Raw genomic sequence first — 72,089 nt, 5'->3', positions numbered from 1 at the left:
GTGTGGAAAATTTTCCACAATAGCAATTTCAAAGCAAAGGTATTATGTGATCTTCATAGAAGATTTTTCCCGCAAATGTTGGATCTATTTTATGAAGAAGAAAGATGAGGTTTATTAAAAGTTTGTTGAATTTAAAACCTTAGTTGAAAATGAGACTGGAAAGAAAATTGAATCCCTGAGAAGTGATAATGGATGATAGTATGTTTCTAATGCCTTCAAAGAATTATGTTCCAAGGAGGGTATTAGAAGGGATTTGAATGCACCCCACGACCCACAACAAAATGGGGTTACAGAGATGAAAAATAAAAATATTGTTGGAGCTTCCAGAGAAATGTTGCATGACCAAGGATTACCACTATACCTTTGGGAAGAAGCATGCAATACAATTATTTATTTGTAGAACAGGGGCCCTTACAAAATTCTTGGAATGGTCACACCCGAAGGGGCTTTCTATGGGAGGAAACCAGATGTCTCCCACTTTCACATTTTTGGATCCATGGTCTATTGTCATGTCTCCAAAGATCGCAGGAAAAAGTTGGATCCCACTACAGTGAGGGGGATATTTCTAGGATAAAAAAAGACACCTTAGATTTACTAGGTGTACATGCCCTCAATCAAGATGAATTTTATGAGGAGGGATGCGATATTTGATGAGAAGAAACATATGAGGAGTTCTCTAGAGAGAAAGCTGAGCATACAACCAAAGGAGGAGCTTCTAGTTCCAAAAGAGGATCCTCAGTCAGATTCATAAGATGTTGTGGAGAAGCAACATGTGGAGGTGCAGGGAGCAGGTTGAGTGGAGACACCCACTCACACAGAGCCTTCTAGAGAAGGGAGGAAGAGAACCAGGGAGGATGATAGTTGGTGTAGTTTGGAACTCCTAGATACTTGCACATATAGAGGATATCAACAGACCTATATACCAAATATATGGTACTCATGTCAGAATTGATAGATTCTGAGCCATCTTCTATTGAAGAGGCAATTTTCCAACAAGTGTGGGTAGATGCCATGGTGGAGGAGTATGACTCCATCATGAATAATGATGATTGGGATGTTTTTCCTAGACCCAAGGACAAATATGTTATTGATTCTAGGTGGGTGTATAAGGTGAAACATGCAACTGATGGAACTATTGAGAAGTACAAGGCCATATTTTTGGCCAAAGGCTTCTCACAGATGGAGGGGATTGAATATTATGAAAATACATTTTCCCCTGTGGCAAGATACTCATCTATTAGGACCATACTTGCATTGACAACACAGATGGGGTGGATGATCCACTAAATGGATGTCAAGACTGCCTTCCTCAATGGAGTGATTGAGGAAGAGATCTAAATTTAACAACCTGAGGGATTTGAGACTATCAGGCCTCCTCTTTGTCTGATTTTACATCACCTTTTACTCTAAAATTCCTCATGCTCTCTATGGTTACTATCATTGTATTGTGCATTTTTGTGCAATTAAGAAAATATTTATTATCTGACACATCTCCCTTGTTTGGACAAGACTTAACTTTAAAATTTTTATTAATGATGGATTTGTATGTCTTCAGGTATACATGTGGTTAAATTTTCTTTATATACGTGATTGATCGATGCATGGTGAACGACCTTGATCCTGCACCCTTGAGGATTCCTGCACTAAGGAAATATTGTACATGTTGCCTTCAGCACTTTGCAAATATTTGGAATCTTGAGGTTCTCAAGGAAACATATGGGGTTATGAACAAATAATTGGTCAACCAACTTCTATATGCAACAAATTTTTGGCCTATTCCTGCACCAACAACATTCCTGCACCAATTTAGGGCTTTGATAGATTGACACATTTTGGGTGAAAATTGAATATGGGTTTTGTCTAAAATGATGTTTTAACACCTACACATTAGTTAGAATGCACCCAGGTCACATGTGTGATTTTCTAGAAGCAAATTGAAAAATCAGCCCCAAGATTCGCCCAATTTTCAAACTACCAAATTTTGCCTCGATTTGCATGCAGATGAAGAAGAATCTCATAATTCTAGAACAGGGTTTTTGTTATGCAACCAACTCAAAAAATAGAAGAAATGATAGATCAACAACTTGAGAAATAGCCTCTTCGAGGGGGGAACCTCCTTTACATTACATAAGTGAATAGTTCTTGGATGATTCAAATGAAAAGGCATCCTTGGTATATATACAAGAGTCTAAGGGGTCACAATATAATCATAGCCTACATAACAATAATAATGTAAGGGCACATAAATAACATTATGGGGGCTACATGTGTACAACAATAACAATAGGGGGATACACTAACAATAAAAATAACGGGACTACACTAGTATTATAGGGACCTAACATGCCCCTCTCCTTAAAAAAAAGCATTGTCCTCAATGATTTAGTAGTTCTAGATGCTTTTTAATACAATTCTCATTCTCCAATGGGTAAGTTATTCCACATAATGAGATACTATGAAATTGATCAATTCTGTAGTTGTAATCTTCTTGTTTCCGTGAGTGCTTCAAGCTCTAATACGATTTTTCATTCTTCATCAAGTTCTAACAATACTGCTTAAACAATGAGCTTGTCACCGATAACATTATTTAAGCTTGAAACATGGAAAACTGGGTGTACTTAGGAAAATGCAAGTAGCTCCAATTTGTATGCCATAGTACCAATATTTTGCAACACCTTGTAAGGACCATAATACTTGGGTGATAATTTATTATCCTTCTTAGCTTTCTTGAGGGATATTTGTTTGTATGATTGTAAAGGTAAAAATACCTAGCTTCCTACATCAAAACTTCTTTCACTTCGATGTTGATCTACTTGTTGTTTCATTCGATTCTGTGCTAGAGTGAGGTTATCCTTTAAGAATTGGAGAACTTGTTATTGATGCTCGATATGATCTTCCATTGCTTGAACCTTAGAATTTTCTCTTAAATATATTGTGATGGATGGTGGATGATATCCATAAAGTGCCATAAATGGGGTCATTTTTGCTACAATATGGAAGTTAGTGTTATATCACCATTTAGCCATAGGTAACCACTTGACCCATTGTGTTTATTTATCAGATACAAAGCAACGAAGGTATCCTTCCAAACATTTGTTCACTATCTCAATTTTCCCATCAGATTGAGGATGATAAGATGAGCTATGAGCGAATTGAGTACCAAGACAAGAAAACAGTTCATTCCAAAGATTTGCAGTGAAAATGGGATCTATGTCACTTACAATAATATTTGGGGTTCCATGTAGCTTTTGAATTGTTTCCAAAAATGCAATAACAACTGTACTGGCTTTAAAAGGATGAGATAATGCACAAAAGTGTGCATACTTGGTAAATATAGAAACTACCACCATGATGAAACTCTTTCCTTCAGACTTGGGTAAACCTATGATAAAATCCATTGAGACCTCCTCCCAACGCTGACTTGGAATGGATAAAGGTTGTAACAGATCCGAGATCTTAATTGTCTCAACTTTATTATTTTGGAAAACCAAACATTCTGCCACAAACTTATGAATATTAGATTTAAGGTCATGTCAAAAAAATTCCTTCTTGACTATGTGGTAAGTTTTTAAAAATCCAGAGTGTTATGAAACCAGCTCACAAAAAGATAGAAAAGATAGATCAATGCCTTAGAATTCAGCCTCTTTGAGGGGGAAACCTCCTTTACATTACACAATGAACATTTCTTGGATGCTTCAAATGAAAAAACCTCCTTTCTATATATAGGAGTCTAAGGGGTCACAATATAACCAAGCCGACCTAAAAATAATAATATAAAGGCACAAAAATAACAATAGAGGGATTCTATGGGGTACAATAATAACATTATGGGGACAATAGGGGCACAACAATATTAATAAGGTATACAAGTACAATAGTAATGGGGGAATCAATAGTATTATAGGGACCCAACATGCCCCTCTCCTTCAAAAAAGTGTTGTCCTCAACGCTTGAGTAGTTCTGGATGCTTCTGTCTAAAATTCTCATCCTCCCATGTGGAATATTCAGCGGATAAGTTCTTCCACTTGATGAGATACTCTGAAATTAATCGATTTCGTGGCTGTCGAGTTCTTGTTTTAGTGTCTGCTTCTGGTTCCAATATAATTTTTCCTTCCTCGTCAAGTTCTGGCAATATTGTTTGAACTGGGAGCTTGTTGCTTATAACCTTCTTTAAACATGAAACTTGGAAAACTAGGTGTACTCGAGAAGCTGCAGGAAGCTCCAATTTGTATGCCATAGTACCAATCTTTTGCAACACCTTGTACGGACCATAATACTTTGGTGATAATTTATTATCCTTCTTAGCTTGCTTGAGGGACATTTGTTTATATGGTTGTAGTCATAGGAATACCCAGTCACCTACATTAAAACTTCTTTCGCTGCGATGTTGATCTGCCTGTTGTTTCATTCTATTCTGCGCCAACACAAGGTTATCCCTTAAGAGCTGGAGAACTTGTTGTTGATGCTCAATGTGATGTTCCATTGATTGAACCTTAGAATTTTCTCTTAAATATGATGTGATGGATGGTGGTTAATATCCATAAAGTGCCATAAATGGGGTAATTTTTGTTGCAGTATGGAAGGAAGTGTTATACCACCATTCAACTAGAGGCAACCATTTGACCCATTGTGTCTGTTTATCAGATACAAAGCAATGAAGATATCCTTCCAAACATTTGTTTACTATCTCAGTTTTCCCATCAGATTGAGGATGATAAGATGAGCTATGAGCTAACTGAGTACCAAGACAAGAAAATAATTCTGTCCAAAAATTTCCAGTGAAAATGGGATCTCTGTCACTTACAATAATCTTTGGGTTTCCATGTAGCTTTTGAATTGTTTCCATAAATGCAGTAGAAATTGTACTGGATTTAAATGGATGTGATAATGCACAAAAGTGTGCATACTTGGTAAGTTTGTCAACTACCACCATGATGACACTCTTTCCTTTAGACTTGGGTAAACCTGTGATAAAATCCATTGAAACCTCCTCCCAACGTTGGCTTGGAATGGATAAAGGTTGTAATAAACCTGGGGTCTTAATTGCTTCAACTTTATTTTGTTGGCAAACCAAACATTCTGCCACAAACTTTTTAATATTCGATTTAAGGCCATCCCAAAAAAATTCCTTCTTAAACCTGTGGTAATTTTTTAAAAATCCTGAGTGCCCTCCTAAGGGAGAAGTGTGCAATTCCATAAAAATCTTTTGTTTTAGCTGGGAATTCTTACAGAGGTATAAGCGATCTTTGTACCATAACGAATCATTTTGCCAGCTAAATGTATCAGACATACTGGAATCTTGTTGTAACTTTCGGATAAGTGCCCACACTTCTTCGTCATTCTTCCATTCCTCCCTTGCTTCGTTTATCCAATCTGGTTGGATAATAGAAATGGCGCACAACAATGCTTCCACATCCTCATCCTTTCTTGAGAGTGCATCTGCCACAACATTTTGCTTCTTTTTTTGTAGATGATTTCAAAGTCATAACCCAACATCTTTGTGACCCATTTTTGTTGCTCTTCAGAGGATAATCTTTGTTCTAAGAAGTATTTAAGGCTATCATGATTCGTTTTAACCTTGAATTGTCTTCCCATTAGGTAGGGTCACCATTTCTTAAGTGCATGTAGTATTGCCAACATTTCCTTCTCATAAATAGCTTTGTGTAAATACTTTCCCTTGATTGGACGACTTTCGAAAGCAATGGGTCTTTCATGTTGCATTAAAACAACACCAATTCCATTTCTTGAAGCATCACATTCCACAATAAAGGTTTTTTTGAAGTCCGGTGTAGCTAAGGCGGGTGCTTGGCACATTGCCTCTTTAAGATGTTCGAAGGCCTTTGTTGCTTCTGGAGTCCATGAAAATGCATCTTTCTTCAATAATGTTGTTAGAGGTGCTACTATTCTCCCATAATTCTTAACAAACTTGCGATAATACCCTATCAACCTGAGAAATCCTCGCAGATGCTTTATGGATGTGGGGATTTTCCATTCCTTAATGGCTTTAATTTTGCTAGGGTCTACCTTAACACCTTCATGAGATACAATATGACCCAGATATTCCACCTCTTGTACTCCAAAGAAACATTTGGAGCTTTTTGCATATAATTGTTTCTCCTCCAATAGTTGTAGCACCCTGTCAACATGTTCAACATGATCCTTCCAAGACTTGTTGTAGATTAGTATATCATCAAAAAATACTAACACAAATTTTCTAAGGAAGGGTTTGAAAATGGAATTCATCAAACCTTGAAATGAAGAAGGTGCATTGGTAAGGCCAAAAGGCATGACCAAAAATTCATAATGACCCTCATGAGTTCTAAATGCTGTTTTTGAAATGTCTCCAGTCTTCATTATGATTTGATGATATCTTGAACGAAGATCCAACTTGGTAAAGTAAATTGATCCATGCAATTTATCCAATAATTCATCAATGACAGGAATGGGAAATTTATCTTTAATAGTGAGCTTGTTGAGCTCTCTATAATCCGAACACATGCGTCATGATCATCCTTATTATGCACCAATACTACTGGAGCACAGAAAGAACTTTGACTAGGTTGAATTATACCAGCCTCTAGAATTTCTGCAACCATACGTTCAATTTCACTCTTTTGGGCATAGGGATATCTGTACGGCCTAATGTTTGGAGGAAAACTTCCTGGAAGCAAATGAATAACATGATCTTGATCACGAATAGGTGGGAGACCTTTGGGAGTCTCAAATACCTTGGAATGATTGTCCAAGACTTTTTGGAGATATGGAGAAATAGGTTATTTCCATGTGGAAACATCTAGCGAACATAATTGTGAAATTACACCTCGCTGTTCCTTTTTTAGAAGCTTTTTCATACCATTAGAGCTGATTATCTTTCCTGGTTTCCCTGCAATACCCCTTAATTCAACTTCCTTTCCTTCTGCAGAAAATTTCATGAAAAGTTCTTGAAAATTAAAAGCTATTGTACCCAAGGATTGTAGCCATTGGACTCCTAGTACAACATCAACACCTCCCAATGGAATGGAAAGCATTGGGCTATTCAATACATATTCTCACATGGATAGCTTGATATTATGGCACTTTCTAGAGCAATTTATGGTTCCTCCACTTGCAACCATCACTTGATTCTCTGGTGTTGGATATAGGAAGCAATTCAATTCTTTTGCTATCTTACAATGAATAAAATTGTGGGTACTTCCCGAATCAATCAACACTATTACCTTTTTCTTCTTGATATGTCCTTCTATCTTGATAGTTTGAGGAGTGGTAATTCCAGCCAATGCATTACAAGATATGGTCAGATTCATTTCTTCTTTATCTAGGGTTTGTTTCTAGAGTATATCCTCTTCTTTTGACATTTCTTGTTCCTTTTCTTCCTCCTCTTCACAATCTATATAGAATAATTTCTTCTCAGCACACTTATGACCTTTAGTGTATTTGCTATCACAACTGTAACAAAGCCCTTTTGCTCTTTTTTCTTCCAACTATTTTTGTGTCAACCTTATAGGTTGTGGAAGGCTAGGGGCAACAACACTTCCATCTTTATAGTTGTGAGTGGTAGGCTTCCTGGTTGCCATAATTTTGCTTTCCATTTCCTTGCTAACCTGAATGCCTTCTCCAAGGAATCAGGTTCCCAAAGGCGAACCTCATGTTGGATATTATCCTTTAAAGTCCCTATGAACACATAAAACCTATGCTCCTCTGGAATATCTTTTACCCTTATGTTCAATTTTTGGAAGTCCTCAATGTGCTCCATCATTGAACCCTTTTGTTTTAGACTTATCAATTGGCTAAAAAAAGTGTTTCTTTTTGTATCCTCATAATGTGCTGTCATTTCTTCCGTAAAAATTGCCCAAGTGACAATTTTTTTACGAGAGAAAAGCCATCGATACCATACAAACTGATTTGGTTCCAAATGTAAAGTTTCAATATGTACCTTTTGTGTGTTTTGCACATTATGTAGATCGAAAAATTGCTCCATCTGTAGTATCCATGTTGCAGGATCCTTGCCATCAAACTTCCTCATATCGATTTTTGGAATATGGTGGGTCTTCAATCCAACATTAGAGTCTATGAATTCATTATTAACATTTCTTTTGTTCTAATCATGTGTTTCTTTTACTACCCTTTCACCATTAGCGACCATTTCTTGTAGCAACTTATTCAAATTTATCTTCAATTCTTCCATGTTATCGTCCATGCCATTCACCTTAGCTTCCATCTTAGCATCCATGCCATTCATCTTAGCTTCCATGCCATTCATCTTAGCTTCCACGCCATTCATCTTGGCTTCATTTACCTTTAGTGAGAGTGAAATTTGTTGTACTTGGTCTTGTAATTTTGATATATCATGTTTCATTTCTTCCTCTTCTTCACGAGTCATGCTAGAGCTTTCAGGTTGCTTACTAGGTGTTTCCATTTTCTTTCTTTGGGGCATTAATTAATGCTAATAATTCTTCACTATTCCCTTTGAATTCCTTCAAACTAATTTTTCAAACCAATGTTATGCAAATTTAAAAAAATTACACACTTTTTTTCACTTTGTAGGAGCTCGATATTGAATCTGATGTATCTATGTAATTTCAGATCATCTAGTTCTAAAATTGTGACCTACAGTAGCCCTCTACGTCCTCTTTCTAATGCCACTAGCCTGATCGAATTTAGGTTCTCCAAGAAAACGTTATGCACAATCTCCCAAGATGACTTGATTATATACCTTTTCAGAAGAGAGAACTTGTATGAAGTGCCACGTGTCACTGTTTTGACCTCCAGGTCTAAAAAATGTACACAGGAAACTATAGTCCGTTCTCTTTCTATAACGTATTACGAAATTTGAATTTGATGCTCAAAACAAAAGTTATGACAATTTTCCCCAAGTCACCTATTTGGAATGTAATTCGGCAGTCTGCAAAAAGGCCAACTTCCTCAGATCATATCTCTGCAAATATAGCACGAAAAGCTATGAATTTTGGACCCAAGGTTCAGAACGATTTCGGTCCAAATGGGTTTTTTTTTAGCGTTTGAAACGTCGCAGAAAAAAATTTATAGTGCAAATTCCACGATGACATGTTTGGAGCAGCGAAACCCTAAAATCCAAAGCTCTGATACCAAATGTTATGAAACCAGCTCACAAAAAGATAGAAAAGATAGATAAACGCCTTATAATTTAGCCTCTTCGAGGGGGCAACCTCCTTTACATTACACAAATGAACAATTCTTGGATGATTCAAATGAAAAAACCTCCTTTATATATATAGGAGTCTAATGGGTCACAATATAACCAAGTCGACCTAACAATAATAATATAAAGGAACAAAAATAACAATAGAGGGATTCTATGGGGTACAGTAATAACAATATGGGGACAATAGGGGCACAACAATATTAATAAGGGATACAACTACAATAGTAATGGGGGAATCACTAGTATTATAGGGACCCAACACTCACTACCCTCCTAGGGGGGTGTGCAATTCCAAAAGAATATTCTGATTGAATTGGGAATTCTTTGAGATATATAAGTGATCTTTGTACCATAACGAACCATTTTTCCAGATAATTGTATCAGATGTATTGGGATATTGCTGCAACTTTTGAATGAGTGTCCATACCTCTTCATCATTCTTCCATTCATCCCTTACTTCAGTTATCTAATTAGGTTGGATAATAGAAATGGCACAGAGAAATGCTTCCACATCCTCATCCTTTCTTGAGAGTGCATTTGCAACAAAATTTTGCTTCCCTTTTTTGTAGATGATTTCAAAGTCAAAACCCAACACCTTTGCGACCCATTTTTTTGGTCTTTTGAAGATAATCTTTGTTCCAAAAAGTATTTAAAACTATTGTGATATGTTTTTACCTTGAAGTGTCTTCCCATTAGGTAAGGTCACCATTTGTTTAGTGCATGTAGTATTGCCAACATTTCCTTCTCATAAATAGTTTTGTGTAAATAATTTCCCTTGATTGAATGAATTTTAAAATAAATAGGTCTTCCTTGCATTAAAACATCATCACTTCCATTTCCTAAGGCATCACATTCCACATTAAATGTTTTTGTGAAGTTTGGTGTAACTAAGGTAGGTGATTGGCACATTGACTCTTTAAGATGTTCAAAGGTCTTAGTTTCTTTTGGAGTCCAAGAAAATGCATCTTTCTTTAGTAATGTTGTTAGAGGCACTGTTATTATCCATTAATTCTTAACAAAATTGTGATAATACCTATCAACCAGAGAAATCCCCAAAGATGCTTTAGGGTTGTGGGGATTTTCCATTCCTTAATGGCTTTAATTTTGTTAGGGTGTACCTTAACACCCTTGTGAGATACAATACAACCCAAATATTCCACCTCATGTACTCCAAAGAAACATTTGGAGGTTTTTGCATATAATTGTTTCTCCTCCAACATGATCTTTCCAAGACTTGCTGTAGATTAGTATATCATCAAAAAATACTAACATAAATTTTCTAAGGGAGGGTTTGAAAATGGAATTCATGAAACCTTGAAATTTCGAAAGTTCATTAGTAAGGCAAAAATGCATGACCAAAAAATAATAATGACCTTCATGAGTTCTAATTTGATGATATCTTGAACTAAGATCCAACTTGGTGAAGTAAATTGCTCCATGTAATTCATCCAACAATTCATCAATGATAGGAATGGGAAGTTTATCTTTAACAGTGACCTTGTTGAGCTCCCTATAATCCAGACACATATGCCATGATCCATCCTTCTTGTGTACCAATACTACTGGAGCAGAGAAAAAACTTTGAGTAGGTTGAATTATACCAACCTTTAGCATATCTACAATCATACGTTCAATTTCACTCTTTTGGGCATGGGGATATCTGTAAGGCCTGATGTTTGGAGGAACACTTCCTTGAATCAAGTGAATAGCATAATCATAATCATGAATAGGTGGGAGGTCTTTAGGAGTATCAAATACCTTGGAATGATTGTCCAATAATTTTTGGAGATCTGAAGAAATAGATGATTTTGGTGTTTGAACCTCTAGTGAGCATAATTGTGAAATTACACTACACTTTTCTTTCTTCAAAATATTTGTCATGCCATTAGAGCTCATTAACTTCAGTGGTTTCCCTACGATACCCCTTAATTCAATTTCGTTTCCTTCCCAAAAAAATATCAAGAAAAGTTCTAGAAAATTAAAAGCTATCATCCCCAAAGATTGTAACCATTGGACTCCTAGTACAACATCAGAACCACCCATTGGAATGGAAAGAATTGTACTATTCAATACATATTCCCCCATGGTCAGCTTGATATTATGGCACTTTTCAGAGCAATTTATAGTTCCTCCATTTGCAACCATCACTTGACATTCTTGTGTTGGATATAGAAAGCAATTTAATTCCTTGGCTATCTTACAATGAATAAAATTATGGGTACTACCTGAATCAATCAACAATATTACCTTTATCTTCTTGATATATCCTTCTATCTTGAGAGTTTGAGGAGTGGTAATTCTCGCCAATGCATTGCAAGATATGGCCAGATTCATTTATTCTTTTTCTGAGGTTGGTTCCTAGTGTATATCCTCCTCTTTTAATGTTTCTTATTCATTTTCTTCCTCCTCTTCACAGTATATGTAAAATACTTTCTTCTTAGCACACTTATGACCTTTAGTGTATTTGCTAGCACAAATGTAACAAATCCCTTTTTCTCCTTTTTCCTCCAATTGTTGTGGTGTCAACCTTGTAGGTTGTGGAAGGTTAGGAGAAACAACACTACCATCTTTATAGTTGTGAGTGTTAGACTTCCTTGTTGCCAAATTTTTTCTTTCAACTTTTCTTGCCACCTTGAATACCTTCTCTAATGAATCAGGTTCCAAAATGTGAACCTCACGTTGGATTTTATCCTTTAAAGTCCATATGAAGACATCAATCCTATGCTCCTTTGGAATATCGTTTACCTTGCTATTAAATCTTTGGAATTCCTCAATGTGCTCTGCCATTGAACCCTTTTGTTTGAGATTTATCAATTGGCTAAAGAAGATATTTCTCTTGGTATCCTCATAATGTGCTACCAATTCTTTCGCAAAAATTATGCAAGTGACAATTAATTTACGAGAACAAAGGCATCAATACCACACAAAGTGATTATTTCTAAATATAAAGATGAAATGTGTACCTTTTGTGTGTGTGACACATCATTTAGATCAAATAATTTCTCCATCTGGAGTATCCATCTTACTAGAACCTTGCCATCAAACTTTCTCATATTGATCCTTGGAATGTGGTTAGTATTCAAACCACTATTGGAGTCTCTAATATCATAATTCAGATTCCTTTTGTCCTCATCATTTTTTTCATGGAGTACCTTGTCACCACCAAGAAGAATTTCTTGTAGAAACTTTGTTAAACCTTCCTTCAAACCTTCTAGGCCCCTCTTCATTTCTATTTTTAAACCATCCTTCAAACCTTCCATCTTGACATTCATAATTTATTCCATGTCATATTTTAAACCATTATTCAAAACATCCATCTTAGCTTCCAGTTCATTTTTGGTTACTCTTTGCAAGAGGTAAATTTGTTTCATTTGGTCTCATAACTTTGATATATCATGTTGCATTTCTTCCTCTTCTTCATGCGTAATAATAGAGTTTTATGGTTGCTTAATAGGTGTGTCCATTTTTTTTTCGAGGGATTTCAAAATCAAATAGTGATATCTATGCTGCACCATGCCCTTTGAATTACTTCAAACTATTTTTTCAAACAAAAGTTATGCAATTCAAAAAAAAAAATACACACCTTTTTCTTGTTTTTTAGGAGCTCGATATTTAAATTGTTATATACTTGTAATTTCAGATCTCCAAGGTCTGAAATTTTGTCCTATGTTGTCCCTATGAGTCTTATTTCCAATGCCATAGGCTTGACCAAGATTGGATTCTTCAATAAAACGTTATTCCTAATATCCTACGAAGACCTGATTATAGATTGGTTCAGTAGAGAGAACTTGTATGCAATTCCATGTGTCATTGTTTCAACATTTAGCCCTAAAAAAGATACAAAAAAACTATATTCCATGTAATTTCATCAAATTTTTACGAAATTCAAATATGATGTTGGGAGAGAAAGTTATGATGATTTTCCCTAGGTCACCTGTTTGAGATTGAGTTCTTGAGTCTGCAAAAACCTTAACTTTTTCGGACCATATCTTAGAAAATATAGCAAACCAAGATCCGAAACCTTTACAGGAAGTTCACACAGATTTCAAATCCATGTGGTAGAAATTTCAGCTTCTGAAGCATCTTAGAAAAAACGTTATAGCAAAAATTCCAAGATGTCCTGTTTGAAGCAGCGAAACCCTAGAATCCAAAACTCTGATACCAAATGTTATGCAACCAACACACAAAATATAAGAAATGATAGATCAAAAACTTGAGAAATAACCTCTTTGATTGGGAAACTTCCTTTACATTACATAAATGAAAACTTATTGGATGATTCAAATGAAAAGAGATCCTTGGTATATATAGGAGTCTAAGGGACCATAACATAACCAGAGCCTACATAACAATAATAATGTAAGGGAACAACAATAACAATATGGGGGCTACATGGGCACAACAATAACATTAGGGGGATACACTAACAATAACAATAAGGGGACTACACTAGTATTATAGGGACCTAACAATTTTGCTTCCAGTATAGGAAATTGACTAAGCTTGTTTTCAATAATTCGCTACAGTCTGGGAGATACGCATTGTTCTTTGAGGCCAATTTGCTAAAAGTGCAGAATTTTCCAGAATTCAAAAATTGGGTTGTTAGAGCCAAAACTCATGTTGTAATCTTCATAAAAATCCCAAGCATGGATTTTTTGAAGGAGGAGATGTTAACGTAGTATTATATTGTTGGTTTGAGCATGAAGCAAATGGCCTTAGATGTAAAAGACTGATTTAATTTCAACAAAATAATCTAATGACAGGTTCCTCTTTTATTTCTTCTGCATTTGATGATCATTTTAGCTCTGTAGCTTAAGTTTTTTTTTTTAAGGGTGAGAGCTAGACTGGTAGGGCCTACCATCCCAACTCAACATCCCTCTAGCTCAGTAGTTGTTGCTTTATTTGTATATTTTCCTTTTGGTGTGCTTATCGTCGTGGTAACAATGTGTTAATATCAAAATCTCCTTGGTGGTTTGATATGTTAGTGAATGTGGTTCCCACACCATGTTTTCCTCTCTCTATATATTTGTTATTTTTATGAGTAAGTTGTTTGAATAGATTTGGAAGTAATTGAAGTGAGAAACATGAGATTATTTTCAAGAATTGTTTGCATTTTAATTGTGGAATCAAAGGGTCGTTATATTGCATCAATGCTCTATTTGTATGAAGAAATAATCAAGGTTTTCTTACTATAAGGTTGGTTTCCTCAAAGTGTTGAATCTATTGCAAGATTTGGTTTTTGTGAAGAATATTTGCGACATTTTTGAGTTAAGTCTTGTAAAATCATTTTTTTTGTTAATACCTATAGACACATACCATAATTTGGATATATTTGAGTGCATTTCTGAAGAGTGAAAGCATTTTTCTTCCTTTGTTCTTATTCAAATATGAAGGTCAGAACCTTGTTGAAATCCAATTTTTTTGTTGTGTTTGGGGAGTACAAGAGTTAACAAGACTTCCAGGATCTTCGATGGACTAACAACTCTGTTATGTTTGAAATATGATTCCTTAAAGCTTGTTGATAGTGAAAAACCCTAATCGTTGGGTGAACTCTGAGATGTGGAGGTGGAGGTGGATAGTTATAAGTCTGAGATGTGTATTGACACTTAAGTGAAGATTTCATCTTACCTTACAGAACTTTTTGCACCCTATCAATATTTTGTGAACCTAAGCAACTCTGTTGCTTATATTTGGGGTTATAAAACATACAGTGAGGCCTCTTTAATCCAATTAATATAAAACTATATTTTACATTCATTTGAATCAAAGCCTAATGTAACCCTAATGACTCTAGCTATTTGAGATTTTTGTTTTCCAGAGTATTATTTGCTCATATTTATATGATAATAGGGTATGTTTGATTTGAACATTTATTTCTTTAATGTTATCATCCTAGGTCCCTGATTAATGTTTTAACCATGTAGTTAGGGAGTTATTGTTAAAATATGAAAATGCGGTCAAATTCCACTTTGGATAGCTCACTTGATGGAGATGATGATTGCATTGAATTCCTCTTTTCTATAGGACCAAAATTAACCTAAATATCACTCAAAATGGATAAGGGAAAGTGCACTTATGAAGAAAATCCCACATGTGCACACTTGACAAGGTCAACCCTAAAGCAAAGTGGACACCCTTGGAAGGCTATAAATACAAGTGACCTCTACCTCATTTGGAATTTTATCATGAGATACTCTTTTATCTTGGTTTTTGGCTTGCATAGGTCTAAGGCTCATCTGCGGAGGAATAAGTTCATTGTGAGGTGAAATTGTAGGGTTCGAAGCTCGCATCTCAGTTTTAGGGTTTTGGGCCACAGTCACAGGCACAACACATAACGAATTCGACCATAGTCACTCGCACAAAATCTCATCCATGCGACTGGATCCTTCCAGTAGCATGGACAACTCTCCGTCAATGTGACTGGGAGTTAGGGTTACAAATTCTTGGTTGCAGACCCCAGTCGCTCGCATGCCAGTCTTAAGGGTGCGACTGGGCTGCTATAGTTTCTCACATGTCTCCTCCTCCATGCAACCAAGACTTAAATGATGGAATCTCAGTTGTCTAAAGATTTTTCTCAGTGACTGCAGGGTTCAACAATTTACTACAGACAATAACAGTTCATTACAAACTTCAAAATCATATTTTTGAGTATAAGCTTTGTTGGGTTCATTTATAGATGTTGTAGTTATCTTTTTTGGTTAGTTGCATATATGAAGATAGGGAACATTGTACTCTCTTTTTCGGAATCATTTGATTATGATCTAATAAGAAGAATAATTTGAAATGGTTTTTCCCTGGTCTCTGACCAATCCTAGTGTCTCTATGCATGAATGATTTTCTTCTACTGTTCCTTTATGTTCTGCTGCATTAATGATGATGATATTGTTCTTTCTACATAGTTGTATATGTTTCTGAATAATGATGTAAATATGAATAATGTTATGATGTTAAGGGGTGAACTTAATGTGTTAATGAAGAAATGCAATTATCAAAGCAAAGAACAATATAGCCTTATGAAAAATTAACATTGTATCAGAGCTGGGTTGAAATATCATCCCCATCGAGAAACCTTTGATGGAAGCAAGATAATATGGAGGATACCTAAAAGGATTATAGGGTTTGATGTATATTATGAGGTTAGGGTTTGAGAGAAACCCTGGTTTATGGAAAATATATGAGATATGAAATCTAGCATGGTCAATGTGGAAATGTTCAAGTACTTGTATCAAATTTAATGAAGCCCTAGATGGGATAGTCTCTAGTAGGCCTGGTTGTTAATAAAGTTGATGAATGGACAGTGATGGCTCTTAAAGGATAGTTCAAGAGAGGATCACTTATCATTAGATAAATTCCTTCTGATTTATGATGCTTGTTTATGTCCTTACTTTTGTTTAGACTTATTGATCTGACTATTATTTTGATAATTACTTATGCTTCCTTCATGTATATTTGAGTATTTGGATGTTTCTAACCTCCTTGATGAGACCTAATAAGAATATCATTCTTGAGGATCATTTGAGATACAGGAAAAATGGCTAGAGCTGGAAAAGGTAAAGCGACAACTGATGAAAAAGTGACAAAGTGCTACAAGCTTCCTATACCAAATGAAAAGGTGCATAGGTATTTGAACACTACAAGGTATGCATGATATATTGTTTCAATGTTATGTTACAACTATAATATTTGATGGCAAGGAAAGCCCTAAGGTATGATGATAATGTCTCCTTCTCAAATGGTTCATGCATGCATATGAAAGTGATTTGGATTCATGTTTCTTATAATTAAATGGTGCACTTGGTATTTCTTGATTCTTAATATTGATCCTTGATATATTGGTATACTTGATGTTGGCTAACACCTATCATTTTGGATATCTTGATCCCATGAAGAAGGATAGCACCTTGATTCTAATAGATGGTAACTTGATACTATTAATGTTGAAAAGTATGGTAGCCATGATGATATAAGTATAACAATGAGATTGATATTCAAGATCTTTTGTTGACCATGGTTATGGTTTGATGTGTTTAGTAATTATGGCATATGGTAAAATTGAATGCCCTGACATGATAGATTGAGTTACGTAACAAATAAGTAATGTTATGATGCTCATATTAGCTATTTGACTCTAACCCTTGATGAAATATTAATGCCATTATGTCATGATGAATTAGCTGATGCTAAAATATGTGACCATGATGAATATATGGATATAGTCTGACTTTATGATCTAACAGATTTTTTGATGCATGACAATATTATAATCAGGTTGATGACTTAAATGAAGATGACTAAAGTGGATTCCCATTCAGAGGGAAAATCTCTCCACAATATACTTACTCCTATTACCATTGAAATTATATGTATATTATTTACTATTGAAATATGATTTATGGGCATGAATAGACAAATATCTCACATTGTTGATTTGCAGCAAAGTTCTGACCTGAGAAGAAAGAGTACTCCCTTACTCTAAGCCTTAGTCACATGGAATCAAGCTTATAGGTGAGACTGTATCCTTTCATCCACACAAAAGTAACTTCAAGGGTGTGAATGTAGCCTCCCAACCATTTGCAGGGAAGGCCTATGAGTGCAACTTTGTCTGCTAGACACAAAAATGAAGTTTTGTGCATAAAAGTAGATGTTCACCTAAAGCATGTCAGTCCTACAAACATGAAGCAAACAACGGAAAGTTCTATGAACAAGGAAATTTGAATGTTCACTATAATATGGATGTGTAGACTGAACTTGTGTTTGCAGGTGACAAAGATATGATGATTGAAGTTTGGGCTGCAAGAGTTTGACATGATTTGGCTAATTGATATAGATGAGCAGTGTTTGGATTTTTGACATGATGCTTGATAATGACTTAGAACTTTGAATTTATGTAGAGATATGTTTTTGACTATATATCTCACTATGATAGAGAATTTGGGATTTGACCTGATGACTAATGATTTGATTTGACGACTGATGATTTGCCTTGATGAAAATTCTATGTGGGCATAGTAACTTTCAGTGACTAATATTGGTATTCGATAATTGTTTTCTATTTTCCTCCTCGTTCTTAGCACATTGGTTGAAGTATTTACACTTGTGATTCAATGTGAAGTAATTTGACATTGAATGGATGGAACCTGCATAACTTATTCTGGTGTATGCATTTGCATCTAGTGACTTATATTATGATCATGAGGATGGCTTGATGCAATTTGGATTGATATTGGTTGAGAAATGAAAACTTGTTGGCATGATAATAGATGAAGTCATGACTTGATGAGAGCTCTACCTGTCACCTGGTATAAATAATTTGATATAAATGATATTGATGAGTTTGATATTAGTTTTGATCTGACAACATTGATTCATGTAAAACTAAACATATTGGTTTGGTAAAGTGTTATATTTATAGAGAGCACCATATGAAGCATGCTCCCTGATCCATATATGTATGTATTGACATTTATCTGGTGAATCCAAGAAGATGTGTTGATCCAAACCTCTACTTCAGAAGTGTTCCAAGGTATGACTTTGATTTTGATTTTGGTTTTATACTAATGGTCTACTCTTGACAGGAAATGACCCCTTGATAATCAAAGTAAGAGGGAGATGGTCTATGAAGTGAAAAATGATGAATCATGGCATGATGTATTGATTTCTGAAGTTGGAAAAGAAAATCTATATTGCGAAGCTATTAAAGAATTATTAGAAAGTGGAAATACAAATCCTTGTACCCTACGACTGAATTTCAAGAAGATGTAAAGAGATATTGTTGAACTTGACATGGAAACTGACATTTGATTGAAGCATTGATGTTCCATTTTAACCCCTGTTCGTATACATATATGTTGTACATAGAACCTAAGTCAATTCACAATTGAGTCACTTCATTCACATTGAGTTGCTGCCTAGCATCCTTCAAAATACTTGCATGGGACGATTTTCCTGTGATATGTGACTACTTGGATATATTGATGATGATTAGGATCATTATTGATGAGACAAGCACATTTGAATGCTGCCTTAGTATGATATATGCCATGATATCTTGGATGAGAGGTTTGTAGCACGACCGAGGTTGAGTATGATGTTACTAGCATGGCTAGCTATGTGGCAGGATGAAGAAGATACTTGCAAAGCCGTCTGAGCACAATCTGGATATGACACGGATACATTATGATGACAAAGAGTGGGAACCGATGGAATTGAATCCTGCATATAACCGGGACTAAGTTACCTTCATATATTGAGACAAGCTTAGGTTTGTGTTTGACACCTCCTTGAGAGGGAGGTTGACTATGGTATCCCTTTTGTGATATATATGATTATTTATGTTCTAATATGATATCTAATTTGATGACTTATATGAGCAATAGACTTTTTCTATTGCTACATGATGATCAAGTTGATACCAGATATCAGTATCATCAATGAAACTGAGCCAACTCTTCCCCCCTGTCTGAGCTCCCAGGGTGAGGAATTGAGATAGAGGGCTCCTAGGGTTGAGGGAACTCTGGACAATAGGGTATCACCCTTATCTGTTACCCATAAGGTTGGAGTAGTATCTCACCCTATCTTGGTATTTGCAAAGTATACCTTGGTTGGCATCATACCCATAAGAAGGGCTTCTTGGGATTGTCCCTCCCCATCTGGGAAACGAGTTGATGAGGCGTGTGATCCTTACCTCTTGGTATTAGGGTATCTCTTCCAAGCTTGGATTATGATGCAGGTGTTCTAGCACACGATTTTTGAGGGTCATTGTTGGGAATATCGGTAGGCAATAGGATGGGTTGAGTAGTATCTTCCCTATATCACATATTGCTCGATATGGGTCATAGTAGTTGTTGACACCTAATATTTTGGATTAGGTAAATCCATGTAAATAGGAAAATAAAGGAAATTGGAAGACGAAGAGAAATTTGGATATGAAACCCAATAATATCTATCTCCATGTATATATTCATGTTCCATGTTAATGCAAAAAACAAATTTCAGTGTGGGAGTTACCTCCTGACCTGACATGATATTAGAGCCAACCCTTTTTTAGCTTCCTCCAACTCCCAAAATTAGTTGTTTTTGTTGTAACTCTAGCCATTTTCCTTATTTTTTTATTGCCATTATTCTCTGTCCCTTTTCCAGAATTCAAATCCCGTTGGTCAAAACCTCTCTCTTCCTTTATTTCTTTAGACGTTGCATTAACCTACTCTCCAAATTTTTGTTGTTGAAGGGATCATAATTTTGTTGCGTCAAGGAATTGAAAATTGTTGTGTTAAAAAAAAAAGAGTTTGAATCTCTTCTTTGAAGACTGTACTGAATATGAGACATGAACGCCATACACTAAAGCCTTTGCTGGTGCATATGACTATTGGTTCTTATGCATTGAAAGGAGTTGTATCTTATCTATGTGTATTGAATTTTGAGACCATGAAGGCGTCTGACATATGGTATGTGTTGATTGCTGCATTGGTAAATTGACCGTTCATTAGCCATTTTTTAAAAGGCCATGGTATAAGTCAAACAAATTTTAAGAATTGCGTTGAATATTTTTGAAAATTGTGTGTGTGTTGAATGACATATGTGTATAGAATCTTGTTTGGTATACGATGACGAGTTGATTTGATGTGTTGCATTGAGCCCTCTTTTATAAAGATTGTATGGTGCACTTCATGAAAATTTTATATGGTGTGTCATGAGTCCTCTTTTATGAAGGTTGTGTAGGGAATTTCATGCCATAAGTGTGTATAAATGGTATACACTTTATTTTGGAAGGTCATGTGTGTTTTGGTGGGCATATAGTAATTAGAATGGCATATAAAATTGGTTGAATGGGTATACATGTATCAATAATGATGACCATACATTATACATAATTCCTTTTATGTTAAATCCGTACATTCTCCCATTATGAAGTATGTTGTAAATATATTATGGATATGTTTAATATATGGTGTGAGTAGTAGTGAGGGCCGGATCATATATTTTTATCTTTGAGTTGAGATTTTTTGGGTACATATGCACTCCTTAATATCTATAGTGGGAGTAGTTCCCACTGGCAAAGAGAACTATCCTGAGTAGTCTCGGAAGATAAAACACACCCTCATTTTCAATGAGTTTTGGAAAGGGATTTGTGAAGGAGAAGGAGACAGTGCACATGTAAATCCCACTTTAGATAAGTAGCTTGCCATTTGGGAAAATAAGAACAACAAGGCCTATGCCTTGATTACAACGTTAGTCAATGAAGAGGTGAGTCGACATATTTTGCGATTTTCAAATGCCTTTAAATCTTTAAATAAATTGAAGGAATTGTACGACTCACAATCGAACTTGAAGTTGTTCAATTGATGATTAAGTTGTTCAGCCTTGAGTTGAAAATGATGACCCTCTTTCCTTCAAAAGTAAGATCAATTATGCATGATATAAAACCCACTGGTGCTGAGATAGATATTCATCTCATAGCTTATGTCAAGGCACTATATCCCACCTATTCATAAGATCTAAAGTCATTGCAAGCAAGTGGAAATATTAAGGAGATTACCCTTGACTCCCTTGAGAAGAAGTTTGCTGAGAGAGAGAAGGATTTCGGGAAGAAGACAACTCCTCAGTATTATGAAGAAGCGGTGTTTCTTGCACATAAAGAGAAGAATCATGCATAAGATTCTTCTAGAGAAAGAGGTGGCCGAAGAGAAAGAGGAAGGTAGAATTTTAGAGGTGGGGGGACAGATAGTTCCAAGGAGAAAAGTTTGATCTTCATTGCATACGATGCAATAGAGATGGACATGATGCTTCCACTTGTAGCTTTCCTTGGGACCAAATTGAGCGGGACATAAATGAAGGGAAAGGTAAAACAACTGACAAAGGGAAAGGTAAAGCACTTGAGGCCACTCATTATGTTATGGTACATTGCAATATTGGAGTAATTGAAGACTTGTTCAATGCTTCACTTGCTTCATGGAAAGATGATTGGTTTCTTAATTCAGGAGCAACTTGCCACATGAATTTCGGGAGAGATTTATCTGAAGAATTCACTGACAATGTTGATGGAGTAGTATATTTTACAGACAAGTCAAAACTCAAGCCATCAGGGGTTGGCACCATTAGGCTCAAACCACCTAGTCTTCCAAACTTTCTTCTACATGATGTTCTATACCTCCCAAAGTTGAGGATAAACTTGTTGTCTTTGGTACACATCTGCCAGCAAGGACACTCCAATCATATATTTTATGGCAAAGTCAAGGCAAAAAAAGCATCAGATCACTCACTTGTCATGATAGAGATATAAGAAGAAAGACTTCTGAAGCTGCAAGGAACCTCTACTCATGCACAAAAATATTCATACAATTCTCACTATGATGAAGGTATATTTCCATCAAGTATTTTATGGCATGCTATATTTGGACACTTGAACTATGACAACCTCTCTTTGTTGAAAAAAAATGGTGTTACTAGTTTATCTACTATTCCTAGGAAACTTAAGCAATGTGATGCTTATATCTTAGGAAAGCACAACAAACAATCTTTTCATGATTCTCATTCTGGAGCACATAGAAAACTTGAAATCGTTCATTCTAATTTATGTGGCCCAATGCCTGTTCCTTCTGCAAATGGTAATAAATATATGTTGACATTTATTGATGGCTACACCAAAACGTGTTGGGTTTATTTCTTGAAGAACAAATCTGATACTTTTGAAACGTTTAAGAACTTTCATGCATGGATTGAAAATGATGCACAATCTCACATTGGATCTATTCGCACTGATAATGGAAAATAATACACTTCAAATGAATTTGAAAACTAATTTCTCCAGCATGGGATCCAACATAAAACAAATGTGCCTTATAATCCACAACATAACAGAGTAGTTGAAAGAATTAATAGGACAATCTTAAATATGGTACGTTCCATGATATATTTCAAGAATTCTAAACTGATGTTTTAGGTTGATGCAGTTCTATGTGCTTTGTATATAAAGAATATGTTTCCATCTAATGAAATAAATAGCAAGACTCCCTATGAAATGTGATATGGCCACATTCCTTCGGCGAGGCATCTCAGGGTTTTTGTTTCCACCTATTATGCCTTGATACCTAAGGAACAAAGAAACAAACTCGATTCAAGGAGACACAAGTGTATCTTCCTAGGGTACTCAAATACCTCCAAAGCATACCGTCTCTATGATTCAATATGAAGTTTATAATATCTAGAGATGTGATCTTTCTTGAACCTTCCAAGGCTGACAATGTTGTTGAACAGAAACTTGATCGCTTGGATAGATTCAGACATGAAAAATATTTTCAAGAGTTTGATAATGAGATTCCACATCTTGAAGGGGGGATTCCTATACTGGATCAATCTGTGGAATCTTATTCTGAAGCATTCTCTCCCCCACATGAAGCTCTAACCACTGATCTAGATGGCACTTTGAGTGATGTGATTGAAAGAATTGGGAGACTAAATCTTGATTCAGACCCAACTTAGTCAACTGAGCAGCATAGGCCATCTCAGAAACGTCCCCCAAAATGGCTGACAAATACACTTGAAATTATTCATCCTAATGAAATTTGGAAAGGCATAAACAAGAAGCTCAACAAGACTGATGAGCACCAGTATTGCAGCAAGGATGCTACAACTCCTGGGCTACCAACTTTACTTATCAACCCGGGGTTCGTACAAACTTGGAGGTGACAGTGCTATATGCAAAAGTAGAAGTGATGGTCTTTCCTGTTGTCACTATTCATCTGACGAGAGACCCCAGGGGTTCCAAGCCAGAATTCTATAGAGTCAGAAGAAGCTTTATTCTTTGATGGAAGAAGAGCAAATCTGTTCTAAGAGAGCTACTCTACTGTAGTAATGAAGAAAACAACATGTAATGCTAAATCACACCATATCCTAATTAACCATTTAAACAACTATGCTAAACAAAATTGCTAAATCAACACTAACCTAATGTTTCTATCTAAGTTACAGAAGTAAAGAGCATCAAACCAAACTAATGTGTAATGGTTTTGATGTCATCCTCTAATGGTAAGTCTCTGAAGACTGGCCCTGTTATAGGGATCTTGAGTTTTGGAGGGCATCGTCAATGAGGATCCTGATCAACCCATGGTGAGCCAATTGTTGGGAATTACTTTCCCTTACTTTGTTGCTGGAGTCTATAAGTGATTGCATCAAGAAATATGGTATGTTGAGTCTTTGGTGAACTGGTGTTTCTACCCCAAATCTTAATTCTTCAAGCATCCTAAAATGGTAGCCATAAACAACACTGTATCTACCCTCACATGAGATATATTTGATGAGTTGGTAACCTACCTCACTCCATGGGTATGGTAGACTGTCCCTCCTTACTCCATTTTTATCCTATGTGGGTTCTTCACCTTCTTAAAATAATTTCCTTTTTTCCACCCGATTGTCTGCTTTTTCTTCTTTTCTCCATGGAATTCCTAGGGCAAGTGTGGTGAGCCTACTGATGAGATATGCAGTGAGATCTATAGTGAGCCCTCTAACTATAACAATGGCATGGATTCTGTTTTGTGGAGTGAGGGAATGAGAAAATTCTTGAGCCACCTCATTATCATACCCCGTGGATTTTTCAAAAAACCCCATCCATTCGTGTCTTATAAAGATTTCAAGCACTTGGGGGTGTTGTTGTATCCTCAGAGTGTTTGTGGGTTCTCTCCTATTAAACCCTCCTATCATATTGCTTGTGAGGCTTGAGGAGGAAATGAGAGTTTTGACACAAAATTTTTAAATTCAAGAGAAAACAGAGTTTCCTATGTATGTAATTCACCTCCCACAGTTGTTATATCCACTAGATTTTAGAGCATTTCTAGTTCATTTGCTTGTAAATGGGGATGGATTTTTAGATCCTATCTCTTTAGAATGGTGGCAGTGGGCAATTCTCGTGATATTCCCTCTTGAACCCCTCTTTTCCTATCCTATAGACTGCCTCTGTGTATCCTGTAGACTACTCTGGTAGACTGTTCCTGTAGGAATTCCTGTGCATTCTCTTGTAGAACAATGGATCCTTGCTTCCGATGGGTGGCCACAGTTATGAGAGCGACTTGAGTGAGGGAGTTTCAAGGAGGTGGAATGCATGAATGCATGAAAACGATGTTTTGTTTCCCTTTATGGCTTTTCTGGGTGAGGTTCCTCGTAATCAACTCCCACCTCGTAGATCCATAGTTAACCACTTCTTGTCCTACTCCTCCTCTGCCTTTGAGTTGACTGCAACCACGTGTGAGAGGACACCCGGTTTTGTATGTGATGACTGAACGAAGGTGGCCAAGTTAACTGGCCACATTTTCACTTATAAACCAACTACCTCGTAACCTTTACAACTTTTTATCAAATGATGCATATGAGTGAATGAGCGGGATACTTACCTGTGGTCTTGATGCCATGCTGCAGTTGATGAAGATCAGAGGTGCTGCGTTGTTTATTTGCTGCATGGTCATTCTTCTTCCTCTGTTGTCTGCTGATGGTTTCTTGGCTTTTGCAGGTGTCTTTGACTGAAGATCTCTAGGGTACCCAAATTTGTAGAATACATTCTCCCTTAGGAACTCAACCACCTTCTCTTCTGTTTCTGCCTTAATTAACTTGGTTTCAGCACACTTAGTCAAATAATCAGTGCACACAATAATGTACTATTTTTGCTTTGAGGGAGGGTTGATAGGCCCAATGAAGTCCATGCCCTAGGATTGACCAATTTTCCCTTTGGTACCAACTTGTTCTTGTTGGTTACAGATGTTGGAGAGTACATGCATTCATCAGAGATATACATGGAGCAAATAATTTTTTATTTTTTTATCTTTTTTTTTTCTAGGCCTACTAGCCGCCTCGAGGAGGTTTTCAACTAATAGGTCTGCCTAGGCACCTCAAAGGAGGTTTTCACCTAGGATCTTTTCTTTTTTCTCTCTTTTTTTTTCCCAACCCATTGACCGTCTCATGGAGGTTTTCAATCAATGAGCCAATCTGAGGTGCCTCCAAGGAGGTTTTCACCTGAGATTTTTATTTTATTTATTTTATTTTATTTTTCATTTTGTTTGTTTGTTTGTTTGTTTGTTTTTTTCTTCTACCCTACCCTACTTGAAAAAAATCACTTTCAAGTATAAGAATACTTCCAATGGAGCCATGTGCACATCAATATGACAGAAAAAATGATGTGGAGGCTTGAAATGTATGCGTTGACATGTACCTGGATTTCAGAGACCAAATGGTTTGACTTTGAAAGGATTAAGCATAGTTGAGGAAGAGAGTGATGTTGCAACTCAGTGACTGTCTGGAACCATATTTCAATATAGTTGTGATGTCCTTGGTCCTTTTACTGATCTGGATCATTGTTCATGCCTTCTTCTACCATGACCTTCAAATCTTCCTCTTTTTCTGATTGCTCTCTTGAATACATGGAGGATTTGATGGTAACCATGAGGGAGTTCTCTTGATCTTTGATTTTGATGTCTGCTCTTCATCAATTGTAGACCATGGTTCTGTGGTCTTCTTATTTGAATCTTCTTCTTTTGGATGTGGTCCTTCAATGATATCAAGATGATCTCTTTTTTTCAATACTCTTCCTGAGCTATGGTGAATACCATTGATCTCAAGAGGAGATGTTTGGAAGTGTTTTACCTTAGCATTGTAAGCAGGCTAAGCTACTTCAATGTGTGGGCTTGGGAATGGTGGTACAGGTAGTTGAGTGGGAGTTTATATTTGAGATGGATGTGGATGGGGTTGTGGTTGTGGTGGAGGTGAATGGTAAGGATAACATGGAGTTTGGTATGGAGGATATTGAGGAAAATACTGAGGGTATTATGGATGGCTCCCATAAGTTCCTTGCCAACCTTGTTGCCAAGATTGGTTTTGGGGTTGAGATGGCCAATGTTGCTAAGGAAAGGGTGTGTTCCAATTACTTTGAAGTGGATGTGCATAAGCTTGAAATTGTTAATTAGGCTCTTGCACCATATCAGGCTGAATAGGCTACCATGGTCCTCTTGGAGCTACATAGCATAGCTGCATTGACAATTGACTTGCTCGATTGCCCTCTTGGTAAACTTCCTTCAACCTTGGTAATGATGGACAACGTTTAACATAATGTGATTCTGCAACACAAAAATCAACATTTTCTTCTCCTTCATCTTGCATTCTTAACATTTCCACTTGTTTTGTTATATTGCTAAGAATTTTTGTTTTAAAATCATCAAACAAATTTCCAACTTTAGCTTGACTTACCGATCTTGATGCTGATTTACCTACTCTTGCTTTTCCTCTTGATATGTGTTTGCATGTTTCACAAATTTCGTCAAATGATAATTGATATACATCACCTCTACTTATGAGATTAAGGAGATCAATCCACTCATCCCTAATTGTTCTAAGTAAGAGGGTTTTTAGTGTGACGAATCCTAAATGATGTAGTTTTTCCCTTTTAAAATTATACATGAACCTCTCTATTAGATCCTCTAGACTCTCATCTTCTCTTTGATTCATTCTAAATATTTCTTCTTTAAGATCATGATCTTTATGTTTTTCTAGGAATATCTTTTGCATATCATTCCATGATCTTATTGAATTAGTCCCTAAAATCATGAACCATTTAAGAGCTCTATCCTTCAATGTTGCTGAAAACAATCTCAATTCTTGAGTTTTTAATAAGTAACCATAAGATCTAGAAACAATCTCAAATTCAAAGAGAAAGGTTTCCGGATCCTCTGACCTTAGACCATGAAATTTTGGAAGAAAAGATGGAGGGATGTTCTTCATGTGCACACTTCCATCAGTATCTTGGATGGGAAATATAAGAGGATATTCCTCATTGTCATCATCTCCACCCATTTCTTCTACATTCTTTGCCATCTTCTTCTTCTACCTACAAAAGTGAATGGTGATGTGGCTCTTACTGCACCACGCGATCAAATGGGGGGGTTGGTTGGTTTCCGAGAATTTTGTTTTTGTTTTTATGATTGAATGCAAATTATAATGCAATGCAATTTTCTACTTTTGAAATTAAATATGCCTAATGAAAATATTTTTTTGTTTTTACAAAAAGTAAAAAGAAATGAATCAACTAGGAAAACAAAAGCAGATAATGACAACTGAAAGAAAGGAAGCTACTAGATTACTTTTGTAGAAATAAACTAATGGCAGAAGATTGGAGACTAGAAATAGAAGAAAATAAAGCAGTACTCACATTCTACTCAGACACCTCCCCGACAACGATGCCAAAAAGTGATGAGCGCCAATATTGTAGCAAGGATGTTGCAACTCCTAGTCTACCAACTTCACTTATCAACCCAGGGTTCGTACAAACTTGGAGGTGACAGTGCTATATGCACAAGTAGAAGTGAAGGTCTTGCCTGTTGTCACTGTTCATCTAGCGAGAGACCCCAGGGGTTCCAAGCCAAACTTCTATAGAGTCAGAAGAAGCTTGATTCTTTGATGGAAGAAGAGAAAATCTATTCTAAGAGAGCTACTCTACTGCAGTAATGAAGAAAACAACATGTAATGCTAAATCACACCATATCCTAATTAACCATTTAAACAACTATGCTAAACAAAATTGCTAAATCAACACTAATCTAATGCTGCTATCTAAGTTACAGAAGTAAAGAGCATCAAAGCAAACTACTATGTAAGCAAGGAAACTAAACTAAGCCTGTTTTCACTTTTTTGGTAAAATGAGGCATGCAAGTTAATTGTTCTTGTAGACGTGATAGGAGGATGGAAGGTGGTTGAGGATGGATAGAAGGAGTATTGCAATGATCAGATAATGTTGGAGTCTGATTGAATAACCAAATCTAAGCTCAAGAGTGGCAGTGTTTAAAGAATACGCAGAACAAAGTTCAGGAAGGAGTCAAGCGGAAGAGAAATCGAAGATCGAAATCAGTGGAAGGGAGACATAATGAAGCAGAAGTGCATGGGAACCGTTGGATCAGTCAGATCAACGAACAATATAAACAAAAGATGAGTGACAGAGATTGTATCGCAGGAGATTAAGTGAATAGATGGACGCATAGGACTAACGGAAGATGAGCGGAGGAGATCTTATCGCAGGGGATTAAGTGAATAGATGGACGAATAGGATTAACGAGAGATGAATGGTTGAGATATTATTGCAGGGGATTAAGTGAATATATGGATGAACAAGATTAACGGAAGATGAATGGTGGAGATCTTATCGCGGGAGGTGTTGATGCCTTTAAAATCCTAGCACCAACATTGGGGATAACCACCCGGTTTAGACCTTAGTACAACTCCTTTTCCGTTTGGTGTGGTGGCTCCGACTGGATATTATGGGACCAGTTTCCCATATAATGAATTTTTTGATGGATGATTGTTTTATAAGGTATAATAAAGATGATAAGTGCTTTAACCTATAACTCAAAAATATACAAATATACTTCTCTAACCTAGGTAATGTATTAACAATGCAATTTGTGATTATTTCTAACAGACAAATAATCATATAGATGAATTATTGATTGATAGAAAGATGCATTCATAGATAATGATTAATTTGCTTAAGAAATTAAACAAAGCAATTATAAATAAAACATATCGCATTCATAACAATGTATATCGCTGACATATATCTTTAAAGTATAACAATTCTAAATCTTCAGGAATGACATGATAAAGAATTACTTGAAGAGCATACATACATCGACAATAGCAAATTTTAAAAGGAATGCTTCATCACATAAGGAAACAAGACAAAATAATAGTGATAGAAATATCGCATGCATTTGAGTCTTTCCAATGCAAATAACACTTCGATTCCACTTTCTTGTTTGAGATAACTTCCAGGAGATACAAAAGTGTAGGTCTTGAAAAAGTTTCTTCACAAAAATGTAGAACCTTGATCCACTACTGATAAAAATATATTCAGAGGTACAAAAGTGTAACTTCTCAAGTCAAGTTTTATGCAAATTGAGGACCCCTTCTTCAAAGACATGAAAGGGTTTAGATAATAAAATAAAAACTAGCTGTCAATAAAAAACGCTTTGAGATGTTAAAACTGCAAACATGAAAATATGGAATTTGATTTATGAAAATAACAGTGCGATAGCCTTTGAACTGATTCATTGTATCTACTCCTTCTCTTGCACTTGCAGCTGACAAATTGAGAGAATTTCATGAATTTCCGGAGGATGACTCAACCTATAATGTAGTTGACCAGTGTATGTGGCACCTGACAGCTTGGGAACCATGCGATTGACAACGTTGGCAAGCGATTTAGTGGCAATCTGCTGGCTATGCGGCTTGACTAGGAAGAACCAAAATGCATCCCAAGTCAAGTTTTATAATTTACCGATTTTTTCTTCTCTGCTGGCCAGATCCTTTCTCCATCGATTTTCTAGCGCTTTTTCCTTCGGAAGCTTTCCTGGGGAGCAATTAGAGATCAAGTTAGCTCCATATAAGCTGTCATTTACCAACTCGATCACACTTTTCATTGTAGTCCTGGCTCTGGAATTATCTCTTTCGACCTTTATTAACTGTGATTGCCACTTTGAAAAGAAGACTTCTTTGTTCGATTCTTGGATTTTTGGTAGATTAGCAGCCATGCCTTCTTGTTTATTTTGCTAAGAGAGAAATATTGTGACCTTATCATCTACGTTTTCAAATTCCAACTTGGTGTCAACTGCCTGTTCAATGAGTGATGCAGTGATGATGCACAATGGGTCAACCAATGATATTTTATGGCAAAGGATATTCAGTTGTTGAGATAAGGTTTTAGTCACTTCTAGGGCTTCTTTCTTGAATTAATCAATGCTTGGATAACCTTTGAATTTCTCTACCTGTAATTGTAGTTGTGCGATTTGTTCTTCTTTGGCCTTCTTTTCTTGCTGAATTGTCACTTGAAGCTTGCTGAGTTCTTGAGACAACTTTTTTTGTTTCTGGAGAGCCTGTTGATCAATCTTTTGTTTCTCCAGATTTAACTGTTCTTTCAGTTGCTCATTCTGTTGTTTTTTCTTTGCTAGCTGTTGCTCAAGCTGACTGATCTTTTGTTGTTCCACTGCCGTTCGCTCTTCAAGTTGGTTGATCCTTAGATCATTTTCTTTGATCAATTGGCTAACTTCGAAGGCCTTGTCCATTGTAGTGGTTGTATAGGCACCTGCATATTGAGATAATTTAGTTAAATCCTCAAGTATTAACTTCCGAGTCTTTCCATACCACATTCATAAGTTCAACTTGAGGAGTTGAGAATGGTCCCTGGTCAATTTTCCTCTTTTTCCTCTGTCTTTTGACCCCAACCCTATGCTTTGGACTATAAAATACATCCAAGGGTGGCATTTCCTCAATGTTCAATACAATCTCTTCAGAAGGATTCTATAGAATTATTTCAATATCATGCTAAGTGTTAACTGTGTCAACTGCCCCTTCAATTGTAATACTAGTAGCAATAGGTTGTTGTGTTATGGGCGATTTTGGTATACTGATGTTTTGGGAGTCATTCTGGTTCTTGATCTGCTGATCGAATTGCTCCCATTCCTTGATTAAGTTGGCATCAATATGCACATTGGTATCTAGGAGCTCGCTGGTCTTTTCCTTTGTCTGCTCCTTTTCGGGAATCTCCTCAGTAGTGTGTTCTTCACTGTGGCTTTCTTGCTGCACCATAGGGGTAGTGTTCAATAAATCCAGAGGTAGTGTTTGTAACCTCTGTGTCCTGAATTGCATAAACTTATCTATCTCCCTTGCTCCCAATTTGATCCCTGCTAGATGTTTTACCTGTGAGAACGACTCAGCTGAAGTGAACAAGTCATCATAGTCATCTTTCTCATGTTCAAATTTGGCAAGTTTCACTTGACTGGTAAAGTTGTAAGCCACTTCGTTTGGGTCATACTGTCTCTTAGGGATGACTGCTAACTTCAGAATTTTTATCTTATTTGTTTCTTTCTTGGCATGTTTGAAATCATGTAGTGAGTAAGTACCACAACGGAGGGGAAATGTAGGCCACATTTGTTTCTTGGACTCTTTGAGGTTCCTGAACATTCCTTGTTTCGTTATCTGGTAAGCTATTTCTCTAGCCAATAGCTTATCAGGAATGTATAATGGGAGAACATGTGGATTTGTGAGGCTGCCAAAAATTTTGACACAGGTGAAAATTTTCTTCACTGAACCAACTGCTGATTGATGTTAGGTCAATGCTGGCCTCATCGAATAACTGAGGAGTAGGTCTGTTGAATATGGCTTGATGGATGGGTAAAAAAAACCATGGAAAATTCTATATATATGATCTTTATAATGGGCCTTCCACAAATATTTATCATAAATTTGAATAGGAGTTAGGTCTTGAGGAGTCCATTTCCAACCTAGAATGGGGAAGTCATAATTGAAATAGATGGTATCCATAATGTAGACGCTCATATAGAATGGGGGTATTATCTGGGTAGTTACATACCTATTTCTTCTATAATCGAGGATTTGGCTGGCCATTTTATTTGACAAAATGGTTGCCCAATCCATGACAAAAGAGTTAATTGTTGCTTCCATTAAAGGCACCATTTCTATGGAAAATCTAGCTGAATTAGAGGCTCCAAAGAGTCTACATATTATAGCACCAACATAGCAATAGGGAGATGCTAAGGAGTCCACGAAGTACATACCAGAAGATTCATGCTTACGCTTGTTTGCGAAATGTCTCCATTGCTTGATAGGGTCCGATTGTACATTGTTCTCCTTGGTAAAAGCTTTTAAAAATGCCTTGTTGTAATGTTTCTGGGGGTCCGACAAATGATACATCTTCTTGACATCTTCTGGCTTGAATGTCCCGAGCACCCTTCCGTCGACTGTAAAGAATGCTCTGTAAGTTATGTTGATACTCTCTATTACCCATCTCATCAGGTCATTTTATGGTAACACTTTCGCACGAGCTGCTATTTTGTGGAGGAAGGAGTTGGCTAAATCCCTGATGGTATTTTCTGATTTATCACTTCAATCAGCCATTCCTATTTCTTCTTCAATTACGGTTGGCTCCTCTGCTTCGAGTAGATTATATATGCCCTCTCATGAAGTCTTGCCAAGGCCTGAACAGGTAGTATTAGCTATCAGTACCAACTTTGCTGGTTCATCTTTTGCTATGATGGGGACCTTTGCTTTCTGAGATTTCTTAGACATTTTTGCTGGACTGATGATTTCAGATTTGCTTTACAAAATGAAACAGATGGATGTAACAGTGGAAAAAACTTGTTAAATGCTAATAAAAAATGCACAAGACTAACAACAATTAAGCGTAATAGATGTTACAAATCTATGATATATTAAGCCACCACTGATGAAGTCCTTGAAGGATTCAACCATAACTGCTTTTTAATGATTTCCTGTAACTTCCAATGTGAAACTTTAATGCCATGATGGTATGTCGCATCGCAAATTTATAACGGTCCTTTCTAGAATGGGTATCGTGACTTTTTCGATCGGCGATTAGCGATAATCGCATATCGCAGATTGGGAGTTACAAGTGCCATGCTTAAATGGTTCCTCTACATGGTTGTGATTGCGATCAGTGGTGAGCTAGCATGGGGAGGCGACATGCTTTAAAATTGATAAATCGCTTAAATTTTCTTTATAATTGACTTATAACTTTAAACCACACATGTTCACAATACTTCATATTTTACCTTTATCGAAAGTGCGTTATATGATAATGAAATCACATTAGAAGATTTCAAAGAAGTTTTTTGGGATGTGTCTTATGATTTTAGCGATGCGCGATTGCGATCGGCTTATCGCATTGGAGGTTTTCCATGGAACACTTGGGACGTTTTCTTAACGAGTAGCAATATGCAATTTCCGATAGAGTTATCGCATCGGCGAATCTCAAATGAACACTTTAAGTCCACTGTTGAGATAAAGGATATGCGCGATGCGACAATTTGTTTTTATAATTATTTCCTTTGATAAAGCTTTTTACGATAAGATTTTATTATGACTCAAATCAGATCGGATTTTCTTAAAAGGACTTACATGGGTTCAAAAGTTTTGCAAATTGCGATTGCGATTTAAGCTACCCTAAAAGCAAATTTTTATATGACCTATTATAAAAATTTATTTCAAACGTTTTATTGATTTTATTTATATTCTAAAGGGGACCCATTTCTTATTAAAGTCTTTTATGAAAATTTTTGAAATGGGGAGGGTTGTTGTATAGCACAACAATTGGAGATTCACTGGGAGAAATAGTTATCTCTAAAAAATAATGCAATATCTAAAACTTTCTTAGTTTGGAAACAATTGAGGATAAAGAAAACCATCTAAGAATAGCTAAACAAAAATTAACTTTGAATAAAATAACAATTTTTTGCAATTTCTTTTACAATCCCTTAAAAATAAAAACATTTTCGGTTTCTTTAAGCTTTGATTGGTTGATAAAGATAAAGTAGGGGTTTCCTCCAACTTAGCTTTTAAATTTACTCTTTTGTCACAGATAGTGCCTCTGTTGCCAACAAACATCTATAGTCTTGACAGGGTTACCTTTTGACCATTAATTATTCATTGTTTACATATATATTTTTTGATTTTATATTCTTTTAATTTTTTAAGATAAAAAACCATTGCCTTGGTTTGGTAGCCAGCTTATACCAATGTCATTCATTGGTTGTAATTGAATTGAACAAGCTGGCTTGTGATGAGACTCCTTGTCTTATGATTATAAGCCATTACCCTGTTTTGATATGCAATATTGGTAATGTTAGTTTAAATAGTTCCCTATGATCATGGTAAGAAGGCTCATGATAAGACCTCTTATCTTTTCTATCAGACATATTTTAGAATTACACTCTGAAAAAATTACAAACCTAGTGGATGGGGTGAATGACTTTTTCCTTAAGAGTTTATGGATGACAATTTTTTAGAGTTATGGATGCTAAGTTTGGAAAAGTCTTTACTTTTTACAAATAACCTCTCTTAACTTTATAAAACTTAGAATGATTTACAATATTTTCAAGTTGTTGAAATATTTTACAAACTTTAAAGAGGTTCTCAGAGTTTCATGTTTTATTCAACTTTCCAAAACTGTAATCATTTCCTTAAAAGTTTCCACCTATTGAAAGCAAGTATCCACAATATTCTCTCAAAGAGATTTTCAATAGTAAAAGGCCAATGGAAGACTATTTACAACATTATTTTCTAAAACACACAAGCTTTCATAAAGAATATATACAGGTAAGAAGGCATTACCTCCTTAAGAAAAGAATTTCTTTAAGATAAGCCCATTCACAGCAAAAGAATCTCTGTTTCCTGATAAATCTTGCAGTATGAATGTTGATGAGCCTATATTTTCAATGATTTGAAATGGTCCAAGCCACATTTTTTTTAATTTGGTATGTTTACCTTTGTCTTCATGTGCTTTGTCCCATTTCAACACGAGATCACCAATTTGTAATGTTTTTGAGCTAGTAGAACTTGCATCAAAATAAGATTTAATGACTTGTTGATGTTTAGCATGAGTGATTTTGGCCTTCTCTCTTTATTCCTCCAATTTGAGGATTTGGTCAAATCTTAATTGAATAGAGGAAGTAGGATTTTCTTCAATAAATTGTACTAGGGCTAGAGATGGGAGTGCTAAGTTTGAAGGTATTACAACTTCTTTCCCATATACTAAGTGATGAGCCCCAATTTTGGTACAATTTGGGCTCATTTTGGCCTATTCTACTTGCTCAAACCATTCATTTTTATTGCTTATGCATGCATTTCTTAGTTTATTCATGTTGTTTGTAGGAAGAAGGGTAGGCACTTTCTCTACGTGACTGATGCATGTTGATTCCAGGTTTTGGCATTAAAAGGGAGCAAAAGACAACGAAAAAGGAGTTAAGGAGACAACGAGGTGGCACTGCGGGTTTTGGGAGAGGATGTCCACGGTTCTAGGGACATCCCTCGTAATTCCCATCAAGAACTCCGAGCTCTAAATCCATCTCCCCTCCGAGCTTAAAAAACGGCCAGCTGTTCTACAGGAACAGCAGTTATAAACTGCTCTACAGGAACATCAATTATGTCTATCCTACAGGATCAGCAGTTAAACTCTAGTTGGACAACCGAGCTCCTAAAATGTAGGACACTTGTTGGATCATCGTTTTTGTATAAGTATGAAGGCTTTAGCCTTAGATAGGTTGTTGAAACTCTCGTATTGCTATTGTAGTTTTGGAGCACAGTTCAGTTTTCGTTCCTTTTTGTAAGCCAATTTGGCATGATATCAGTTATGAATAAAGAAGGCAGTTTGTGATCTAGTTCTGAGTTTTTCTTAAGGAGACTATAGCTCTCATGTTAGGGCCCAACCTGAGAGCCATAGATCCCCTCTGCTGTAGTGTTGTTTCCATTTCCTTTCAGCACTGTGAGCTTTCCATTTACACATGCAATTCGAATTACAGGTTGATGAGTTGGTCTTTTTCATGAAGTAGATAGGAGTTTGCTTATAGTGAATTTGTTTCCATTTGCTTAGTGTAGCAGAGGATAAATATAATCGATTGGAGCTCCAACAAAAAGGTTGTTAAGGCTCATTGCCGTCTCATCTGGGATTGGAGTGAAGTCCATGAATAACCACCAAAAATATGCATTTCTTGATTCCATGATTGCTGCCAACACAGACACATTAACTTAGATGCTTTTACATGATTCACACAGGCACCACACTTCCTTACCACAGCTTCATGCACGTTCTCTTTCACATTTCGATTGTTGCTCATTGAATTTACAAGCACAAGTAGTTTAGGTTGATGCATTTTTGGTTAAGTAACAGTCATAATCATTTGTTTCACTTACACTGCTATCTCTCTCTCTCATTCCATCACTTTTTCCTCCATCTTGATCACGCATGCAGACATCTCTTTGACCCCTGCTCCACTCTGTTACCTCACCAAGTCTTTCATTCCTCACGTGTTCCCATTCTCTAGCCTTTCGTTGACATAGCCCTTCACCTTCCATCCTCCTCCCTACACTCACTTCCCATCCTAATCTTTCACTTCTACAGCCATCACCAGCCTCATCCCTACCTTACACATCTCCCTCTACCATTTCATCATCCCTCCATCACTCCAAACACTCACGGTAGGTCATCCTGTAGCCATTTATAGACATCCTGTAGAAAACAGATTATCATGTAGGATTCTCCATAGCCATCCTGTAGGAGGCCACTCTCTCGGTTGCTGAGCATCTGAATGCGAGGAACCTCTGTGGATGGGTGCTAAGGATCCCTAGGGACCTCTCCTAGCCTCCCCAACCTATCCCACGCTTTCCTTCCTTCTCCATCCCATCTGCACAACCAAACCCTAGTTAGCTCAAGGTCACCATCATTCCACACACACTTAAAAGAAAATACAAAAACATAACTTCCATGATGCAAGTAGTTTAGAATGATGCATTCTCATTTATCAGAGGTAGTGACAGCATTGGTAGAAGTTGCATTTACATTCCATGCATTGTAGAGGTCATACTAGTTAAATTAGGGTTTCCTAGGTTTACCTGCTTTGATTTGCTTTCAGTTCATTTTTGTCAAGTAGAATAGCTTTCCTTTGAGATTAGCTTTCGTCCATCAATTAGCAAGCTTCTTCTGAAAGCCTATAGAAGTTGGCTTGAGCCCTAGCGGACTTGTGCCAGCTGACCAAGTGACAGCTGCGACAAGAGCTAGTACTTGTGCATATAGCACCGTCGCTTCCAAGTTTGTACGAACTACCGGGTTGATAAAATGAGAGACAGGAAGCCCCAGGAGTTGTAGCATTATTGCTACAATACTGGAGCTCACCATCTTTTTGGTGTCGTTGCCGGGGAAGCGTCAGAGTATTAGTAATTGTTGCTTTTCTTCTACTTCCATACTCTTACTTCTGCTCAGTAGTTTACTTCATTTCCCTTTTTGCAAAAGTAGCTTAGCATTTCTTGCTTTCCTAGATTAGCATTTCCTGCTTTCCTAGATTAATATTTCCTGCTTTCCTAGATTAGCTTTCCAATTTTGCAATTTCATTTGAGCAATATAGTTAGTTGTAGATCACTTTGTTTCAGTTTTGCAGGTACCAAAGAAAAAGCAAAAGCACTCAAAACAAAAGAAAAAAAGTCCTTTCCATTTCATGCCTCGTAGGAACCGTGATAGATCAGGCAAATTCCTACCAAACACCCCCACCACATCACTGAGTCACCCTTCACTCTTCTTTGGTGACCGTGACCTAGAGGAACCTATAGGTGAATATCCGAAGATACATCAAGACCCTCTAGAAGAAGAAGAGTTAGAGACCACTCCATCTGTAGCCATGGCTGATAATAGGAGAGAAGATGAGAGAATAGAAGGAGCTTTCCCCATCCGAGAGACCAATGGAGAGATGAGAATGAAAAACATTAGCCCCTCTGCTTTGCCTCACTTCCATGGACTGACCACTGAGGATCCTGATACCTTCTTATTTGAGTTTGCTGTCCTTTGTAGAACCTATGACTATACTGAAGATGAGCAAAAGCTGAAGCTTTTCCCTTCCACCCTTAAGGATGCAGCCCTACGCTGGTTCATGGGATTACCTGGGAATAGCATAGCTACTTGGGCTCAGATGCAGCAAGCCTTCAATACCAAGTATAGGGATTATTGTAGGTCCAAGGAAACTAAGGGAGAGATCTTTCGAATGACCATGGGGAATGATGAGTCTTTAGAGGATTATGAGGAGAGGTTCCAACTTAGTTATAAACGGGCCACGTGCACACTTGACCCTGAATCCCTCAAGTTGGTTCTACTCCGAGGAGTCCCTGAAGATCTCTTAGACACCCTTCACATGTTAGCTGGGGGGGACATTTACCAACTGCCTTATGAGGACATCAAGACTGTGTTCCGAAATCATTCTAGGGCAGCTAGGAAAAGAGGTAGAGGAAATCTCCTCTCCACTGGTGTCCCCTTCTCCAAACATGAGTTTACAAACCAATTAGAAGATCTTAAGAGTGAGGTGAGACAGACCATTGCCATGCAGCTGGACACATTCAGGATCCAGCAGAAGAAAGAAGAAGCTGAGAGAGCCTTGGCTATCTTCTGTCCTAGGTGCACCAGAAGACACCCTAAGAACGAATGCCCATTGCATTCGGTTGAAGTGTGTTTTGTTTGTGAGGAAGACCATCCTACCAATCAGTGTCCCACCTTACCTGGGTTTAAAGCCATGTACCAAGGGACTGAAGCCCCCACTGAACCTCTCTACTTCATCAATCAAAGGAGGCCTCAAGGATCTAGACCTTATCAGCAGGGGATGCAAGGGGCATCTCAAGCCTATTACAACCCCAACCAATCGACTCCTATGCCTTCCTGGGGTCCCCCTGCTCATCCTTCTTGGTCCATGCCTCCTCCATGGTCTTATCCACCTCAGTATCCTACTCAACCTCCCTCTCATCCATATCACTCACATACCCAGTTGCAGCCTCAATGGAGTGCTCCTCAGTCGGGGTGGAGGCCCCAATACAACACTCCTCCTGCCATTTTGCCTCCACCACCAGTCCAACCTCAGCCTTTACCTCCTGCTCCTCCTAGGCAACCTCAGATGCCTGCTCAACCGAACCCGAACCCCAACAATAGACAGGCTCAGCAGGTATATACTGGGGAGACCTCATGCCCTACCTATGCTGTGGAGATCCAGGAGATCAATCTTAGATCTGGAAAGACTCTTCCAGATCGCCAACCTCCTCCCCCAGAGGATGAGGAAAACCATCAGGAGAGTGAACCTAAGCCTATTCCACCCTTTCCTGAGAGACTAACAGCCACCACACAACCTAACCCAGAAGAAGATGAGCTTTTGGGTGAGCTCAAGCAGTTGTGTGTAAAAATCCCACTTCTCCAAGCCATCAAGGATGTGCCTATATATAACAAGCTGGTTAAGGAGAAGTGTTTCAAACACCCAGGCAGACGGAAGAAAGATGCCTCAACTATCAATGTCATAGGACAACTGTCTGACCTGATGCTAGGACAAGTCATCTGCCCAAAGTACCTAGATCCTGGAAGCCCTGTAGTAGATGTTCACATCAATGGCACCATTATCCCCCACACCTTGATTGATCTGGGGGCAGCCATCAATGTGATGACCAGAGATACCATGCTTAAACTCAATCTTCAGGGTTCCTTGAGGAAGACCTCGACAGTACTGCAATTAGCAGATCGCTCCACCGTGACTCTCGAAGGGATTGTGGAGGATGTCTTGGTCTCTATTGATTCTTGGGAATACCCTGCAGACTTCCTGGTTCTGCAACCAAAGGCCAAGCTTACTGGATACCCTCTCATCTTGGGAAGGCCTTGGTTAGCTACTGTAGATGCTTACATAAGTTGTCGGGCAGGAAACATGACCATCAAGAATGGTCCCATGTCCAAGCAACTTGTCCTATACCCTCCTGCCCAACCTTCTTTAGAGCATGATTTACCCCTCTGGTTGGAAGAAGGAGAAGAAGACGAGGTGTATTCAGCACCTCTGTGTACCATAGAAGCCAATAGAAGAGACCCTCCTACCAAGGACGATCTGATTGAGACCCTGATCCAGAATCCACCTTCCAGTGCACTATCTTTAGAGAAGTTGGTGGAGGATGCCCAAGCTAGCACCTCAGTGGACCTCTGTACAACCGACCCTGTCACTCCCAGAATCAAAAGTGTGGAGTTTGGCCCTGAGAGAGCATTAAAGATCAGCTCCTCCCTATCTCCTTCCCAGGAGAAGGAGTTGTGTAGCCTATTGGCCAGCCACTTAGATGCCTTTGCTTGGAGCTATAAGGAGATGAAAGGAGTCCATCCCTCGGTCTGTACCCATCATATATACATCAAAGAGGATTGTAAACCAGTTAGGCAACCCCAGAGGAGGATGAATCCAGCCCTCAAGGACATTGTCAAGGAAGAGTTGCAAAAACTGTTGGATGCCGGATTCATCTACCCCATCTCAGATAGTGAATGGGTGTCCCCTCTAGTGTTGGTTCCCAAGAAGAATGGGAAGTGGAGGATCTGTGTAGATTACCGTGAGCTAAACAAAGCTACCAAGAAAGACCATTTCCCCCTACCCTTCATAGATCAAGTGTTGGATGGACTGGCAGGAAAGAAGTTCTTCTCTTTCCTGGATGGGTTTAGCGGGTACAATCAAATCCAAATCAGCCCGAAAGACCAAGATAAGACCACCTTCACCTGTCCTTGGGGTACCTTTGCCTACAGAGTCCTTCCCTTTGGGCTATGCAATGCTCCTGCTACTTTTCAGAGAGCTGTCTTAAGCATCTTCTCGGAGTTGGTCCATGATGCAGTGGAAATATACATGGATGACTTTACCCCTTACGGGGCCAAATTCCAGGAAGCATTGTCCAACTTGGGAAAGGTCCTCACCAAGTGCACTGAGATGAACTTGTCCCTTAGTCCTGAAAAATGTGAATTCCTAATGACTGAGGGGACCGTGCTAGGCCATACTATTTCTTCCCAAGGATTGCAGGTGGATCCCAACAAAATCGCCCTCATCAAAAGGGTTCCACCTCCTCAAAAAGTAAGGGATGTCCGGAGTTTCTTGGGATTAGCAGGATACTACCGGAGATTCATTAAGGACTTCAGCAAGTTAGCCTCACCATTGTTTGGTCTGTTGGCAAAAGATGTGGAGTTTAAGTGGACTGACGATTGTCAGAAGAGTTTGAATGAGATAAAGGACAAGTTGGTGTCTGCACCAATCTTGAGAGGTCCAAACTGGGCCCTACCTTTCCACATCCACACTGATGCCTCAAACAAAGCCATAGGTGCAGCCTTAGGACAAGTTGAGGAAAAACTTCCATATGCCATTTACTTCGTTAGCAAAAACTTGTCCAAGGCCGAGCTAAACTACACTGTAACCGAGAAGGAATTCTTAGTTGTGGTCCATGCACTGAACAAGTTCCGTCATTATATTACCGGTTACCAGACTTTTGTACATACTGACCATGCTGCTATTAGATACTTGATGAATAAACCAGATGTGAATGCTCGTATTATTAGATGGTTACTTTTATTGCAGCAGTTTGATCTAACCATTGTTGATAAACCAGGGAGAGAAAATGTTGTTGCTGACTTCTTGTCTAGATTGGATTTGTCTGCAGATGAAGATGGGACGGTGGATGATCAGATGCCTGATGAGCATCTGTTTGCTATATCAGTACTCTCTCCATGGTTTGCTGATATAGCAAACTACCTTGTTTCAGCTCAGTTCCCTCCGCACCTCTCTTCAAAAGAGAAGAGCAAAATCATCAGAAAGAGTGCCTCATTTACATGGATTGGGGGCAACCTGTTCAAGCTTGGCCCCGATCAGATCTTAAGGCATTGTGTAAGGGAAGAGGAAGTCTTTGACATCCTCCTCACCTGTCATGATGGGCCTTGTGGAGGACACTTTGCAGCAAAGAGAACTGCCTTCAAGATTCTGCAGGCAGGCTACTATTGGCCCACACTGCATCAAGATGTCAGAAGATATGTCAGCCAGTGCGACCAATGCCAAAGAATGGGAAAACCAACCCAAAGGGATGAGATGCCTCTCCAACCTCAAGTGACTCTTGAGCCATTTGAGAAGTGGGGCATGGACTTTGTGGGTCCAATCAATCCCTCTTCGAGGCAAAGATCCTACATCATTGTATGCACTGACTACCTGACGAAGTGGGCAGAGACCAAAGCCATCAAAGCAGCAACAGAAGAAAAAGTGGCCGAGTTCTTGAGAGAGAACATCTTCTATAAGTTTTTCTATCCAAGAGAGCTGGTCACCGATCAAGGGAGCCAGTTCACCTCCCACTTGGTTGAAGATCTCCTAGCTCATCACAAGATCAAGCATAGAACCTCCACTCCCTATCATCCTCAAGCAAATGGGCAGGTGGAGGTCACCAATAAAGCATTAGAGGGGATCTTGACCAAAGTGGTGAGCAGCAGCAGAAAGGACTGGGCAGATCGCCTGGTTGAAGCCACCTGGGCTTACAACACCACTTGGAAGACCACCACCGGCTTCACACCTTATGAGCTGGTCTATGGGAAGAAAGCTTTGCTGTCCATTGAGTTCGAGTATAACACTTTGAGGATGGCAACTCAGCTGGACTTAGATCTCAGCCATGCACAGCAAGAAAGGTTGTTGCAACTGAATGGACTGGATGAGCACCGCATGCAGGCCCTCCTTCACTCAGAAGTGGTTCAACTTCAGAGGAAGGTGTGGCATGACCAACATCTCCATGACAAGCAATTTCAGCCGGGAGATTGGGCGTTGTTGTATGACTCCAGATTCAAAGATTTCAAGGGGAAGTTGAGAACCAGATGGCTAGGGCCATATGTAGTGGAGCAGTGCCATGACAATGGATCTGTCCTCATTCGAACCATTGATGAGGAAGCCATTCCCATGCTTGTCAATGGGCACCGATTGAAGATCTACAGGAAGCCTCCCTCAAGACAAGAGTTTATCAGCACTATGGAGAAATCTGTTTTGGTCATAGAGAAGGGTTCTGCCTCCATTTTGGGCATACCCTGAAGAGAAAAAAAAAAGAAAAAAAAAAAGAAAAAAGAAAAAAAAAGGAAAAATTAATAAAGATCCTTGGGTGAAAACCTCTCTGAGGCGCCCAAGGCAGGCAGTAGGGGTGAAAACCTCATTGAGGCGCTCCTATTGTCTTTCGAAAAAAGAGAAAGTTTAAGAAAAAAGATCCTTGAGTGAAAACCTCCCTGAGGCGCTCAGGGCAGGTAGCAAGGGTGAAAACCTCTCTGGGGCGCCCCTGCTATCTTTTCAAAAAAAAAAAAAAAAAGAAAGAGAGAAAAAAAAGAAGAAAAAGAAAACAATAAGCACAATAAAAGTTTTGCATGCAGATGTTCTATGGAGGAGAAGAAGCCTCTCCACTCCAAGCCAGGGGCCTTCATCATGCTATCAAAGGATGTCATCAACACCTCCTCTAAGAATGACAATGTTTTTCAAGGTATGTGCAATTTTCATCATGATTTGGATCTTCTACAGGAAGATACAGTTTTCTACAGGAACAGACAGTCTTCCTACAGGAAGACGCAGATCTTCTACAGGAAAGTGCAAAGTTTCTACAGGAAGCTCTGTGTTCTACAGGAAACTTCTTGTAGAAGGTTGCGACGGCCGAAATGTGTTTCAAATGAAGATCTAGCGACTGAGGAATGGACTGAATGCATGCATGCCACCGATGGCATCCCTGAACATTGCTATTATCTGGCTCGACCATCCTCGTCGCCATGCAAACAAGATCCCTGCAGCAGCACAACAAAGCAATGAGTTCTCGTGGAAAAAACGTCTGTTAAAGAAAAACCAAGCACCGAGAGCCATACCACATCCACGTTATGCATCAGAAGCACTGGGGTCGTGATCGAGAAGCCAGAACCGCCAGCATGCAGCATGCACCCAAGGAGGTGAGACTGTTGCAAGGCTCCCGCGGGAATCCTGTAGCAGTCAAACCTGCAGGAGTGGATGCCATTCATCGCCCAGCTATCTGCAAGCAAAACGCGGGCGCATGCAACCAGAACGTCCACCACAGCGCCGGCATCCCGTGACCACGAGCCTCTGGACTGTGTGAGCCACATGCAGCAGGTAGATCCGTCGTCCAAAAACCCGAAAATCATATGCAGACGCGCGCAGGTAAGTGTTCTAATCCTTCTCTCCATCAAATTGCATGGATATTGCTTTGATTTGTTTTGCATGGCATAAAGGTGAATGGTTGAGCGGCCGTAAGGCCAGTTGACTGGCCACATCGGCTAGTAAAGGGATAGTAGGATGATGAGGTGGCAGCCACAACAAAGGACACATGCAGCACACACGTGAAGATCAGTCCCGTCAACCGTGAAACGAGTCTAACCGAAAAGGGCGGCGGCAGATCTGTGGGAATGAATGCGGCAGCAAGCGAATGTGCAGGCGGATGATGGGTGACGTCACCCAACGGTCCGGCGGGGCCAACTCACCCCCCGCGCCACGAGCTACGCCGATTCAAAATCTAATCGGCTCGATTAAGCGTGTATATCCATCAACTTCACTTCAAGACTCGAATAGCTCCTCTGATTACCTCTGCATGTTGATACGCCAAGCTATCGGCTACCTGAACGCTGGTAAGGCACCTCTCGACCGCTGTCCAACTATAGCTCCCTCCGAAGTCTGCGCACTGCTCCTATAGGAACAGTTTCTACAGGAAGCAGTATCTACAGGGAAGCCGTATCTACAGGAAGGTGAAGTCTTCACGTGAAAAAGGTGGCGGAAAAGAGGTAACCCTGAAACTCCTTCCGCAATTGGTTTTCAAAGGTGGCAAGGTCATTATTCACAGTCTGGTCATAAAAGATACTGGATTACCGTGCCTATACTATCGCTTCTACAGGATAGCAGTATAATTCGACTGTGGTTTTGTGAATTCATTGCATGCTCTGTCTATAAGACCGAATTTCCTTTGTGTCTACCGCCTTTTGTCAATACCACTGTGTTCGCCATGCCTGGTGGGTTTATCAGGCGAGAACCCACAGATTCCGCCAAATTAAGGAGAAACCCGGCAGTGGTTGAGCTCTTCACTAGAGCACAATGGTTGCCTTTTTGTGATAAGCTACGAGGCTACGATGATGAAGTAGCCGAGGAATTCTTGCAGGCCTTGAAGCCTAAATCCCCGACACTAGCCACGGTAAGCTTCCGAGGCCTCAACCTCCAACTCACCTCAGAGCACATAAGTCGAGTCACGGAACTGCCCATGGGTCTGCCGTGGGATAAAGAAGAGCGGAAGCAGAGCCAGCAAGCAAAGAAGGAGTTCTTCCCGCCTGAAGAATCATTCATAGAGGACAAAAATGGGGTGAAAAGGACAAGCCTATTGCCACCGTGGAACGAAGTCAGTTTGCAAATTATGAAATATATCACCTGTGAGGGTCGTTACAGCATCATATATGCGTATCACTTCAGGCTGCTCAATGAACTAAGACACCAAATTGACCTCCCTGCGGCACAGAGGCTGAGCATTCCTTACTTTTTACTGCAGTCCTTGATAGAGTGCTCTACAAAGCTCAAGGACGGAATCCCTGATCAGATAGCCCATCATGGGCTGATAAAATTGCTTGTGGAGGACGCTCTCCACTCATATAAAGTCCCCCTCGCATGGGAATCATTTAGGAACTTAACAATAGACGGGGACATAAAAATGTTGCTTGAAGAAACGAGGTCCTCTAGTGGTGAAGAAGAAGAGCCCGTAGCCAAGAGTAAGAAAGGGAAAAGCAAAAAGGTCCCAACTCCATCACAGAAGAAAGAACGAAAAGAGAAGGAGGAGGGAAAGGATGACAGAGCAAAAGAAGACACCCCCATCCTGTCAGCAAGGGAACAGAGGTTGAAAAGCAGGGCAGTCAAAACTGAGGTGGTCCCTGCCAGCCCAAGCACCTCGTCAGCTCCTGCAGGCAAAGCCAAAAGAAAAATCCATGCAGCCAAGAAAGAAAAGGTGGCGGAAGTTGCATCTACAGGAACGCAAGCACAGGCTTCTACAGGAAGCCCGAAAACACAAAACAAGCTTCTACAGGAAGCCCGAAAACAAAGACAAAGGCTTCTACAGGAAGCCCGAAGATCAGTAAGGAGCAGGCTTCTATAGGAAGCCCAAGAGCAACAACCAAGGCTTCTACAGGAAGCCCAAAAATCATTGGAGGACAGGCTTCTACAGGAGGCCCAAAAACGGAGACAGAGGCTTCTACAGGAAGCCCGAAAGTGCAACCACAGGCTTCTACAGGAAGCCCGAAGACAGAGACAGGGGCTTCTACAAGAAGCCCGAGATTGGAAAGAGGGGCTTCTACAAGAGGCTCGAAGGTCATTGAGAAACAGCCTCCTACAGGGAGTCCGAAGACAAAGAAAGAGTCTTCTACAGGAAGCCCGGAAGTGGGCAAAGCAGGGTCTTCCACAGGAAGCCCGAAGTCTAAAAAGGAAAGGCCCTCTACAAGGAGCTCCGAGAGAGAAAATCGCAAAAAAGAGAAGGCTGGAATTCTTGAGAAGGAGGCAGCAGTGGCACTAACTGCCCTCAGCACACCTCCAAAACTGAAAGAGAAAAGGGAGAGGGAGACCCATCTACCACCTGAAGTCAGGAGGAGCAAGAGGATGACCACGGGCAAGCCACAGCCTCCACCCAGCAGCCAAACCACTTCAGGGGATGTACCTACTTCACCCAGTCCAAGGACTCCCTCTAAAACATCAACCACCCCAGAAAAAGGGAGCCCAAAAATAACCTCCTGGACTCGAAAGATAGGCCAGTCACCTTCCGAAGCCCGACTCAAGGAAATAGAAAAGGGGAAGGAAGCGTCACCTTCATCACCACCAGGGGCAGAGAAGGCAGGGCCATCAAAAGCAGAAAAGAAAGAGCCTGTTCCGGCCCCGAGTCCTCAGCCAAGGACGAGAAGCAGGAGCAAGGTTGCTCAAGGATGAGCAAATGGTTCAGCTGGGGGGTGATGATGAGCCCCAATTTTGGTACAATTTGGGCTCATTTTGGCCTATTCTACTTGCTCAAACCATTCATTTTTATTGCTTATGCATGCATTTCTTAGTTTATTCATGTTGTTTGTAGGAAGAAGGGTAGGCACTTTCTCTACGTGACTGATGCATGTTGATTCCAGGTTTTGGCATTAAAAGGGAGCAAAAGACAACGAAAAAGGAGTTAAGGAGACAACGAGGTGGCACTGCGGGTTTTGGGAGAGGATGTCCACGGTTCTAGGGACATCCCTCGTAATTCCCATCAAGAACTCCGAGCTCTAAATCCATCTCCCCTCCGAGCTTAAAAAACGGCCAGCTGTTCTACAGGAACAGCAGTTATAAACTGCTCTACAGGAACATCAATTATGTCTATCCTACAGGATCAACAGTTAAACTCTAGTTGGACAGCCGAGCTCCTAAAATGTAGGACACTTGTTGGATCATCGTTTTTGTATAAGTATGAAGGCTTTAGCCTTAGATAGGTTGTTGAAACTCTCGTATTGCTATTGTAGTTTTGGAGCACAGTTCAGTTTTCGTTCCTTTTTGTAAGCCAATTTGGCATGATATCAGTTATGAATAAAGAAGGCAGTTTGTGATCTAGTTCTGAGTTTTTCTTAAGGAGACTATAGCTCTCAGGTTAGGGCCCAACCTGAGAGCCATAGATCCCCTCTGCTGTAGTGTTGTTTCCATTTCCTTTCAGCACTGTGAGCTTTCCATTTACACATGCAATTCGAATTACAGGTTGATGAGTTGGTCTTTTTCATGAAGTAGATAGGAGTTTGCTTATAGTGAATTTGTTTCCATTTGCTTAGTGTAGCAGAGGATAAATATAATCGATTGGAGCTCCAACAAAAAGGTTGTTAAGGCTCACTGCCGTCTCATCTGGGATTGGAGTGAAGTCCATGAATAACCACCAAAAATACGCATTTCTTGATTCCATGATTGCTGCCAACATAGACACGTTAAGTTAGATGATTTTACATGATTCACACAGGCACCACACTTCCTTACCACAGCTTCATGCAAGTTCTCTTTCACATTTTGATTGCTGCTCATTGAATTTACAAGCACAAGTAGTTTAGGTTGATGCATTTTTGGTTAAGTAACAGTCATAATCATTTGTTTCACTTACACTGCTCTCTCTCTCTCATTCCATCACTTTGTCCTCCATCTTGATCACGCATGCAGACATCTCTTTGACCCCTGCTCCACTCTGTTACCTCACCAAGTCTTTCATTCCTCACGTGTTCCCATTCTCTAGCCTTTCGTTGACATAGCCCTTCACCTTCCATCCTCCTCCCTACACTCACTTCCCATCCTAATCTTTCACTTCTACAGCCATCACCAGCCTCATCCCTACCTTACACATCTCCCTCTACCATTTCATCATCCCTCCATCACTCCAAACACTCACGGTAGGTCATCCTGTAGCCATTTATAGACATCCTGTAGAAAACAGAGTATCATGTAGGATTCTCCACAGCCATCCTGTAGGAGGTCACTCTCTCGGTTGCTGAGCATCTGAATGCGAGGAACCTCTGTGGATGGGTGCTAAGGATCCCTAGGGACCTCTCCTAGCCTCCCCAACCTATCCCACGCTTTCCTTCCTTCTCCATCCCATCTGCACAACCAAACCCTAGTTAGCTCAAGATCACCATCATTCCACACACACTTAAAAGAAAATACAAAAACATAACTTCCATGATGCAAGTAGTTTAGAATGATGCATTCTCATTTATCAGAGGTAGTGACAAAATTGGTAGAAGTTGCATTTACATTCCATGCATTGTAGAGGTCATACTAGTTAAATTAGGGTTTCCTAGGTTTACCTGCTTTGATTTGCTTTCAGTTCATTTTTGTCAAGTAGAATAGCTTTCCTTTGAGATTAGCTTTCGTCCATCAATTAGCAAGCTTCTTCTGAAAGCCTATAGAAGTTGGCTTGAGCCCTAGCGGACTTGTGCCAGCTGACCAAGTGACAGCTGCGACAAGAACTAGTACTTGTGCATATAGCACCGTCGCTTCCAAGTTTGTACGAACTACCGGGTTGATAAAATGAGAGACAGGAAGCCCCAGGAGTTGTAGCATTATTGCTGCAATACTGGAGCTCACCACTAAGTTAAAAAGAGAAGTACCTATTGAGGCCTTTTGAGTTATGCGATCTGCCCATAATGCAAATATTAAATATTTATGCCAATTCTTTTGATTTTGATCAACAGTTCCTTTCATAATCTTAATGAGATTCTTATTAGTTGACTCTGCCAAACCATTACCTTGAGGATAGTGATTTGCAGAATATTTTAACTTAAAACCTCTCTTAAGAGAAAATTCAACTGTAATACTCCTAGAACAATAAGATACATTATCAAAAATAAGGGCATTAGGTACACCAAACCTGGTAATGATGAATTGATCAATGAATTCAATGGTTGCATCAGAATTGGCTACCTTTAATGGAATTGCTTCTACCCACTTTGTGAAGTAGTCCGTCGCTGTAAGGATGTATCTGTGTCACTTGGAAGAATGTGGAACAATCTCTCCTATGCTATCAATCCCCCACTATTCAAATGGTTGCTCAATGTTTACTGATTGTAAAGGAAAAACTGCTTTCCTTTGTCTCCCACTAGCAGTTTGGCATATCTTGAATTTCCTGACATAATCATGGGCATATTTAAACAAAGTGGGCCAATAATATCCAACATGTATTATTTTGTGAGCTGTAGTATCTCCTCCAAAATGTCCACCTGCTGGACCATCATGTAATTCCTGCAAAACCTTTTGTGCTTCAGTTTTTTCAAGGCATCTTAATAAAATTGAATCATAATTTCTTCTAAATAACACATCATCAATGATTTCGAAGTGTTTTGATTTTAATCTTAAAGCACGTTTGTTTTTGTAACTGAAATCAGGGGGAGCATATCCATTTTTCAAGTAAAAGATCAGATCAGCATACTAAGATTCAGAATTTATGATACTTATCTCGTTCACTTGAAGAGTATTATTTGAATCTTCATGTTCTAGAATATTAGAAGCTCCTACTAATAAATTGCAAAAACCTTGCCCTCTCACAATTTTCGCTGGTTTAATATCAATATCATACTCTTGTAAGGCTGTTACCCAGTTAGCTCTCTTTTCTCCTACTTCCCTTTGCACTAGAAATTACCTCACTGCGGAGAATGGGACTATTACTTTTGTGTGTGTTTTTAGGAGAAATGATCTAAAGTGTTTGATAGATTTAAACACAACAAAAGCTTGATTTTCTACTTCCGAATAATTGAGTTTAGCACCCTCCAAATTGGAGCTAAAGAAGGATATAGGTGCTTCTACTTGCTGATCATTGATTTGTGTTAAAACAACAGCATAAGATGTTTCAGTGGCCAAAGTATACAAATTAAAATGATTAGAAAAATTGGGAGTATTCAATGCAGGAGCATTAATGATTGCCTATTTTATTGAATCAAAGGCTTCTTTTTCGTTATGTCCCCATTTGGAAATTGAATTTTTCTTAATCATAGTTTGTAAAGGTAAGACTATATGAGAAAAATCAGGAACAAATCTTTTTACAAAATTTATTTGTCCCAAAAATGATTGCATTGATTTCTTATTATGTGGCAAAGGAATATCAAAAATCTCATTTATCCTGTCGGGATCAATATATATGCCATCTTTGGATACAATAAACCCTAAGAGTTTACCTTCGTTAAGAGCAAAGAATGATTTCTTGGGATTTAGAGAAATCCCATACCTTTTACATCGTTCAAATATCTATTTTAAATCATGTAGATGATTGGCCCTGTTCTTGGAAAAGACAGTTATGTTATCTAAGGAAACAACAACTACCCTATTGATCAAACCTTTGAAGGCTATATCCATGGCTCATTGGAACGTAGCTCCAACATTTATCAAACTGAAAGGCATTTTTTGATAAGCGTATGTTCCCCATTTAGTTCTGAATGTAGTTTTTAGTCTTTCATCTGGATGCACCAGTATTTGATTGTATCCTGAAAAACCATCAAGAAAGGACATTAACTCTAAACCAGCTACTGATTGAAGTATCTGTTCCATTGTTGGTAATGGGAAATTATCTTTTTGACATGCCTTATTGAGATTTCTAAAATCTATGCAAATCCTAATATCACCATTCTTTTTTCTTACAGGTACCAAGTTTGAAACCCATTTAGAATGTCTAACCGGGAAAAATATTTTGGCCTTCAGAATTTTATTCAACTCTGCTTTGATTTTACTTTCAATATTTGGGTGAATTTTCCTTAACTTTTGTTGTATAGATTTCTCATCAGAAATCATTAGAGTTGTGTGTTGAATGATAGAAGTATCATAAGTTCTCAGATCTTCGTAATTCCAAGAAAAAACATTTTTGTATTTGTTTAATAATCTTATGAAAGCAAATCTTTCTTCTAATGTGAGTTCAAGTCCTAGATTGACGTTTTGTGGTTTGGCATCAATACCAAGATTTACTAATTCAAACCTTAAAATAGAACTTTGAAGTTTTGCATTAGTGACCTTTTTGAATCTATCTTTGATATCATAGAGATCTTCTAGCTTGACCATAGATTTATAAATAGAAATCTCATTTATTCTTTGTTTTAGTTGAAGACCATGATCGTTTTCATCGATAATATAATCATCATACGATTTTTTAGAAGTCAAGTTAAATACCCGCCAATTGGTGACATTGTCTAGGACAGATGGCTGAAAAATCAATTCAATTGAAAACCTATATGGACTATAATCCTCAGATGGAAGGAGCTTAGAAGCAACATTATCCAATAAATCAGCTGCTGCATTCTGAGATCTTGGAATAGGAGAAATGTTGAATGCTAGAAAATGAGTTATGAGATCTTGAACAAGGGATTGATAATGTTTGAGATGTCCTGAGAGACAATGGATAGTGTTCCTTACTTGTTTGATGACAATTTTGGAATCACCAAATACTTTCAGATATTGAATATTCAGGCCTATTGCTTCATAGAGCCCTTGAATCAATGCCTCATATTCCGCAATGTTATTGGTACATTCAAATTCTAGTCTGCATCATAGCATAGTTTTTTCCCCTTCTGGACTAACTAAAATACACCCTGCTCCTGCACCGTCATTGGATTTCGATCCATCAAAATATAAAAATCAAAATAAAGGCTTATCTATAGATTTATTTACAAGTTCATCAACAATACTAACACATCTTGAAGTATCAGTGTGAGAGAAATTTTCAATTTGTGATGCAATACTATTAACAGGAAAAGGCGATTGTTGAGCATTAAAATTTCCAAAGAATGACTCAGCTGAGTAATTTCCGAGAATGTTGTTATTGAAAGCCACAGGTTGGTTTTCTTGTTCAAACTCCATTACTGTATGAGTCATGTGTTTTTCCCGATCTATGTTGATTTGATTTGGTTTCCCTTTATAGGGAAGCGACATGTGAGACGAATCAGTGGAAATGTAACCATGGAGTTTCTCAAACCAATCCCTGCTTAGAATTAAACCATAAAACTCAGAGATGTGAGAAATCAATATATCAATTATTTGAACTACTTTGGGATCAACTGATAATCTAATAGTAACTGAATTAATCTCTCCTAACACTTGCACTTTAGTCTAATCTAATTGAACATATTGAACTGTAGATTTCTGGGGCTCAATGTTTAATTTGGAGCAAACTGAGGCTAGCATTATGTTTGATGAAGCCCCTTAATCTATTAGGAAGTTATGAAGATTTATATTATAGATCTCATAAGTCAAGAGAAAAGGAGGAGTATGAGAATTAGACCTATCTCTGATCAAAACAGCATCAGTAGCATCTACTTTATCTGATGGTGGCTTACCTGATCCTTTAGCTGCCTTGGATAATACACTGGTTGGAAGAGGAGAAGAAGGTACCACATTCAATTCTTTTAGTAACAACTTCTGTTGATGTTTGAGCTTGCTAAGTTCATGTAAAGAAATATTTGCTCGAGTCTTCTTCATGTCTTCCACAATGTTATAATCCATAGAGTCGGAAACTACTAACATTTTAGATGATGATGGAGGATTAGAGGATGATGGTTGATTTTGGGTAGGCACAACTGGAGTTTTCTTCATGGGAGCTTTGTCTTTAGCAACAGGGCTTGAATTTTTCTTCTTTGGATTTGTTTGAACAGGCTTTGCTGCATTTTTACTTCTGGTATTTACTGGGAAAGCTTCTTGTTCACTTTCAGTATCAGAGTTAGGCAAGATAAAGTCCCACATTCCAGGACATTCAACTATTTCATCTTCTTCCGTTTCCTTCGATCATAAAACTCTGTCTTCATCTTCATTGCCATCTAGATCTGATTCTGCATTGGATATAGCATTAGGTGGTTTAGGGTCAGTTGACTGATTTCTTCTAAAATTTCTAAATGGTTTTTCAGTAGAAGTTTCAACTACCTACTTTTTTATTTCCACCATTTCATTGGACATATTTTTCAGAATCTTTTGTAAACCTTCCATGTCATATGGGTCTTTAACTGCTTTATTTTTTGAATCATCTTTGAAAGTAACCTTTTTGGATTTTCTTTCTTCAAGAGCATTTTTCTTTTCCAAAGCAATGATACGTTTTTCAATAGAGATTTCTTCCTTCATATTTTCTGCTAATGTGGGTTTGGTAGCCCTGTCAACGAATATGGCTATGTTTGAAGGCAAGGCAGAAATATACCATTCGCTTCAGACTTCTTCACTAGAATTGGATGTTGCAGGAATTTTATTCAGCAGTTTATTAAATTGGGAGTTGAAGTCTTTGATGGGTTCCTTTGATTCAGATTTCAGATTGGAGAGGTCATTAATCAAAGTCGTTGTGGACCTATCGTCTCCAAACTTGGTTAAAAATTGCTCCTGAAAAGCATCCTAGCTATTGATGGATCTTGGTGGTAATGAAAAATACCACGATCCAGCTGCTCCTTGTAAAGTGTATGGAAATAGTCTAACAACAACGTCTTCTTCTGTTACCCCATTCAAGTTTATTGACAACATGAAATTGTTTATATGTTCTTCTGCTAATATACCAATGTTAGGATTAAATTTTGGTAACCATTTTTCAAGATGGGTTGGTAATTGACTCAAAGGTGCAAGCATTGTGATAACTCCTGGATTGGTCCATGGCCTTGGTTGAGGTTGCACCATTGTTGTGCTAACGGTAGAAGAAGGTGAGGAGGAAGTTGAAAGTGATTGGGTAGAGGATGTTGGAGTACATGTACCCTTTTGGGCTATGATTTGGAGTTGTGGAACAGATGGATGAATTTGCAATGGTTTAGATGGAATGGATGATGATGAGGAAAGAATCTCACTGTCAGACTCTAAAGGTGTCTTCCTAGCTCTTTTTCGACTTGGTAGAGGAAATTCAGCTGGTGGAATACCAAGCTTTTCACTTTGTGCTCTAGTAAGCGGCTGGGATGGAATATATTGCGAAGTCACACTGCCTTGGGATAACTTAGACTATTCTTGGGATATCGAAAACCCTTGAAGTTTATGAATCAAGGACTGTACTTCAGGGGGTTCAAGAGAAGAATTGTCAGGTGTGTTTAAGTTTTTAGCAGTGGGTGTTGTATTTTTCTTTTCAACTTCTCACTTAAAAATAGGAGATTTAGAATGCGAAGGAGAAGTTGGAGGAGATGGTGAGGGAGTTTTACTCTTAGAATGGCCTATGGATTTGGATTCTCTCGCCATTCACAGTTCATGCCCTCCTTCTAGTGCCAAAAATGTTGATGCCTCTAAAATCCTAGCACCAACATTGGGGATAACCACCCGGTCTGGACCTTAGTACAACTCCTTTTCCGTTTGGTATGGTGGCTCTGACTGGATATTATGGGACCAATTTCCCATATAATGAATGGTTTGATGGATGATTGTTTTATAATGTATAATAAATATGATAAGTGCTTTAACCTATAACTCAAAAATATACAAATATACTTATCTAACCCGGGTAATGTATTAAAAATTTGATTTATGATTATTTCTAACAGATAAATAATCATATAGATGAATTACTGATCGATAGAAAGATGCATTCATAGATAATGATTACTTTGTTTAAGAAATTAAACAAAGTAATTATAAATAAAACATATCACATTCATAACAATGTATATCGCTGACATATATATTTAAAGTATAACAATTCTAAATCTTCAGAAATGACATGATAAAGAATTATTTGAAGAGCATACATACATCAACAATAGAAACTTTTAAAAGGAATGCTTCATCACATAAGGAAACAAGACAAAAGAACAGTGATAGAAATATCACATTCATTTGAGTCTTTCCAATCCAAATAACACTCTGAGTCCACTTTCTTATTTGAGATAACTTCCAGGAGATACAAAAGTGCAGGTCTTGAAAAAGTTTCTTCACAAAAATATAGAACCTTGATCCACTACTGATAAAAATATATTTAGAAGTACGAAAGTGTAACTTCTCAAGTCAAGGTTTATGCAAATTGAGGACCTCTTCTTCAAAGACATGAAAGGGTTTAAATAATAACATAAAAACTAACTGTCAATAAAAATCGCTTTGAGATGTTAAAACTGCAAACATGAAATCTGGGATTTGATTTATGAAAATAACAGTGCGATAGCCTTTGAATTGATTCATTGTATCTACTCCTTCTCTTGCACTTGCAGGTGACGAATTGAGAGCATTTCAAGAATTTCCGGAGGATGAATCAGCCTAGAATGTATTTGACTGGTGTATGTGGCATCTGACAACTCGGGAACCATGCGATTGACAGTGTTGGCAAGGCATTTGGTGGCCATCTGTTGGCTGTGCGGCTTGACTAGGAAGGACCAAAATGCATCCCAAGTCAAGTTTTATAATTTGCCGATTTGTTCTTCTTTGTTGGCCAAATCCTTTCTCCATTGATTTTCTAGTGCTTTTGCATTTAGGGGCTTTCCTGGGGAGCAATCGAAGATCAAGTTAGCTCCATATAAGCTATCATTTACCAACTCCATCACATTGTTCATTATATCCCTGGCTTTGGAAGTAGCTCTTTCGGCCTTTATTAAATGTGATTTCCACTCTGAAAACAAGACTTGTTTGTGCGATTCTTGTATTTTTGGTAGATTAGCAGCCATGCCTTCTTGTGTACTTTTCCAAGAGAGAAATCTTGTGACCTTACCATCTGCATTTTCAAATTCCAACCCGGTGTCAACTGGCTATTCAATGAGTGATGCAGTGATGATGCATAATGGGTCAACCAATGATATTTTATGGCAAAGGATATTCAGTTGCCGAGATAAGGTTTTAGTCACTTCCAGGTCTTCTTTCTTGAATTCATCGATGCTCGGACAACATTTGAATTTCTCTACCTATAATTGCAGGTGTGCGATTTGTTCTTCTTTGGTCTTCTCTTCCTGCTGAAGTGTCACTTGAAGCTTGCTGAGTTCTTGAGACAACTTTTGTTGTTTCTAGAGAGCCTGCTGATCAATCTTTTATTTCTCCAGATTTAACTGTTCTTTTAGTTGCTCATTTTGCTATTTTTCTCTGCCAGCTGTCGCTCAAGCTGACTGATCTTTTGCTGTTCCACTGCCATTCGCTCTTCAAGATGGGTGATCCTTATATCCTTTTCTTTGATCAGTTGGCTAACTTCGGAGGCCTTGTCCATTGTAGCGATTGTATAGGCACCTGCATATTGAGATAATTTAGTTAAATCCTCAAAAGGATTAACTTCTGAGTCTTTCCATACCACATTCATAAGTTCAGCTTGAGGAGTTGAGAATGGTCCCTGGTCATTTTTCCCCTTTTTCCTTTGTCTTTTGACCACAACCCTATGCTTTGGACTGTAAAATACATCCAGGGGTGGTATTTCCTCAACCTTTAATACAATCTCTTCGGAAGGATTCTCTGGAATTATTTCAATATCATGCTAAGTGTTAACTGTGCCAACTACCCCTTCAATTGTAATACTAGTAGCAATATGCTATTTTGTTACGGGTGATTTTGGTATACTGATGTTTTGGGAGTCATTCTGGTTCTTGATCTGCTGATCGAATTGCTCCCATTCATTGATTAAGTTTGCGTCAATATGCACATTGGTATCTAGGAGCTCGCTGGTCTTTTCCTTTGTCTGCTTCTTTTCGGGAATCTCCTTAGTAGTGTGTTCTTCACTGTGGCTTTCTTGCTGCACCATAGGGGTAGTTTTTAATAAATCCAGAGGTAGTCTTTGTAACCTCTATGTCATGAACTGCATAAACTTATCTATCTCCCCGGCTCCCAATTTGATCCCTGCTAGATGTTTTACCTGTGAGAATGACTCAGTTGAAGCGAACAATTCATCATAGTCATCTTTCTCATGTTCAAATTTGGCAAGTTTCACTTGACTGGTAAAGTTGTAAGCCACTTCTTTTGGGTCATACTGTCTCCTAGGGATGACTGCTAACTTCAAAATTTTTATCTTATTTGTTTCTTTGTCAGCATGTTTGAAATCATGCAGTGAGTAAGTACCACAGCGGAGGGGAAATGTAGGCCACATTTGTTTCTTGAACTCTTTGAGGTTCCTGGACATTCCTTGTTCCGTTATCTGGTAAGCTATTTCTTTGACAATAGCTTATCAGGAATGCATAATGGGAGAATATGTGGATATGTGAGGCTACCAAAAAGTCTGACATAGGTGCACTTTTCTTCACCGAACCAACTGCCGGTTGATGTTAGGTCAATGCTGGCCTTATCGGATAACCGAGGAGCAGGTTTGTTGAATATGGTTTGATGGACAGGTAAAACAAAACCATGGCAAATTATATATGTATGATCTTTATAATGGACCTTCCAAAAATATTTATGATAAATGTGAATAGGAGTTAGGTCTTGAGGAGTCCATTTCCAACCTAGAATGGGGAAGTCAGAATTGAAACAGATGGTATCCATAATGTAGGTGCTCATATAGAATGGGGGTATTATCCGGGTAGTTACATACCTATTTCTTCTATAATCGAGGATTTGGTTGGCCATATTATTTGACAAAATGGTTTCCCAATCCATGGCAAAAGAGTTAATTGTTGCTTCCATTAAAGGCACCATTTCTATGGAAAATCTAGCTGAATCAGAGGCTCCAAAGAGTCTACATATCATAGCACCAGCATAGCAATAGGGAGATGCTAAGGAGTCAACAGAGTACATACCAGAAGATTCATGCTTATGCTTGTTTGGGAAATGTCTCCATTGCTTGATAGGGTCTGATTCTACATTGTTCTCCTTGGCAAAAGCTTCTAAAAATGCCTTGTTGTAATGTTTCTGGGGGTCCGACAAATGATACATCTTCTTGACATCTTCTGGCTTGAATGTCCCGAACATCCTTCCGTCGGCTGTAAAGAATTCTCTGTCGGTTATGTTGATACTCCCTATTACCCATCTCACTAGGTCATTGTATGGTAACGCTTTCGCATGGGTTGCTATTTTTTGGAGGAAGGAGCTAGCTAAATCCCTAAGATTATTTTTTGATTTATCACTTGAATCAGCCGTTCCTATTTCTTCTTCAATTATGGTTGGCTCCTCGGCTTTGAGTAGATTATATATGCCCTCCCATGAAGTCTTGCTAAGGCCTGAACAGGTAGTATCAACTATCAGTACCAACTTTGCTGGTTCATCTTTCACTATGACGGGGACTTTTGCTTTCCGAGATTTCTTAGACATTTTTGCTGGACTGATGATTTCAGATTTGCTCTGCAAAATGAAACAGATGGACGTAATAGTGGAAAAAACTTGTTAAATGCTAATACATAGCACATAAGACTAACAAAAATCAAGCATAATAGATGCTACGAATCTATGATATATTAAGCCACAACAGATGAAATCCTTGAAGGATTCAACCATAACTGCTTTTTAATGATTTCCCCGTAACTTCCAACGCGAAACTTTAAAGCCGTGATGGTATGTCGCATCACAAATTTATAACGGTCCTTTTTAGAATGGGTATCGTGACTTTTTCGATCGGCGATTAGCGATAATCACATATTGCAGATCGGGAATTACAAGTGCCATGCTTAAATGGTTCCTCTACATGGTTGCGATTGCGATCAATGGTGAGCTGGCATGGGAGACAGTATGCTTTAAAATTGATAAATCACTTAAATTTTCTTTATATTTGACTTATAACTTTAAACCACACATGTTCACAATAATTCATATTTTACCTTTATCGAAAGCACGCTATACGATAATGAAATCGCATCGGAAGATTTCAAAGGAGTTTTTTGGGATGTGTCTTATGTTTTTAGCGATGCGCAATTGCGATCTGCTTATCGCATTGGAGGTTTTCCATGGAACACTTGGGACGTTTTCTTAATGAGTAGCGATATGCAATTTCAGATAGAGTTATCGCATCGGTGAATCTCAAATGAACACTTTAAGTCCAACATTGAGATAAAGGATGTGCGCGATGTGACAATTTGTTTTTATAATTATTTCCTTTGATAAAGATTTTTACGATAAGATTTTATTATGACTCAAATTAGATCGGATTTTCTTAAAAGGAATTACATGGGTTCAAAAGTTTTGCAAATTGCGATTGTGATTTAACCTACCCTAAAAGAAAAATTTTATATGACCTATTATAAAAATTTATTTTCAAAAGTTTTATTGATTTTATTTATATTCTAAAGGGGAGCCATTTCTTATTAAAGTCTTTTATGAAAAATTTTGAAATGGGGAGGGTTGTTGTATAGCACAATAGGAGGTTAAGTCAATAGATGGACGAACAAGATTAACGGGAGATGAATGGCGGAGATCTTATCATGGGAGATGAAGTCAATAGACAGATGGATCACATCAAGTCACGTGTCGACAGAAGGGTGGAAAACATGCGGAATGATGGAGCAGGTTTTCGTAGGTGGTAAGTAGTTTCTCGCGCGCCCTCAAAGATGTAAGTAAAATTTCTAAATTTTATGCAATTAGCCTAAGTGAGTGACACGTAGCACGAGAAAACCACTTTTCTCGCGTGCTCTAGGGTAGATATCGGTTGTGCAAGAATTCGGGCGAGATTGCGCGATAGCCGTTGGATCATGCGGGATTGATCAACAGTGGAGATAGGTTAAGCTAGTTGGCAACCAGGTGACATGATAGCCATTGGATCAAGTGAAGCAGATCGATGGTGGAGATTTGGAGCGCGTAAAGTCAAATTTTTAAATGAATACATTGGCTATGTGACACGTGGTTTAACTGTGATTGGTCAGGTTTGCTGTGGATCAGATGGTAAAGAGATCTACGGGCATAATCTGATTAAGATGTGATATATTAGCTTCTGCTCAAGCATTTGGTGCTGAAGGAAATGAGAATATGTGTGAGATCCTATTACAGAAATAGAGTGATGGAGAAATATGATGATGAAATGAACCAAGTACTAAATCAAGACAAAAAACTCCAAAGCTCATGTGATAACTAGAAATCTGCGTTTTTGGGGTTGTTGAAGGGTCTCTTCCTCAAGTCATGGTCCCAGAGGGAGGACGTGAGGTCGAGGCACCTGCTGACAACCTTATGGTGATCTTTTTCTCCTTGATAACCTGCTAACTGAAAGAAGGCACAAATGGAAGCAAACTAAAAGACAACCAATCTATTCTACACTGTTGTAATGGAAATATGGCTACTTAAGCAAATGAACGATTTAACCATGAATCTATGCTAGCATACATGTAAAATAAAGAGGAGCCTAGGATGTTAGGGTTGGGCCCTAACCCAAGAGCTTCATCCCTCTGAGTTAACTCGGTGCTGGCTCAAAACAAAACTCATTCTTATTATCAAAAACAATGGATTACATCAAAAACTGTCACAAGTCTTGCAACTCGAAAATAGAGTAAAGTTTACAATCAAAGATCCCAATCCTAATGAGGTCCTAGTCCTCTCTACTTATACATCTGAAGTCTCCAACGACTTCCTTAAAATTAGGGAAGCTCAGCTCCCAAACTCGAGATAAACTGGTGCTTTGACTTTCACTTTCTCGGCTACCTTCTAGTCCTCATGATTTGGCTGTTTGCACTCCGAGATGATGGAGAAATATTCGAATGGGGGGTAGTAAATGAGGAGGATTTACCTCCTATAATTCCTCTCCCTTGTCCCATTCGAGTTTTGACCAAGGTCTTTGCCAAAATTCCTTGTTTTTATCCTTTAATCCTGCATTAAATGCACATTAGACCACAAAGCAAAATATCCAACTCTAACTCATCTCATAAACAAAATATAATCAAAAGTATGCTATAATTTGTGAGAATAGTTGGTTGACTAAGATAGGAAGTGAATTAAGGCCCATATAAGTACCCAATGATGAGGCTAATCAAAGACAAAATGGAGGTGATATAGATGATTCCGATTCACTTGTTGATATGGATGTTTCTTATGATTGTGAGCTAAATTTGTCTACATATTTCGAACCAAATTCCTTCAAAGAAGTCACTTCTCATGATGAATGGAAAGAAGTGACGTAGAAATAATATGATTCTTTGATAAAGAATGGCACCTGGAAGCTGGTTGATCCTCCATTGGGAACCAAACCAATTGGCTGCAAGTGGGTCTTCAAAAACAAGTATAAAGCAGATGGCTCACTTGACAAGCATAAAGCTAGGCTTGTGGCAAAATGTTTTGCATAGAAGGAAGAGTTTGACTATGAGGAGAAATTTCCCCCCAAAATAAAATGGGCTACCACCCAGACCCTCTTTTCCTTGGCAGCACAAAACGGTTGGAAAGTCCATCAAATGGATGTAAAAACTGCTTTCTTGAAAGGAGATATGAAAGATAATTTATTTATGTCCCAACCAGAAGGATTTGTTGTGAAGGGCTAGGAACATAAAGTATGCAAGCTTGTAAATCCTTGTATGGCCTCAAGCAAGCACCGAGATCCTGGTACAAGAAGCTAACTAAGCATCTTCTGAAACTCAATTTCAAACATTATGATCTTGATGATGCAACTTTGTTTGTCAAGACAGGTTCAAAACAATTGTATATCTTATGGTGTATGTAGATGATCTTCTGATGGCAGGGAACAATGAGAGATACATTGCATCCATAAAGAAGGAATTGAGGAAAGGTTTTGAAATGAAAATTTTGGGCTATGTTCACTACTATCTTGGTATTGAAGTAACCCAACATCCGAAGTTTATATTCCTCTCTTAGAAGAAGTAAATTGGAGATTTGTTGAACAGGTTTGGCATGGCTGAGTGTAAAATTTGACTACTCCAATGGAACATAACTTAAATCTCACATCCATTGAAGGAAAATAATTTTAGGATGCAACAAAGTATAGACAGCTCATAGGAAGTCTCAACTACTTAACTGCTAATAGACCAGACATTTCGTTTGTTGTTGGAATCCTCACCAGGTTTATGCAAAAGCCTTGTGAGGGACATTGGTCTGCTACAAAAAGAGTTCTAAAGTACTTGAAGGGAACTCAATAATTTGGACGTAAGTATACAAAGGTGGGAAACTTCATCTTGATTGGATACTCTGATTCAAACTTTGATGGAGATAAAGAAACTGGGGTGTCTACTTCATATTATGTTATGAGTCTTGGATCAGAAGCTATCTCCTAGAGGTCATGAAAACAATCAATTCCAGCAGATTCCACAACTGAGGCAAAATATGTGGCAGCGGCTAAAGCAACAAAATAAAATGTGTGGCTCAGGAAATTTCTGTAAGATTTGCAGGAGAAACAAGTGCATTCAACTCCTCTCTTGATTGAAAACACTTTTTCAATAAATTTGGCCAAGAACCCAAAGTTCCATGATCGAATGAAACACATTGATACAAAATACCATCTGATTCGACATCATGTTGATGCCAAGAAAATCCACCTAGTCATTGTTCCACAAATGAGTAGATCACAGACATCTTCACCAAAGAAATTAGAAGAGAAAATTTTGAAAGATTCAGAATGATGCTTGGACTCACCAACATCCCTTCATATTAAGGGGGGGAATGTTGACACCTAATCTTTGGGATTTGGTAAATCCATGTAAATATTGTAAATAAGAAAATAAAGGGAATTGGAAGACAAAGATACATTGGGAGATGAAAACCAATGGTCTCCCTCTCAATGTATATATTCATGTTCCATGTTAATGCAAAAACATAATTAAGTCATGGAGTTACCTCTTGGCCTGACAATAGTAGCTCCGCCATGAGGTTTCGAGTCGAGATGTGCTCCCTGATATAGTTCCAAGTTGAGATATGCTCCCTGATGATATGATCTCCGATGATGATGTAGGTCATAGATTTGACTCCCCACCGATATTCCCGAGTAGTAGCCCGGTGGTAGAGATTACGAGTAGTATCCCGCTGACAAAGATTATGGGTAGTATCTTGATTAATAGAGGGTGGTAGCTTAGGCTCCCCTACGATGAAAAATTCTTCTTCTTTTAGATTTGAGAATGTTTAGCATATGAGCAGGGACAATCAAGAGATAATAAAGAATGAGCAAGAGATGAATTGATATGTGTAGTGATGATACTAAATGATTGGATACTTGAGACTGGATATGATTTGTTGACAGGATACACATGACATGATGCAGGTGGAATTCTCCCTAGTTGAGAGGGAGTGTTAAAATATGCAACTGTGGTAAAATTCCACTTTAGATAGATCACTTAATGGATATGATGATTGCATTGAATTCCTATTTTTGAGAGGACCAAAATTGATCTAAAGATCACTGAAAATGGATAAGAGAAAGTGTACTTATGAAGAAAACACCACATGTGCACATTTGACAAGGTCGAACCTAAAGAAAAGTGGACACCCTTGGAAGGTTATAAATACAAGTGACCTTTATATCATTTTGACATATATCATGAGACACTATTCTATCCTCATTTTTTGCTTGCACAGGTATGAGGATCATCTGCGGAGGAACCCGTTTTCTCTTTGGTGAAATTGCAGGGTTCGAAGCTCACATCTCAGTTTTAGGGTTTTGGGCCACAGTCGTAAGCACAACACAAGACGAAGTTGAACATAGTTTCTCACACAAAAGCTCATCTGTGTGACTGGATCCTTCCAGTTGCATGAACAACTCTCCATCCATGCGTTTGGGAGTCAGGGTTTCATAATCCTGGTTACAGACCCCAGTCACCCCTATGCCATACTTGAGGGTGTGACTGGGCTTCTATAGTCGCTCATATGTCTCCTCCTCAGTGAGAGCAAGACTTAAATGATGTAATATCAATTGTTTGAAGATTTCAATCAGTGAACATAGGGTTCGACAGTTGACTATAGCCAGTGAAAATTCATTATAGACTTCAGAATCAGATTTTTGAGTATAAAATTTGTTGGGTTCATTTATGGATGTTGTAGTTGTTTTTGTTGGTTAGTTGCATATATGAAGATATGGATCATTGTACTCTCTTTTGCTGAATCATTTGATGACGATCTAATAAGAAGAATAATTTGAAAGGGTTTTCCCCATAGTGGGTTTTTCCTTGGTCTCCGACCAATCCTTGCGTCTATGATTTTCTTCTATTGTTCCTTTATGTTCCGCTTCATTAATGATGATGATATTGTTATTTCTACATAGTTGCATATGCTACTGAATAATGATGTAAATTTGAATAATGTTATGATTTTATGGGGCGAACTTAATGTGCTAATGAAGAAATGAAATTATCAAAGAAAATAAAAAAATAGCCCTATGAAAAATTAACAATTACACAGTGATTTAGATTTGTGAGATCATGCACTCGTGTTTTACACTAAGTGTAAGAACTTATAATAAAAAATAAATCAAGATTCATATGTTTATTGGATAATTTTTTTTATGGAATACTCTGCCTCCAACATTGATATAAAATTATTTTGTTCCAATAGTTATTTTGTAAGAGTGGGATCATTGTGGATTTTTATTTCCCAAGATCGGTTTGAGGAGAATTTTTTATTGATTTTTGTGTTGAAGTTTAGGAATGACAACATTTTGAGTAAGGTGAATTTTACTTGAACACGTGGAAGTTGTCTTTGGCTTGCACACAATAATTTCTTCTATAGATGATTTATTCGATGATATTTGAAGGAAGATTTGAATTATCTTTTCAGCTTCTGTTTACATTCAAAGTAGAGTGATTTCAATATTTTTTTGATTGTACATAGAGTTGAAAGGAAAAGAGGATTGAATTTAGGAATTTCAATAGAGATTTTATTTTGAGTTGAGGGTCCTGTTTGGCATTAGCAAAGCTTGGATTGTCTAGGATCTACATATTTGTGTTATGTAGTTGAAAATACAGTCTTTACATTCGCTTGGTCGATGCACATGTTTTCCAAATTGATCAACAACTAGGGTTTGCTTGTTGATTGCAAGTAATTAGGGTTTTTCTCTTTTATTGTTAATAATTAGGATTTTCTTCCAATGTTGGTAGATTGTAGTATTAGTATTTATGGTTTCAATTTTAATGTATGCGTTTGAGTTCAAGATTAGAGAAGGGATTGATTAAGTGCAAGAAGTCAAGGTATGAGCAGGTAGACTAGGGTATTGTTTTGCAGGTTGCTGAAGTCTCTCTCTGGCATTTTCAGTGCTACGCCTCACAGTCCATAGATTTCAAATTAAGAATTAAATGTTGGTCCATTAATATACCCTATACTCCACCCAATAGATAAGTTTGACAGGGAGAAACATGTGTGTAGGCTTAAGAGTCCTCTATGGTCTCAAGCAAGCACCTCATGCTTGGTTAATTAGCTTAGTCAATTTATGGTGGAGCCTACCAAGCTTCATTGGAAAGAAGCAAAACATGTTTTGAGATACCTAAGAGGCACAAAAAATTTTGGTTTATGGTACAAGAAAACTGATGGAGTGAAGCTCCAAGGCTTCACATATGTAGATTGGGAAGGGAGCCCCTCAGATAGGAAGAGAACATTGAGAGTAGTCTTCAATTTTGGATTAGCAACAGTTTCTTGGAACAACAGGAAACAAAGATATGTAGCACTCAACTCAACATGCCAAGTATATGGATGTCATTCAAGAAATATGCGAGGCTATTTGGATGAGGAATATCCTAATTGGTATCTTCAGTCAGGGGATGGAGACTACATTGATCCACTTGACAATTAGAGTTGTATAAACCTATCTAAAAATCAAGTGTTTCATGATAGGTCCAAGCATATAGACATCAGGTACCATCGCTTGAGAGATTGTGTGCAGAGGGGGATTTTAATGTTACAATACATTTCTACAGAAGAATAGGATGCATATATCTTGACAAACACTTTGTTAAGAGGCAAGTTTGAGTTCCATTGGAGTAGGATTGGGGTTGTTTAGAACCCTTTTCATGCTAAGAGGGAGTGTTAAATTGTAGCAAGAAAAGGCTTCATTTGAATTGTGCCTTAGTCAAATGAAGAAATTCAAATTTCCACATTAGCACGATGACTTGAGTTTCAACTAGCAGAAGTGACATGGCCAAGTAACTTAGTGAAGTTAATCAATTTGAGTTTGTGGGCAAGACGTAAAGCTGTGCATGAGTTGATTACTAAGATCTAGCAGTCTAGTGGAGTTATAGTTAGTGAAACTCAATTATCTGAGATCTAGTCATGAATAAAGTCAATAGGAGTTCCGTTGAGTAGTTGTAATTGTTATTAACTCACTCATATCTCAGTTAACTAGTCAATTTACTAAAATATCCCTAGTCATGCATGCAATTCGAATTGCCTAGTTGAGTGGAGGAAAAATGCATCAATGTAATCATTATTGTATACTAGTGAGTGTACAGTGTTTGCATGTAGCAAGTGAGGATTTTCTCTTGGGAATTGTGCAAGCAAATAGAAGCTTTTCCTATTCTTTAGGATCTAATTTCCTCAGGAATTGCGCAAGGAAATAGGAGGAGCAGGAGGCCTAGATTTGGCTAAGTATTTTCCAGAGCATACTCAGGAGAAGGAGATTAGTATTGTAGTATAGGTTGAGCTTCAAGGATTGAATCTATCATTGTAATAGATCAATTTTATCATCTGATATAATACAAATAGAGGAGGCAATTTTCTCAGTTGGATTCCCTAGTAAAAATAATGTGTTCATTGTGATTGAATGCTTGCAGGTGTTTCTATTGTATGTTTTCCCTTCTGCACATTGAGTAGAGGAAATTTGTGTCTATTTTTTTCAGTCCGAATTCATTAACAACTGCGAATTTAGAGTTATTTTAATAATTATCCTTAATACTATCTTTTTCCTTATTTTTATCCTAATTATCATCTTATCCCATTTTTAATAATATCATTGTTAATATTTATTCTAAGGTATTAATATATTATTTATTTATATTTGTATTCATTTTTTCTTATTTTTTTATTAATTATCCTTAACACTTTCTTATCCCTTTTTTATTATGATTATTCCCTTAATTCATTTTTATGAATATTATAAATAATTATAATGATTGTTTATATTACTTTATTATTATTTCTTAACGATTAATTGAGTAATTTTTATTAATTTTTCTAACGGTCTTTGTTTTTGGCGTTTTTGTTCTTTAGATACCCTTGTTGGATCAAAATTTCTCCATCTTTTCTTCATGATGATGAACCACATTAGTTAGTTCGAAATGCGTCGATAACTAATACATTCATGTTATGGATCCTGAAGGCATTTTTCTAAATAATTGTACTCACAAATGCCTACATTCAGTGTGTGTGTGTGTGTGTGTGTGTGTGTGTGTGTGTGTGTGTGTGTGTATCTAGAATTCCCTTTTGAGCACATTTAGATATATCTTATCTATACCCATCTTGTTGGAATATGATAATGATAAAAGGGATGCATAAAACATCTATTGTGAGGAAATTCTTTCCTTTTAATATTTCATCTATCTGTTTTACCCATGAAAAATGTATCCATGTCTATTTAGATTGCTCAAAAATTTCGTTTGATTGTAACTCAATGTTCTTCTCTATTTTAAAATCCATCATAGAACCATTGTTTTGTATCCTTCTTAAGAACCATGATTTTTCAATCTCCCTATCTACTAGGAAAACTAAAAGTTGTAGATACTAGCATGAATACTTTTGGTTTGCTTAGCTAGGAAATCTTTTCATCAACCATGTAACACTTCTAGTCTACTACAAATCCTTGGTTTGTTGTGGATCCTCCAACTATATATCATTGGATTGCTACATATCCTCATTATGGTATAGATTCTTGATTCTTTATAGATCATTGGATAATTATAGACCCTCAAATTTCCTAGCATTAATGACTTGTTATAGATATGAACTTACTGTAGGATTATTCCAAGTATTTAGTGCTTCAAAAGTCACTACTATGTATTATCCTCTTATTTTTAGTAATCAATGGATGTGCTAGTTTTCTTGTTGATTGTACCCATGCTAATCCAAATAACCATTTACTCATGTCCTTTAGGACTAGAAAAATGTCTAAGGAAGGGAGGGTGTTGCCATATTTAGCAATTTTCTCTGGACTTCTTTCCATATTTAGTAGAAATCTTAGCCATTATGGTGGAGGTGATGTGAAATTACTAACACCAATGGAATTAATGGATTCCCATACGTTGCATAACCTTCCATGATGTTAAAATAAGTATGATTCATCATTAAAGCCTCGCACACAATCTAGTTGATGGTCTCATCATACCAAATGCCCCTAAATACCTTACCACCCTAACTCGTTATTTAATTTCTATGACACTCTATTACACCTTACCTAGTCATGCCCATATAATTATTTGATTTCTCAAGGGATTATTTTTGTGCTACAACCATTTTCTCTCTCTCACATCTATTTATATCAAAACCAACCTTTGTACACATGGGTGGGATTCCAACAAAAAGTGAATCCCTAGATCATATTAGAAAACTCAAAAGTATTGAGAATGCTTACAAAGGTTAATTGGATGGTGTATTTTGAAAATGTATGATGGTTTGTCAAAGTTGTTGCAATCGAGAATACATAATCATGTATGTAATTCATCTCAAAGGTTCATAGGCTACAAATTCAAGTAGACAAAGACAACATAGGAAGACAAACAAGGTTATTTTAATAATAAGTTTGTCTTTTTGATTAATCACATTGTAGAGATTTGGTTGACGTTTCGAACCAACTAATGTGGTCCATCCTCAGGACAAATGGTGAAAAATCAATCTTCACAAATTTTTAAATAGCAGAGAAGCATCCTTGCTCGGAATTAGCCCTTAGGAGATAACTATTATAAACTAGTCGTTAGGAAAAGGTTGTTAAGAATTATTAATTATAAACTAGGTTGTTATAAACTTTAAAAAATAGTAATTAATTGATTTTTTTGTAATTTTACATTAAAAAAATAAATAAATGGAAACAAATATGTAAATCAGTTTAGACAAAAAAAAAAAAAAATTAACACTTAAAAAATGTATAACACAATTTATATGTATATAAAAAAATATATAAATTTAAAAATCATATATATATATATATATATATATATATATATATATATATATATATATATATATATATAGATAAACAAAAATACAAGGAATCATCCCTCTTCCCATCGCCCATCCCCATGCCCACCCAACTCTCACTCCATGCCTTTCTCTTCCTCCTCTCCACTCCCTAACCCCTTTTTAAAATTGCCACCCATAAACCACTTCAACATGCAACAATTTTGGAATCACCCCCACTATCCACATCACCCATGAACAATCTAAAAGCAACAAGTTTAGAATCACTAGCCACACAACTCTGATGTGGGGAAAAGGGAGGGAGGAGAATAGGTGATGGGGTTTGGTGGGTATGGGGGTGGGTAATAGGGGTAATAGCAATTTTGAGTGGAGATCCATATTTTTTTTTATTTTTTTTTTTATTTTTTTATTTTTTTTAATTTTTTTTTTTAATTTTTTTTTACTTATTTTTGTTGGTTTTTATTTATTTATTTATTTTACTTTTTATTTTTTTAAATTGTTTTTATTTATTTATTTATTTTAATTTGTTTTGTTGGAGATGTTTTAAATAAATTACATGTTTTTTTTGTTTGTGTTTTTTTTTACCGGTTTTAAAATGTGCTATGCATCTTTTCCTTCAAAGTGTATTTATTTATTAAAAGAAAACTTATTTATGATTTTTTTTTAATTATTTATTTTTAATGTAAATTAAAAACAAAACAAAATTAATGAATAAATCATTCTTCAAATAATATAGCTTTTAAATTTTTAATTGGGTTTAGTTCAAGTGGTTGGGAGAAATGTTTTTATCTTCTCCACTTGAGTTCAATTCTTGCATATGACATGTTGAGTTTATAATTGAAAGACCAAAACATGTGTATTCTTCTTATGGAATATAAAGATATTCTCATGAAAAAATGAATGAATAGAAGTAATTTTACACCCCATGGGGCCTTGAATGGATGGTGATTGGATGTATTGTTAAATTATTCCTTGACATTAAGGTCACTGGTTGAAAACTTATGGGTAATCCCACTCACCTAACTAAATAAATATCACTTTTTGATTTAGAAGTCCATTTTAACCTTTTTATTTGCGTTGATACTAAGAGTTAAGTCTATGTTGTCAATTAAGCTATAAATTCAATTCCAAAAACAGTGGTCTCATTGGAAGCATCATTTTTTTATTCCAAAATCAATTTTTCGCAATGGTATTAGTTATCAAAACCACAATTTTAAACAAGCCACAATTTTAACCACCAACCAAAAAAGGGGTTATCTTTAGCCCACTTTTTTAAATGGGATAAAAATATCCATTAAATGTAACCTCAAATAATAATAATAATAATAATAATAGATAACTTTAAAGGATTCTTGTCACGTTACTAACTTTGTTAGCTTATAAAGCAAAGAGTAATAAACATGGAATAATAGTAGAGAAAGGTTCAAGCATTCTCTCTTTCACAAAATTTATGATGTGACAAGTGGGCTTAGAGAAATTGAAGTTGGATTCAATTCAAATTTTTTTATTTTTCAAATGCACCGTGATAAAGGCTTGATTACCACCCTAAGCCCATTTAATCCCTATGGGATACTCTCCTTCCACAAGGGTAACTCAGATGTTTATAGGTTTGCTTTAGCATTGAGAGAGCATTTCACTTGGAACAAGGATATTTTAAGATTTTTTTGAAATGATGGAGTTGCTCGCTGGACAATTCTTGCAAGACTTTTTATGATTTTTTTTTTCCTTTGTTTCAAAGTCTTAAAAATGAACACATATTTTTTAATAATAGTAAAGGACTCAATAACACAATGACCGGTCAACAAACTTGAGAACTTAATTGATCTAGGTGGCTAGCCATGATCATATAAAAAATGGTATTGATATTGGAATTTTTGAAGTCATGATGTTTTTATGCATCTTTGGGGTTTTCAGTGCCTTTTATGAGGAAATTATGCACAATGAACTAAGACCTAAGTTTGTTAATGTTTATTCCAAGAAGATAAAAAAGGCTCAAAATAAAGTATCAAGCTAAAGGGTATGATCCTAATAAGGCTCCTATTCTTTAGATAATTCAAATTCATCCATCTTAGTGATCCTACTTGAGCCTAATCACGATAGAGTTAGGATGCTTACATTGTAGGATTTCCACTTCTTAGATTTTGTTGGCATCATTTTTAAAATGT

Source organism: Pinus tabuliformis, chromosome Q (genome assembly GCF_031772625.1).
Source record: "Pinus tabuliformis cultivar Carrire ecotype Pingquan chromosome Q, CPIR1, whole genome shotgun sequence".
NCBI classification, from domain to species: Eukaryota; Viridiplantae; Streptophyta; class Pinopsida; order Pinales; family Pinaceae; genus Pinus; species Pinus tabuliformis.
This window is presented reverse-complemented; position numbering follows the sequence as displayed.